The 59,342-nt window shown below is 38.2% G+C and overlaps 1 protein-coding gene across 2 annotated transcripts; it reads right to left on the bottom strand.

Moving 5' to 3' along the window:
- Positions 1 to 8,134: 8,134 nt before the first annotated feature.
- Positions 8,135 to 51,072, bottom strand: GNB1 (G protein subunit beta 1). 2 transcript variants are annotated; one of them, XM_075721445.1, is made up of 13 exons: positions 51,020 to 51,072; positions 32,333 to 32,395; positions 30,839 to 30,890; positions 23,419 to 23,526; positions 22,703 to 22,741; positions 20,768 to 20,874; positions 18,930 to 18,993; positions 16,530 to 16,692; positions 13,781 to 13,847; positions 12,006 to 12,207; positions 11,393 to 11,609; positions 8,561 to 8,672; positions 8,135 to 8,170 (listed from the first exon to the last, which is right to left on the bottom strand). In XM_075721445.1, the coding sequence occupies exons 4-12, from the start codon at positions 23,473 to 23,475 to the stop codon at positions 8,566 to 8,568; spliced, it is 1,023 nt and encodes a 340-aa protein (XP_075577560.1). In that variant the 5' UTR covers positions 23,476 to 23,526; positions 30,839 to 30,890; positions 32,333 to 32,395; positions 51,020 to 51,072; the 3' UTR covers positions 8,135 to 8,170; positions 8,561 to 8,565. The 2 variants fall into 2 exon arrangements, with proteins under 2 accessions (XP_075577560.1, XP_075577559.1); XM_075721444.1 differs by having other exon boundaries at positions 8,138 to 8,173.
- Positions 51,073 to 59,342: the final 8,270 nt, after the last annotated feature.

The following is a 59,342-nucleotide window of genomic DNA, read 5'->3' on the forward strand; positions in this document are numbered from 1 at the left end:
GCCCTCTGAAGAAAAGATGAGGTGAAAGATAGTTTTTGAAGAGGTTTTTATTCCCAGGCTTTCCTTACTTGATGATGCAAGTGAATGCATTCATGACTTATGGTCTCAAACTATAAATCATACTTACAACAAAATAAAGTAACCACACAAACTAGATCCTGCCCCTCCTGTTGCAGCTGAAGAGGTAGAGGTAATACATCTCCACCTCAGTGATGGAAATGAGATAGCTAAATGCATTCACAAGATCCATGCTTTCATGGAGAAGGGTCCACAGGCAAGAATTTATTGGTAAATGCAAGCATAGAACTATTAATGCCACAGGAGTAGAGATGTTTATATCAATACCTAAGATTTTTGTTGTTGGTGACTGGTAAAATTTTTGATTGCTCTGAGGGTTAGAGCCTCTTAGAAACATTTCTGGCAGTTCTTAGTACGTATATGCACCTACAGGCTAAGGGAGGTGTAACAAACACACATGTTTCTCTATATTATCTACAAAGTATAGCCCACATCACAGGTGGTACAGATGCTCATGTTCTCTACTTTTCTGAAATAGAATTGTTTAGAAACTCTCACAGCTTCTTGTATTATTTGATTTAAATACTGTCAGTGCCACTAAGTATAGAATTAAATAAAGGTATACCCCTATTTAACTGCAGGAGAGGCACTCCTGTGGTTGGTTCTGAAAATATAAAAAGGTCCCTAGTTTTCTGGTTTCTGATGTACTGAAGGACAACCAAGACAGCAACTGTAGCTAAGACCCAATCCAACAGCCAGACTTCAAGGTAAGTAACCATGATATCATCAAATTTCTAACAAATGTAGAAGCTCAGTAATATTTCTAATTTCACATCACAGATTTGTAAAACTTGTGTAGGTCTGCAGACCATCTTACAGCAAAGCACACGTGCCAGTTCACAGGGGGGAAAAAAAAAATAGATACAAAAAAGTATACTCCAAACAGTTTTGTTTGGCGTTACAAAGAGGCTGAAATAACCTTCCATGAAGTGAACTGTAAACTGTCCCAAGACCACTCCATCCACTATTTAATGTCCTCTGGTTACTAACATGGTATTCTGAGCACGTTCAGTGTACAAGGGAACACAGGGCAAGAAAACTTACAGTTATAAAGGCTGAATAATTTTAATGTCAGATGTTGTCTACCACTCACTCTAAATCTTGTCTTGTTCTTCCCATTGGATTAAGCACCAGCTTCAGGAAGCCAAGGATCAAATGTGATTATTCCCACTGGACCTGTTTTAGTTTTGTTTATAATACCACAGAAAGTAAATCACTAAAAAAAGATAAGGAGCTATGGTGAAAAAAATCAATGAGAGTTTAGATAATGATATGCAGTTGCATATTATTACAGTATGACTCACTCTGTCAAGCACCAGCCAGTGTAGAAAAGGATCTGCTACTGCCTACTTGCTCTTCACTCAATATGAATCCTTATTTTGCAAAAGAGACAAAAACTAAATATTAGAATTCTACAGATCATAAAATATGTTTACTTCTGTAAACAAGGACTTGGAATTTATGTGATGGTTCTATCAGATACAAGAATAGTATATATCATAGCCACATTCATTTCCACTGCAGAAAGGTACTTCACTACACTGCTAGATAGAAGCGGACATCATCCGAGTCTGATCTTAGCGTGAATATCTTCATTAGAAACTCCAGATCCCAATTCCTACTTAAAGCAGAGGAAGACAGCTGAAAAGAGCAAACGCTTGGGATTAGAGCTGTGCCAGGGTGTGTCAAAATGTCGAGAGGGAATTCAGAAATACTGGCGTGGGTGAAGTGCAGGGAATTACTGAGGCTCTTTGTGATCTCCATCCATTGTTTTCTCAATAACAGTTGGATTTAAAGTTGTCTAAGAGACCCTGCTCCAGTTAGCACTGGCTGGTTTTAACCACTCCACCTCTGTCATCTAAAGTTTCTACATAAAAAAAATTAGAAAATAAAATCCCTATAAAAGTAAACATTAGGAAAAGGTGGTTTTTGTTTTTAAGTCTTTAAGGAAAAATCGGAACAACTTCAATGGACTCTGAAGATGTACGAAGGAAGGGTTACACATCCTAGGAACACACACTGCAGCCAAATAAAGCACAGGCTTCTGTCATGCACACTTTCCCTACGCTGACCACCCAGCTTCATTATGTTTTATACCACCAGACGGAGCTGCACTGTTGGTACGTCTAGATACAATTTTCATGAGAACTCAGCATTTTACCATCTTGAATAGTTCATCCTTTTTAAACAGACTTTTTCCTCCCTTATCTATTCTGCCATTTGAAAATCTGTTACATCAAATAAACTTGTCATTTTCCACTTCCAGCTCCACAGATGATTACCTCTCAGGGTCAATCACATCTCACTGCACTAACCTAGGACAAATGCCTTATGAATAATTAAAGTAGGAAAAGAAGATTCTCTTTGTTCTATTTTTATGACAAAACTGACTTGGTTTAAGCCTAGAATCACTTGAATGAGTATTTTGCAGGGCCTGTGTTTCTAAAGGGTGAGTTTTTAGCAGCCAGCTCTCTAAGCAATGAGAAGTTCACCCAGCTTTTATTCACATTTCTATGGCTTGTTTTCCCCATGTGAGTGACATACTGGGTAATTTTACAAATACAGTCTGTGTTACTATCCCATACACACTTTAAAAGTACTCCTTGGAGACTTTTTAGTGTTGACATTTGAAGAAAAAGCTGAGTAGACAGTTTCAGAATGATTCAGCTTTGCCTTCCTCTAACGAACATACTTTGGGCCCTGATTATCAGAGGGGAAGTGCCTTGGCACACCAACTCCTGATCTGGGACCCCACAATTTGTCAATATTTGACAAGAGTTTCAGAATCGCCATGGGAAGTGTGAGCTCAAGCTTTCCTGATTCCACGGAATTGATTTAACCCATAGAGGAATTGATTGCTACATGAGGAAACTTCTCCCTGGTCTGCACTTCAACACTCTTAAATATGCACGGGTTGCAAACCAGCAGGCAGCAAAGGACAGATGCAAACGTGAGGCCCTGTGGTCAGAAGGCCAGAAATCTGCCAGTCGTGTAGCGTCTCCTGTCAGGAAACAGGAACTGCAGACTGTCTGAACAGCGTTTCCTGGAGAGATGGTTTAACACAAGCAGTAAAGCCTGGGACAACATCCAGCCACGTCAGAATCAAGGCCTGCGTTTCCCCAGTCCAAGCGACTGATAGAGCAGGCCCGTGGATTTTGATTTACTGGCGGACCAGGTTTGACAAGAACAGTAAGAACAGACAGCATCCAGTCATGTTTAAAAGACTAGAAGACGACAGAGCAGGAATTTTTTAACTCATCAGGAACACTGGACCAAAGTACTAATATTTAAATCAGCAAAGAACACTGCCAGAAAAAAGCCCATCTGACAGGATGCGAGCAGCTGCCATTCAGGATACAAGATGTCTGCTCCCATCACTGAACATACAGGGAATTTTCATGACAGGGCTATTCAGAGCAGGGGTGACAAGGGAATAGGCTGAGCATCCCTGTTCTAGAACAATGGAGCTGAAATCCATTGTTTATTCTTTCCAAATTTTCTCCATCTCTTCTTCCTCCCTTTCTCATACAACCTTAAACCAGAAAAAAAATATACTTTTCACATACTTTAGGAGAATTACTACACATTGGAATGTAATATAGATAGAAAGTGACCAATTCAACTCAGATCCATTGAGTAGCCTGATGTTTAAAGCAGAAGCAGACTTTCTAAAGATTATATGAAGAGAAGAAAAACAGAGCATCACTATGCAAAAATAGCCAACTGCTGTTAGAACTTGTTCATTACTCGGTTCTTTTATTCCTTCCCCTCAAATCTTAATTCATGGGTACACCTACACTAAAACCAGTGTTAATCATAATACCGCACAGGATCCTGATTTGTTTCAGACCAAGTTACACAGAACTCAGCAAGGGTGACAGGTTTTATTATTCTTTATTTACTCTGCCACTTCCCAGATCATTCTATTTTTAGCTCTTATAGGACATAATTCAATCAGTAATTTTAAGAATGTTTCACAGCTGGTTTAAAACATACACCCCAGGGCACTTAATGGTCAAAACTTAGAATGCCCAACTCGGATCTTTTCTTCTTCTAGCAGTAGAACTTCAGATCTTTTAAAATACATTTAATTCACTAAGAAATTAAAGGCCATGGGGGGCACAAAAAACATTATACTTGGAAGTCTTAACTCTAGGTACTGAGACTGAGAAATCTGTTATCCCTTCCTTCACTTGCCTCCTTCCCCCCAGCTCCATGAGAGGATTCCAATCCCATGGAAGCCCGTTCTATTACCATGACACTTTCCGAGCCAGGACCAGACAACTGTAACTCCTTTTCCCACCTCTACACCCACTCATTATCCAAATACCTCAGATCCATCGGTCTTGTCCACCTTCGTCATCTAACATGCTTCATAAACACGTAAAGTTTTACTCCATCCTCCTTTGCAAAGACACCACTCCTCATCCCTTCATATATCTAATGCACACTCAGGAGCTCACGAGTAAGAAGCTGCAAGCGCCGCCACTAAGACCAAGCAGAGACAAACCGTTCTTCACATATTATCGTTCTCGGTTTATGAAACCTTGCTCTAGAAGTTTGCCAGCAGCTAGGTGAAGCTGCACCATTGGAACCACATCCCAGAATTACCTTTAAGTCAGAATCTTTTCAAAGCCTACAGGAGGAGCTACTATGTTAGTATGATTGCTATAGGTAGGATTACATAAGCCATTTTTATTTGAGTACTGATGCGAGCCCACCCTGAAATTAAAGGCATTCAAAACTCGACGACTTGGCCCAAAGTCAAAGACACAAGAGTTTTGCGCTTCTCACTTTGCATACCCATTTTTCTTCAGTTACAGCTCTCTCAATAACTAAGCATACAAAGACAGAGAGATATTTCAATAATATATTCTAAAGCTTTGTATTTAACAGAAGCACTGCCTGTAATAAGAGGCATTTGCAACTGTTTGCATTTCAAATATATCGCACTACACATTAGCCTCTTGACACAAGAGCTTACTATCTTGGCAGGTATTTTATTGCCAGCAAAGGCATTATCAGCATGGGCGGGAAGCAGTAATTTAACATATGGATAGAGATTAAGGAAAGTAAGACAGATCATGTCTGCATTGATTTTATTATAACTAGACAAAGTCACATATGAAACATCCGTTGGAATAAAAATATACCATGTGAGTGGAAAAAACAGCTATACCATTTGGACTTGGAAAAGACTAAATTTGAATTCCCAAATTTAAGCATTTCCAGCCATGAGCTACTTACCAGTATTCTGCAGTCCAAAAACCCAAAGCTCACAGTTAACGGCTGCTAGTTAAAGTAATGCCACCATCATATTTTCCATACTCACAGCTTTTAAAAACTTCTCCACTGAGGCTGAGAATTTCCATGTTTGGTATGAAACCAAGCCATGGCACTGGAATTTCTCTTGGTCAATGTGAAATGAGGGAAAATCCACTTTTGTTTAGGTCAGAACAAGAGAAAAGACTTTACCCACTAAAAACACAAACCAAAACCCTCAAGTGGATCAATACCAAGTTGTTAAACCAATTGCCTTTCAACACCTCTTGTTTCAGGAATTTGCTTCTGTGGGTATAAAATCCATTTATTTTTTTTCTAGATACAATTCTGCCTTGTGGAGACTTTGCTCTTACTGAGCATTAGAATGACAACTACTTACCCTTCTCAATACCTACAGTAAGGACAGCTAACAATGACAACAGAGCTTATTTGGCCAGATCCTCAAATGGCAATAACACAAGATGTTCCACTCAATTCTTTTCCTATTAAAGGACACAAAAGTTTTAAAAGAAGTTACTAAACATTTTGCTCCGATTTCCTACTTTAGGTGTTACACTCTCTTATGTTCCACAAAGCATTGTTGTGATGCATACCACATGAACTGTACTAGCTACTTTCATTTGGAGTTTGAGTTAAGAGACCTCCCAGCAGTTTTTGATTAGGCTCCCAAGTAGCTCTAGCAATCAAAGAAAGAAATGTCCATCTTAAATAGTTAAGAACAGAAGCAGCAAAACGCCTGCAGCCACTAAGCTCCACATACTTGCCATTCAGTGTTAGCATATATTGCGCATTTACACATACATTTTCAGGTACTGCTGACGACATTTTCCAATAACTAAAATCGTGAGGGATTTAGTTCACCTTGCATCTCTGTTTCTAGCCTTAAAATTAAATCCACATCCTTTCACATGAATACACACTTTCTAACACACTGCATACTCTGCCCAATTAACCATTAAAAATCCAAACAATTTTAAAATACTGAACAATTTGTTTTGGGGCGGCATACACTTCTCATGTTTATTTCGTAACTCAAATCCTGCAAGAAGCAGTTTTGTGGGTTGAACAATAAGCTGCAAAACAGATCAGTCAAAACTCATGTCAAACTGCTTTATTACATCTTAAATAACATTACATTTTAATATAGTATCTATCTTGCATCCAGCTTTCTTGAAGTACACTGACTTTAAAATTAAATACAAAAGGTGAAGAGGGATACAGGGCGTGGAGAAAGCTCTACAGAGTAGTTTCATGAAAGGGAGTAAGAGGGAATTCATCGTTTATGCCAAATCCAGGCCTAACGCACAATTACAGCACATTTTTGTACAGAATGTTGCAGAAAAAACAAAATGGAGAAAAGCTACTACTGCTGCTAGGAAGGAGCATTTCTGGATACAGTGAGAAGATAGGAAAGTTTAACAGAACAATCTGCTGTCCAAACACTGCTGCTTTTAACATTTTATTTGAAAAGAAAGCCAGGAAAACCTGCTCATTACAAAAATGACTCTGATCAGATGCAAAGGACTCATCCTACAAGAGGAACTGGCTGTGAGGAACTGATTTATAAAGAAGATGGTCTAGGTTCCCTCCTCCCACACCCCAGAATCTTTGACAGCGATTGTTTGAACAGGCTGTTTCTTTAAAAAAAAAAAAAAAAGTGACTTATCACGCTACTCCAAAACGTGCATAGCTTTGTACTTGAGTTCTTCATAGATTTATGCACAGAGTAGCAACAATAAATGAATACAGCAACAATGGTTACAGTTTTTAAACAGGTTATTTCTTCAAAGAAAAAACATCTAAGGACTTAGTCCAATATGCACTTTTTAGCATTTCTACAGCATGCGATTCTAAGAGTAAACCCACCCAATATGGCAAACAATCAAAAAAGGTTTTTTTTTTTTTTGTTTAACTTAGAAAGTTCAAGATCATTATTTTCAAAACATTGATTTGTACATCATTTCATACACAAAGAATTGACTCAATACCCAAGTGTAGGATAGGTCTCTTTTGAAAACAGAGATTCCTGGTTGTTGAGACTTATAGGATAGTGTTAGGATATATAAACTGCCCTTCCAAGTGGACAAAACAAACAGATTAAAAAAAATCAGTGTGGTGAAAAAGGGGGGGGGCAGGAGGGACCAAGGATTGCATTTGTTATCCATAAAAGGTGAAAGGATTCTTTAAACAAGCATTCATTACCTTTTACAGCATGTGCTTGGTTACCTTACTGCTTAACATTATCCTATATATGCCAAGTTTTGTGCAACAATTATCTGTGATACTAGAAAACAAAATAAAAAAAATTAGGTACTAAATTTACAGCGTTAACAACCCCCAGGTGCTCTGGGCTAGGACTCCCTTGTTTTGCTCAATTAAATACATAAAGAAATGTATTTAAAAAGGAAACTTGAAAAAAATCCTGCTACAAACATGACTTTAAAATTTGCAAGTGTGTGAGATAAAGTCCTTAACCTCAACTTGGAAACTACAGTGAAAGCTAACTGTTTCACAATTATGCTCAAGTTTATTTTCTGGTCATGCTTTTATGATAGTGTTTCATTTTTAAATTCTCAAGACAAAAAAAAAATGGTCCCAAAAGGAATGCACAATTTCATTTTGCTTACAACACAGAAATTCTTCTTGGAAAGGTAATTGTGCTCTTCATTTCAGCAACAGGAGACGGAAAAGATCTTGCCCTTTGAAGTTGGGGAGGATGGGGGTCCAAGTTAGTATGGTTGGATTGGATATGCTATCATTTTTAATTTTCAACCGTTGGAAACTTCTTCCAGTCATGGAGTCCGCCGCTCTTCTGACACACAGAAAGATTTATTAAGAGTTGCACTTTGATGAACTGCAATCAAGTTTCAAGCTTTGCTCTTGCTACCCACTGAATGCATTTAGCCATTATCTCACCATTTTCAAGAATGCCATTTATTTACCAACCAGATTAAAAAGACCTTACAGTCATCCCTACCAGGAAAATAAAATATGCCCAAAATAGTTCATCACAAAAATGTCATTGCATACATTAAACAAATAGCCTTCTAAAGAAAACAAACTGATTTCACCCTCCACCCCAGTGACTTTCCTGATCTGAACTATAAGCTTGTAGCATCAGTAAACCAGCACTGTTTGGATCTGGAAAAAAGCATTCTGAATACCAAACAAGGACAGCCTTAATTAATTGGATACCTACCTACTTCAGTTCCAGATCTTGAGGAAGCTGTCCCATGATCCTGTTGCCACTGCCATGCCATCATCAGTCACACCTAAGCAACTGACACGGTTATCATGACCAGCAAGGACACCTATAAATAAGAACATGTAACAAACATATTACATTACTTTGATGATTTCATATTTCAGTTCAAGTAACACCGAGGCACGCATGCTTGAATTAGTCAACCTATACATTCAAAAATTCTGAACAAACATCGTTGGAATTTTTAAATGCTTTTGGTTTTATAAGCACAAACTTAGATATAACTGGGTGGGTTCACAAGGGGGTAATTCAGTAAATGCATTATTCCAAAATTTTCCTTGTATATTCCCCACATTATGACCTTGTTTCTTGTGAGTTGGGAAATCACAGCCCTGAAAATTCTGCTGACAATGTCATAGCAATAAACATAGTATAACCATGCATTGCATAGCTCTCAGTATTTCCTCTCCATAGTGATAAAGATCAGCTAGATTCACAAAATTTTTTAATGTGTAAAATCAGAAGTTAAGCTGAATTATGTCATGAACACTAAAGCATTTTTCATCTAATTTTATCTTACTGTGTTTACAACCACTTACAAGACTTAAACTCCTACATACAATCTATTTGTCAATATGGAGATCTGCTACAATTCAATTATAGCACCATTAAAAAAAGAATTGAGACACTAAGCAGAAAAATTAAGGGAGACAACATTTTCCTCCCTTCCCTTTAATTTAACAGTTTTAAGGAGGTAAAAAGAAAACCTAATTATGTTCAAGCTCTTTCCAGTCCACAGCACTGAGCTAAGAGATTCTTGATATACTTAAAATAAATCTTTCTACATCAATTACACTGCTCATAGGACTGTCCTCATCTGTATTTTGGGCTCTTCCCCTCCATTTACTATTCTCCAATACAGAACATGAATTAGGTCAGTTTTGGTTCTTGCACAAACTAGTATGTTTAAAAATTAATATTTTTAACTGTTAATTCAGTGTAAAAATGACTCCTTCATACACAAAGATTCTTGATGTTTGAAGAAGTAACATTTCTGATATACTTTATAAAAGCGGTAATGCAGCGTAAGTAACACCATTAATCTCCAGATCCTATTAAATCCATACAAGTGCCTAAGCCTCAGCACAGAATTGTGCAGCAGAAGCCAAATTCTAAGTGTTGAAGCGGATGGCACAATCTTCAGAAATTCAGTGCAATACGGAAGCCAGCTGCCAGAGCTAACAAGAGTACCTAGGAGTTACCTAGAATTTCCTGTGGAAATAGCATTAATATATCAAAATTCAGTCTACCATCAACATTAGTAAGTGCTGCAATTTGGTAAAACAAAAGAGAGCACCAAAAAGTCTTACACAATTTGAACTGAATACATAACCATAAAGGTGTTTAATATAGAATCAGGCACAATAGAAGTGTCAAATCTGCTCAGCAATCTTAAGGCTCAGTACATTTCAATACGCAGAATACTGGATAAAGTAGTTATTTAAATCAGTTCTAAAAAACTTGGCAATAAAGAATCATACTTCATGAGTACGTGGACCGTAAACCCAGATCAGTATAAAGAATTGTTTCTCATTTCTGCTGGTAAGAAAGATCATCACCTCCTTCTATACTTTTTGTTAATTAAAGTCTTTCAAAGAAAAAATACAGGAAAATCCACATAGTTGTTTCTACAGTACTTAAATACAGCCAATTGTAAACTAACCTAGACATTAATCAAGAGAAATTTCTCAATTTATCTCCATACAGGCTTATATACATATTTATGTTCTCAATAATCAAAGCACAAGAATCTCAGGTTGCAAATCTCAACACACAAAGCTGATGCATTTCAGTACTGAAATAATTGTATTTGGCACAATTAACTTGCAAATAGAGCCAAATGCTATTTTACAATACGTGAACCGTGTGTCCACAGTTTCAACTTCTCAGCACTTATAAAAACTATCATGAATTTTGGAAGGAACAAAGAATAAAATCCAAGTGGTAAAACAAAGTTCCTAGAGACAGAAATTAACAAACCCAATGGAAACTGTCTTGGTCTAGTTCAGGATTATGTGTTAGTTTATATCTTCTCCACCTGCAGTACATCCTCCCCTCAAAGCAATGAGTCAGTTTTCATCAAATAACGTACTTGCACCTAATCTTTCAACTGCATGTGGAAGAATATTCTGCTTGGCTGGTGTTTTTTGTTTGCTTTTAAAACCCACCTAGGATAATTTTAAAAGCCTAGACTACTTCATTTGGTAACAGAGTAAGGCCTTATTCTCATCCCCTGTTCTCATGAGAGTAAGGAAACATTTGTGGCCTAATTTATACCTTTTCTCCTTTTTTCTAATAAAAGTTTTCATTTTAAAGAACCAAAGTTAAATTATCTTAATCTTTGGACCGTAAATTTCATCTTCATTTCCTCAAGACAGCCTCCACCATGTTTGTTGTTTTGCTGGTTGTCTCTACAGGTACAAATATCAGGAAAAATTTTCCTTTATATAAAGAGCAACATTAATGTTGAATTGCTTTGAACAATTCATACATAAACAATGCTATAACATAAGAAAAAAATAGCCCTCCACCCACAAAACCTCATTTTTAATGGCAGTCTTCCTGTTCCCAAGCATCCATTGTTCCCCTCTATCCTCCAGAATTTATCCATTAACATCATTAAGCTACTTTCATCTTTGGTCATCCTAAAACAGGTTATCACAGAGTTTTAAAGTTGAGACAGGGAATGCTAACAGGTCTATGCATATGACAACTCACATTCAGTACGTCACACTGTTTGTAATGTTTAAAACCAAAAAGGTCTACCTGCTCTATCAGCTTTCAGCGTGTCCCAGACATTGCAGTTGAAGTCGTCATAACCAGCTAGGAGGAGACGTCCACTCTTGGAAAATGCTACAGAGGTGATGCCACAGATGATGTTATCGTGTGAATAAACCATAAGTTCCTGATCAGCCCGAAGATCAAAAAGCCTGCACGTAGCATCATCCGAGCCTGTGGCAAATGCATTGCCATTTGGGAAGAACTTTAAGGGGGGGAGAGAGGGGGAGAGGAAAAAAGATACATGATTTCAGACTCAATTCCTCTGTCTCATTGAATACACCATTTTGTACAGACCAAGAGAAAAAAAGAAAGCAGCAAAGAAGATTATACACCTCTCCACTACTGGAATATGGGCAAAAATAGTGAAGTAATTAAGAGCATGTGGAAAAAACACTATTTTAACAGCCACTGTTTCCATTTACCACAATGGATCTGAAGTTGTACAAATTTCAGGTACTTTCCCCAGCTACAAAAAACATTAATTAAAGAAAATAGGCCATAATACTACATCATACAAGTACAGGCTTAAGAGCTGAGACCAGAGAAATATAAAAATATAAATTTCAATCCCATGTCCTCTGTTCAAGTTGATACATACACAGATGGCATTGATGTCCGACTCATGGCCAGTGAAGGTTTGCCGACACATTCCTTCTCTAACATCCCACAGTTTGGCAGAGGCATCACAGGCACCAGAAACAAAACACCGGGCATCAGGAGCAAGAGACAAGCTCATGACATCTCCAGTGTGCCCAGTAAATGTAGTTGTCTGCTGACCAGTTTCTATGTCCCAGAGAGCGCTTCAAAGAATAATTAAAAAGGCAAAAATCAACACATTTGTGCTCCATTAGAAGGTCTAGACAGCAATTTTTGTCTCAACCTGTTCATTTATATCACTGCTAAAAAGTAAAACTCCATAAAAGCATTATAAAAAAAATACTGAGAGTAGAAAACCCAAACATTATCTGTTGAACTATTTGGCTATGTTACAGTATAATTGTGCATGGAAGATTTTAAAAGCCATCTTCAAGTTTAAAATATTAGGGGTTTTAAATTGAAAAAAACAGTGAAAAAAGCTCATGACTGACACTCAGGGCTGTTTATACGCCAAGTTCTTGTGACATGCCAATGACTATTGTCCAGTACTGCTACCAGCTTGATTTAAAGCAGCAGTGGTAAGGCTCCAGCAAAAGCCAAGTCAGCATTTCTCATTTTTAAAAACTCACTGAGTATGCATAACTTTGTGAATTTTGTCTGTCATTTTAAAGCTGCACAACTTTCCCAAGACAGCAAAATCACTACTACAGTAATACTCAAAGAGTATAAAAGGATGAAAGAACACCATCACCTCCCTAACAAGAGATCTAAACATTTAAGGAAGACTAAAGATTTTTAATTTCTGCAATTTCTCAGTAAACCAGACGCATCAGTGGCAGTTCTGCACCAGGCAAATGAGAGATGACTGTACTTTGACACTGTACTTTGGAGCTTGGCTGAACTGAAGTGATGTCAAGGATAAATGGTTATCCAGACAACTGTAGAGTTACTACAGTAACTCCTGAAGCAGCTGTATTCTCTTACAAAGAGCATAATTTTAACAAATGCTGTTTAGGTTTTTGGTCTTTAAAAAAAAAAAAAAAACCAAACCACAAAAACAAACCACCACATATTTAGAAACATTTTTGTATAAAAACCAAACATATATATTCAATAGCTACTCAGAATCAGTGGACTAGTAGATGGGCATTCAAAGAGACTGACGCTGTGTAGGAGAGCTATTCATTAGACAACCTTTGCTATAAGAACTGCTGCTTCAGAGAGCTGTAATGCTTTTAAGAATTAGATGTAATAGAAATATCTATGAAAAAAGATTGAGGTCTTTTTTTGTTCAGAAGCTAGTATTATTAAGACTACACCTACATTCTCCTCAAAAAACCCATCTACTGTCACTGCAGAATATTTTCTAGGAGCCCTTCTGAATAGCAACATAAACTAAATTCTGTATTAGAAAAATCCAAATATGACTCTAAGTAATAAATACTGAATACTAAACAACTTTGAGAAAAGTCATTAGTCTAATACACTTATTTCTGAAAGCCAAATAGTTATAGTAAAAAAAATTTCCCATTCCATCTTAACACAGAGAATTAGGTTAGGCTCTTCAGAACATGGGCATAACTAAACAGCCAAAGCTAACAAACTTGAAAGACCAAGTCTTCCATTACTAGTAAAAACGTGACATACGAACAATAATTAATCACATTTAGCCTTCTGGATGACTATTAGGTTTAAGAAGAATAAAGTTTCCTTCAATAATCAAGTATAGCTGTGAAAAGTCATTGCTAGCAATCATGTCAAAATTTTACTGCTTACCAAGTGGTGTCACCAGAGCTGGTAACAATTTGATTATCATCCAAGAAACGACAGCATGACAAGTATCCTGAAAACAAAACAAAAAGTTGATGAATAAGACCAGAGATTACTCTTCACATTGCATACTGGCTTGCTCATATGTTGCTTCCTCCTCTCCTGAAGATGAGGCAAGAACTACTATATAAGCCTAAAATACAACACAGACAAATTTTATATAGGAGCCTCCAACATTCTGGGCAAAACGTATTTTGGCTCTTTACGGACCATGCCCAATTCAGCCACTACACTAGCACCGTGATACACTGGTATCACAGCAAGTCGACCTAAACAAAGATGTCTGTAACACAAAAGAAAATAAACTAAGCAGCTTAACCAAATAGGGTAGACACTGTTTTGGAAATACCTTACCAATTTTTCTTTTGGTAGAGAGAGGGGAGAGGAGGACGGCGAAAAGAAAGAGGGAGTAGTGAGGCAAAAGCATGGAATCCACTGGCCAAGCTGAAGAGAAGTATAGGTTAACCCTGCACCGTACACCCTAAACTTTCTAAGAAAGTTGATCTGTAGGTCACTGCATCCAGGAGCAACAAATGCTTACAACCTCAACTGTATCATACGACTATTGAGAAAAAATAAACTACCTTCTCGGTCAGTACAAAGAACAGAGCATATACGTTGGATGTTTCCCACCAGTGGCATCAAAGAATTTCATCTGAATGCTCTGAAGCGTCTTTGTACTGAAGTACCACAAGCCAAACTATCAACGCAACAACTCTGATTGCAAAATTAGTCTGTCCTGCCGGCCACCTCTGCCTCACAAAGCACAACCATCTTCTGAAAACCCAAACTACAGCGAAACATGAAAACCTGCCAACACCAGCTTCCAGCCTATAGGCTCTGTTCAATTCTGCAACAGAAAAGCAGCTCATCGAAACTGTTCAAGAAGATTCCACACAAACTGCTCAGGTGTACTCTTTTGATGTCCCTTGCATTACAGCAAAATTCTGCTTTTCATGTTATGTAAAAACCCATGTTTTCCCAGCTATACAGTTTATAACCGTAAAGACCATTAAGCAGCTAGAATATCATAGAAATAACGCTCTCTCTATTGCTAAAATATTTTTCAGTATTTTGATACACACACAGGGCCACACACTGGAAACCAAAGCTCCCCATGTCCAAACATCATTCCAATTTTCCCGGTGTCCTGGAGGGCAGGAGGGAGGCAGGGGAAGAATAGAAGACTGCCTTCTTACAAATCACTTTACTGGTCACATCAGAAACGCTATTTGACGGTCAAATCAACACTGCATTCTCTCACCCTTCACTACACCCACAGGGCACACAATTTCTCTAAATTACAGAAATCATGCTTTGCAAGAAAAACAGCCGAAAGAAAATTAAATAGCATTGAGTGTACTTTAACTCACATTTAACTTTTTCTGTATAAAAATTCATTAAGGTGTAACTATTCAGTTCCAAGTAACCTTATTTTCCTTCAAATGAACAGTTTTTATACCATTTTCTTTACTCTGTATGGTTAGAGGCTTGATCAGGCAGAAAACCAGCAAGACACAGAGCCCACCTGACATTTTCTCTAAAGAACTGCTAGAGGTTTTCTCTGGAGCCAAGCTGACAGCCTCTAGAGCAATCTACCTTTGTTTTGCTGTGTTTTGGATTACACTCTTTGTGGAAACAAAAAGACCATAAGGATGATGTGCAGCTTTAGGAGAAATGGCTAATTACAGTCCATTCCCTTTCTCAGACTGTTTAAGCTATTACTGATTCCACAAGAATGTGGAAGACTACTGATGTGTGTGACAGGCTCAGTACTATGCTAGTACTTTACAAGATACCAGAGTGCCTACTAAATAGCCAGTGTTTCAATTTTCAATGGAGTTCAAGAAACCACCCACCTGGCTTTCCTCTGAAAAATTTCCAAACCCATTCACAAAAAAATAAAAATACAATCTGTCCATTATCAGACAATATACAAAAGCAGTTCACATTTTCTAGGTTATAAGAAGCTCATCTCTGTTAACTGTACATTCTTTAGGAAGCGAGAATATCTTCAGCCACTGAATTTGCTTTTAAAGGTACTTTGTGACACTGAGTCTCTTGGTTTGTTCAGAATAAAAAATTTTCAACTCATGCCCCGCACTTAAAACACTAGCTTTTAAGCACCATGAGGGACTTTGTTGCTTCAAAAACTCTAACACCTGTGTTTCTACAATCTTCTTACCTAACAAGACAAATTTTGCTTCATCTGTCACTAAGAGAACTTTGCAGCTACAGTTTATACCCTAATTCACCAGGCAAAGCCTACAAGTCTACCTGTCTCTTCTCACCAGTCACAAGACAGTCCACGTTAGAAACAGAAGGCAAAAATTAAGCTACTGTATTTTGGGGAGAAGGCAGACAAGGAGAAACAGAAGAGGAAGCAATGAGAACTCAAACCTCTGCAACTAAAGAATAGCTCCATCAGAAGACAGCCGTCTTGCTTATGAAAAGTTAAAATACATTCTCATTACACTTCTTTTGTTCAAAGAGTATCATCCTTAAATTTTTTTTTAAAAAGGAGGGAGAAAGAGCCATTTAAAAAGCGGGCAGTATGCAGCTAAGGTCCTGCCCAAGAAATAGAGGTGCACAATGAAGTATATCTTTTTAAATAGGAAATTATATTTAAAAGATTTTTTTAAAATATCTTCACCATGTGCTTAAGTAACTTAGATCATTCCGAACAGGCACTCACCTGTGTGACCAGCTAGTTCACGGCTGACACGTACATTCCCTTCACGAGTTTTCAAGTTATAAATGGAACAGATGTTATCAAGACCACCACAAGCCACATAATTTCCAGAAGGAGCATATGCACAAGTCATGACCCAAGATGAACGCAGGGGAATAGCATGCACCTGAAACCGATACATTAATAAATTTCATCTGCAAAACAACTGATCCAATAATTTAGCATCAGGAAGTTTTTCACCTGCGTCTCAAGGTATACATCATCTTTTTGTCAAAAGGACAAGAAGAAAACAGTGGGGAAAAAAAAAAAGTCTTTGGCTGTTTGAGTATCAAACTATTTTGAGGGCAAGTTGCATATATAGCTCGTCAGACCAAGTAATGACATAATTAAAACCTCAGATTTGCCTTTCCTGAATCCAGTTTAATCAGCAATTTTGGTAAAAACTAAATTATTTCATTTCAGTGCTCTGATTACTATTGGTTTATTATAGGTTCAGGCAAATATTGACTTCCAAGTACAGTCAGCAAAACTGCCAATTCCAGGCTTAGATGCTATGCTATGAATGAACAAGTAAGGAAATCGCTATTTTCACTGCATTTAAATCCTTCTTTGGAAACCCACTGCAAGCAATCAAGCTTCACATTTAAATAACTACCCCACGTTTCCTTGTCATTCCGTGCTCAAATACCTTTATTTTAAAAATTATTGAAGCTAAACCTGTTCTGTCTTGTTAACTTGTTGCATTCATCCTTCAAATTTGTTCCTAACATCTTTAAGAAAGGGGATCATATCCTTATACATATTGTGAGATTTCATGCAATATTAACAATCTTCCTGCATTTCTTAAGTAAACAGTAAAGATTACTGATTGTTCCTCTGCTGCTACAATAATCAGTGATCCTGCAGCAATGAGCAGTTCAAAGAACAATACCCTGCACTAAAACCACAACCAGCTCATTTTTGGAAGTCTTCTACCAAGGAACTCATTGGAATATTCACCTTGAGCCATTTTATTTTATCATTAGGAAAAGATCATATTTATGACACCTGTGTTACTTCCAATGTGTGCTGCAACTGCCAAGAGAACATCTGCAGACTACCATTCAAGTATATTTGCATTAACTGCTTCTGGGTGCTACCTAGTCAAATTAAATACTGTTTCAACACCAAGCTATTTGTTACCTATAATTCCAGACTGTTTGTGGTTTGGGTTTTTTTGGGGGGTTGGTTTGTTTGGGGTTTTTTTATTTCTTTTGGGGGTGGGGGCACATGTGTGTTTTTAACTCAATTGCTATTTCACTGAATCAATACTGCCAAGAGGTATGGGGGAAGGATGTTTTTGCAGCTGAAGAGTTCTATTTCTGATTCTAGTAATAATTTTACCAGTCTAGTAATGAACTCTGATTCCATTCCCCCCAGATAAGAAAGCTGCTCTCTGCCTCTTGATGATGCCATGGATTAATTAGCATTCATATAAGAATTGAAGATACTAATATAGAAATCATGGTCTACAGTGATTATTTTACCATCTTATCTTTCAGTTTTTAACAGTAATTTAGATCATATTTACCTGCAGGCTGGGGTCAAAGGAGGAGGATGAAGGCAAAAAAGGGAGGGTTTATTTTTATTTTGCAAACAGTATTATTACTCTTTACTAAAGTTATGGATTCATTAGTTTCACAACTGGGATTCAACAATAACCCCAGCTTTAGGATTTGCTGCTGCAGTTGTTTGTTTCTGCTTCTCTCTCCTCTGTAACATGCCATTTGCTCAAGTGCATTCGCGAAATTGTTTTTAAGGCTATGATGAGGTAAGCCAGGAAAATCCACCTGAAATAAAGTCAGTTCCATACTCCTGTGCACAACAGACTTGAGCGGCTCTGTCAACCTAACTCAAAGGGGCAACATGTGAATTCTTGCTAGCCCTGATAACAGTAACCATAACCAGTAAAGACCAATCCCTGCCATATGAAAGTAAAAGTAATTCTGAACTACATCATGTGATTGCAGCCAGAAAGTGATGACCCATTACATATATCAGGTCTTTCAATACTTAACTGCAGACAACAAACTATTATGGCTATGCTTAAATCTCTGACCCTTCGGGTGCAACGTGCTGGTTATTTCTTGCTCTCTGTTGATCAATTTCTCTGCAGTACCAAAACAAATCAAAACATTCTCTAGGATTAAGTATTTCATTGTTTTTTCCATTTGTGGTGCACATTTCCATACACAGAGCACTTAAGACATGGCTATATTCTTTAAATTCAAACTTTATTGGTTCGGAGAATTCAAAATTTAGTCTTAGGAGTATGAAAGTAATGCAGCCAAAACCATGACAGGTAACATTTCCCTCCTTTGTATTTACAATTCAATTACACAGCAACATATCAGTTAGTCTTACCTTGTTTGTAGTATAGCTGTCCCAAATTATAAGTTTGCCATCCTGGGAGGCACTAACTAGAAGCCTAGAGGGGAGACAGGAGGTAAACACAATCATTGCAGGAAGACAAGAAGGAACATCTTTGTGATGGCATTTGTCTCCACTATCAAGGCCAAAGTACTTGAAACCATTTCAGTACAGTGTGACATTACCCAATTCAGTTATTAGCACTATAAAAATAATTTTGCAAATACTCAGTTTCAATGCTAAACATTATGGAAGTGTGCGATGGAACACTTGCATGTTAACACATTCGGACTACAGAAAAAACAGAAAAAAACTGTAGCCATGTAACCAACATCTCAATCTTGAAAACTGAGGGAGAAAACTTGCATGGAATCGGTGCTTCTGTATTCTACACACAGGCTTCAGATTCATTGAGTCTGGGAATCTACACTATCAACATGTTTTCCTTTTTCCTTTTTTTAAAACAGAAATTCAAGTTCTAACACATCCAGAACCCCTGAATGTCAGCGCTGAAATACAATGGAAATGAAAATGAAAATGAAACGCAGCAAAGATATCAGTAATGGAAGGGGGAGCATTAGGAAGATTTTTATTCTAAATCAACACCACCTTAATCCCCCACCCAGCAATCATGTTTGAAACTTGATGCACCTAATTCATTGTTCAGAGCTCTTACCTGCTTTTAATGTGTTTAAAGATAGATCAAGTATACCGACACAGAAAGTGTGAAGACTATACAGAATTTTCAAGTAATTTTGGATAATATACTCCAGTATGGTATTCAAATTTGTTTTGTGCATCTTCTTCTGATCATTTCCAAGCTGAACAATACACTGCAATCATTGAAGTACTCCAGTCTCTTTGCATTAATTTTTTTATTTTATGTTATATTTTAGAGCTGTCTTGAAACAATGTTTGCCAAACAAGAAATTGAATCCCCATCTTTTAAATAAGCTACGTGCCAAAGAGATGCCTGAAGCAATGAATTCTACATATCTGTGAAATTAGCTTATTTCACAGGCATAGAAAACTGAGGTGATTTTTAAGTACTAAGCAATTCAGAAACTAAAAGTATAACACATCATGAATTATTTTTCATCATCATGACGCATACTTTGTTAAGCAGTTGGCTATTTTGCTTTAGTATATTTACTGTATGCATACACACAAGAGTTCATGCAGTTCTTTCATCAGGCACAGCTTGTTTACACAGATTTGGTAAGAAGGTAACTTTAACAACATCAAGCTTCCTTTGAAAATCTCTGCTGAGCAGAAAGAGGCTAGCTGTAACTTACAAACTCCTTAGCTGTAACTTAAAAATTCCTAATGGGATTTTTTTTTAAATCTGTTCCTGCAAGGAAGCAGCAACATATTATTTTAACTGAAGTTTGGAAATTTGCTGCCATTAGTGTGCCTTAAAATTCTTCTAAAGAAAAGAGAATGAAAGTAGCTGATACTAGTATCATTTAGTTTCTCTCTAACTGAACATCAGCAGTTAACAGGAAGCATTTAAGGAAAAAAAAAAAAACTGATAATGAAATCTACTCTATCTCCACAGTTCCTCAGAATTCATATGGTGCCACAACTACATTTTTCAGGCAAGTAGATGAAAACTGGTATTTTGGCACCAAATTTAGATTTGGATGACAAAAAAACCAGACATTAGGAGGAAAAAAGTGATATTAAGTGTTTCTGAATTCTCTTGATTGGCTGAGTTCTCTTGGAATTAGTTGTTCCTAGTGGTAGGAACAGGAAAAATAACAGTCCTGTGCACTCAACTTTCCAAAGAACAGTGAAGCCACATGATCCAGTTTTGTATCACTAGCACCCACCTGGAATCAGTCCCCCAGTGCATTGCATAAATTTTGGCCAGGTGTCCCCGGAGTGTTCTTCTAGTGCGCATTTGAATTCTCCCCACTGGGTCAATATTGGCTGTGATCTAAAAGAGGAACGGTGTCATACACTAAATTTTTCACTTCATACTTCCAAAAGTAACGTATCATACACAATTACATTTAAATGAGCATTCCAATGCAGACCAAAGTCCCATATTTTGAATATCGACTGAGTTTTTAAAAATTGCCTCATCAAGAATTACATCATCTTGTCGTACGACTTTATCAAATGAAGAAAGCAACCTATCACATTTATAAAGACTCTCAAATTACTTTGTTTAGGTCATATCTTCTTGGACTTCTAGGATTTCAGACCTTTAATCTGGGCTTTCTACTCCTGTATAGATAAGTGTGGTAGTCTAACTTCCCCTTCCCCCCACCCCCCCCCAAGAATGGTGGGTGTGGGGAAGTTTATCAGGCTTTAAACATGTCTCCACTTTTAAAGGATGAATAACTCTCTCTCAGATCCAAATGGCCTTCCCTTCCAAGTATAGGATTACTAAATTCATAGTATTCCTGATTTATTTAACTTCTTGAAGATAAAAGTAATCTCTGAAATAAGTGAATAGCAAAGTGAGGAAATAATCAGTTTAGCTGTCTTTAAATGGTTAAATTTAATATAAAGTCCTCCAGTCTGGAGGGAAGTACCAGTTTGGGGGGAAAAAAAAAAACAAACAAAACCACAAACCTACAAAACAAAACAGCACAAGCATTTCTAGTACTGTAAATAGTACACATCACAACAAATCCAAGAGTTTGTAAGTTTATTTTATGGGTAATGTCTGCACACTTCTCATGTCTCTGTGTTACAAAATTCTTTAGCAAGTGCATTTGAGCAAAGATCTCCGCTTCTTTTCAAAGGCTACTAACACAGCTTAGGACTCAGATGAACAGATAAGAATGTTTCCCTGACATAAAACTCCTCTCATGGTGGGTGTCTCTCATATTAACTAATACTGAAGCTTTTTGGGGGTTTTATTGTTGTGTTTTGGTTTGGGGTTCCCCCACCCCACCCCATACTTTCGCCCTGGAAAATACTCAACATCATGCCTCACATAAAATGAGATCACAAGATATGTACACTCAAATAAATATCGGTATTACCTTTTTTACTTGATATTTTAGTGACATTTTAAATTAATAAACTGACATCAATCACTTCTGTACCAACTATGTTAAATCAGACACAGAGGATTAACAGTCAGCATTCAAGCAAATGGACTGAAGTAGGAGACAAGAGTAAACTGATTAACGATATATCTAGGAAAAACAAAGGCTTGCCCCCTCTTCCAATGCCATAATAATCTGTTTCAGTCTAAATTCCTACCAGATTTCTGGAAAAAAACCCCACCATATCTCCATGACATGTACCCTAGAGTACAGACTTCCCTCTCCCCAAGTCAATGTTGACTGAAGCCACGCCAACAGGATCAAAATGTGACAGTACAGCAAGATGCAAAGGTATTAGCTCAGGTTCCGAAGCAGTTCAGACATAAGTGCAGCATCGTGTGGAAATGAGTAAATAGGTTAACCTCAGCAGGTCTTATGGTTCGGATTATCATGGTAATGCAACTGTACTACTACCATAGTAGCAGAACACTTGGGCTTCCCTGCGTTATTTTCCATTGAGCAGTAGAGATGTGCCCTGAGTCACTTCTTAAAGAAACTACTGCTCAAGGCTACTGCTCTCAGAAACTGGACAAACATAAACAATGTACTTATTTCTGGAAAAAATAAGTACCTAAGGCAAAATTAAAAAATTGATAAAGGAGGCAAGAAAGATTCACTTGCACAGACCTTCTTAACACCATATTTTCTTTTTGTAAAGGAGACAAATTTTTCATAATTCACGCTAACCTCTTAAACGCTTACCTGAGCCAGGGTGGCATCTGCACATGCTTTCCTAGCATCCTGCAACAGAAGAAAGTTACAGAAGTCAGAAGAAGTTCTGTATACTTCTTTATACTCTATCTCTGTTTTGTCAAGTTGATCAAGCACCCTCAAAACAAGGTTCAGAAAGTATTTCTGCTTGTCATCCAGAGAGGACCCATCCTAACTGCAGCATGAACATAATATGCTGTCTGCTGTCAAAACACACTGAGCATATTGAGCATTTAACTTCAAAATTTTCTTCTTCTTTTGAGAGAAAGGTAATGTGATTTTCACCATGAAGACAGTCAAGCAATGGAACTGCTTGTCCAGACAGGCTGTGCAGTCTTCATTCTTGGAGGTTTGCAAGACCTGGACAAAGCCCTGAAAAACCTTATAGCTGACCTTGTTTTAAGCAGGAGGTTGCTTAACGTTGGTTATGGTCTGGCTCAGAAAAGCCTCAGTAAACATTCATTTTGGTCTAATCCATTTTGTGCATTATTTGTGGAACTATTACTTTCTAAGCAATATTAAAGACCAAAAGGTAATTTCCTAAATTAGTTACATGTGCTTGCCCCTTCTAAATATCTATGACATTAACTTTGATATTGTGAAAATATTTAACTTAATGCATCATTTCTGTCCGTGTCTGTTCTCAAGATGCACAAACGACCATTCATCTGTACTGTGGCTTCAAGATCCACTGATACAATACATACTCTGATTTGGTTTTTCAGTTGCTCAGCCTCCTGGCGTAACTGGTCAAGCTCACTCATTTTCCTGTGCTAAAGGTGTGCTTCACTGCCACCTCTGAAACAACCAGAAATCTGAAAGACAGGTGACAATAATGAGAATTAGTAGAAGTAATAGCTTGAAATTATTAGACAAGTCCTTTCAACCATCTCAAACAGCACTTGAAAAAAAGGCAGACTGGTTTATAAGTACTGGGATACAGATGCAAATATTTCTCTGAAATCTCTTCAGAATAAGGTATTGCCACACACAAATGTGTTCAGCTTTTTTCCAGCCACAGTATATAAAATGTAATTTAGACTTATTCCTTTCCTCTAGGCCTCTTTTTTTTTCCCTCCCATTTCTTTTCATTAGGTTTTTTCCGATTCAGTTTAGTATAAACTCAAATTTCCCAAGAGTGAACCAGCAGATAACACTAGTGTTAGACATGAAAGTCAGAACTTCTCTGTAGGTCTTGAGAATAGAGTAAGGAATCCTCCTATCAAAGAATAAGCACCTTAAGTATTTACAGACTGACATACACACTTGCAAAATGCTGTAAAAAGACCTATTATGAACGCTATCTGTAACATGGTCGTTATGAGAAATGTTGTTCTGATTTCTGGATAGAAGGAGATCACTCACAAGTATTGTTCAGGTTTTTACTTGTTAATTGCTAAAATGTCTCCCTGAGATTTCCAGAATGGATTCTAACATTAACATGCTGTCAGATAAAATTAGTATTTTTTGAATCTTAGGTTGAAGGGAGGAGTTTGAGAAACCACTGCCAACAGACTTTTTCCCCCTCTAAGACTCTATTTTCCTAGCATAAATAAGCACCAAATTACTAACATATATCCCTCCATCTGCTGTGCTCTGTAGCCAGCAAGATAGACTCAATAAAACATAACTATCACTGAACACCCTCAACTATTGCCTGTAGAGTTCCTCAACTATTGGACTGTTTTCCAATATAATAAGCATATAGATATTTTCCATTACGCTTATCTTTAGAAGTCACTGTTCCAGAAAGATATTGTTGGCATTTTCATTAGCATTCCATACCTAAAACTCAGCTGCCATTAGATGTTTTGTTTTAAAACAACCTCTGCAGCCCGATACCAATATAAGATGCTGAAGAAACACACTGATGAAGTTTATCATATATTGCAGAACAAGATAATTGCTTCCATTTTCAAATGCTACATGGAGCACCTGGAGTTTATAAATAAACACTGGTAGTGTGTTTTTAGAACATTTTATTGGCCAGAATTGACCCTCTACTATTAAACAAAGCAAATGCTTTGCTAGCAGCTTTGCATATTATTCTGTTAAGATTTAATCAGCTTATTTATCTTTGCAAGCATGCGGGTTTTGGTTTTTTCCTAAAGTCCTTCCCAAGGAGAAAGATGAGGATAAGTTCCAAATTTTTATCCAGTCACAGTAACAGAGAACATATTGTGAAGGCAAATTAAAGCAGTAGAGCAAACATCACCGTCAGAAGAAGTTTCAAAAGAGTTAAGACTTTAACACACCCTAAATATTGCTATCCCATATAACCAGACTTATCGGAGAGCTCTCTTTGTAGTAGCTAGTATTCCAAACCAAGGACCTCAAGGAACAACTGTCAGATCTTGTCATACCATCATTTACAAATTTATACTCTTCTCTGAAACCCAAAATATCTTAGAAAAGGAAGTTTAGTTAGCTTCTATCTCCAAACTTCCATTCACACAACTTCAAAGCCCTTTCACTTTATTGTGAAACTAGGTCTCTTCTTTCTCTCTTCTGGTTCCAGGGTTCTTTAAGCCCCTTTAAGATTGCTTGTTCAGCTTAGTCCAAAATCCAGTTAAGACAAAACCCATCAAGAGCGTTTTATTATCCTATAACCACCTTCTTTTCTTTTGAATGTTCTTTTGTTTCTCAAGATGTTTTGTTCATTCTACATTTAAGACAAAACACACTGTGGTTGGGTGTGTCTACACAGTTTCTAGTATGCAGTCATGACCATCTACAGCTCCTGCGTAGGTCACACACGTTGTGAAACTGTATGCACTACTCTTGTCACAAAGGAATTAAGAAATTCTAAAGACTGTTCTTGAGAAGAAACTGCAAATTTTCAGATCTTTTAGCTTTTTGATATCCAGTTCTATTTCTGCCATTCTCTAAGTTAATATATAAGCCCATTTCCCACTAAGCAAATATCAACCTCTCCATGCAGAGTACAAAGAATTTAGAGATGCTATCATGCCTATTTCAGAGAAAGAAATTACGATCCAAAACTTAAGTGTTCCGCTCAAGGTCACAGCAACTCAGCGACAGGATTAAGACAAAGATTTAGGACACCAGAATTTCAGCTGCAGAGTTACAGGTAACTACATTGAAGATTTACATGCAGCTTTATTTAAAAATATCATAGGATGAATAATCTAATGTCAATCAAAGCAGATACGTTCTCCTGTAACATACAGTTTAAAACAGTGCCAGTTTATTTCCGCCAGGATTTGTGCACTATGCAATAGAATTCTCTTGCATTTAAATGAAACAAAACTTTTGTATGGAACAAGAAGAGGCCTAAGGAGATGAACACTAATCCTAGGAAAAAAGTCATATTGAGAAAGTTCACTTCACAGCACCTGAACGCTGTCGTTTCATTCTGGATCATTTGCACACGCTGAGTTTAAAAACAAATCATACAAGCTTATTTCATGCTTGTGCCTTATTGCTTAATATAGCACGCACTGAAGGGTACTACTGCAAATGACAAAGCCAGGTGAAGCAATCCAACAGCGTCAAGTGCCTTCTGCAGTAACATTGATACAGCCGTATAAGAAGCTGAAAGGACATAATTCACATTCCCCATTTGATGGGATATCATAGCTTAACTAGCACACACGTCTGTCTTCACACAAATAAAACCTCCATTACACTTACGTATACTTCTGTTACACAAGACAGGTTCTATTCCCAACTCTTATGTCAAATTCAAGATGGTACTCTGCCTCAGCACTTTGCCTCCATTCTCTTCTAAGTCCCACTTTACACAGGGGCAGAAAAATCCAAACTCCTTCACAATCTGTAAAAGTTAACTAAACACACTAATGGAACCCAACCTTCAGAGTCATTTCATAAATGCACTTTACCACACTGTTAGTCAGACATGCATATACATAACCTACCCTACGTACTGTGCAGCTAAGCTCATAAAATGCTTTATTTGTGAGCCCTACATCAACACAGTCACTCACTGATGTTTTAAGGAAAGCCTCCTGTTAATGAACAACTTTGAAATGGTTTACCAACCCTACAGAAACCTTTACACCTACACGCAAGATACAGTCTCCATCATCACAGGCAGCAAGGAGTTCAAGGAACTTAACTCCTATTGTGAAAGCAGCTTCTATGAATCTTGACCTTCAGTTACTCGCTAGGTAGGACTCAAGTTTCAATATTTGGTGCATGACAGTTAGTAGCTGAATGCATACAACCCTTGATGTCTTTCCCATCCATACTATCATATATCCATATGGTAAGTTCATATCTCAAGGTTAGATACACTTCTAGAATTACAAGTTAGCCCTTATGCATTCCAAGCAACTCCAAAATCTGAACTGCATTTCTGACAGCATCCATAGGAATTGTTTAAACCAGATTTCCACATTCCCTTTGTAGTCTTTGTTGTTTAAACATCAACAGGAAGTTCTAATTCCTGCCAACATGACTGAACTCACACTCAGGAAACAAAAATCCTAATGAAGACAAGGGCATTAAAATATAGGAGTTCTCTGAAGCAGACTGTAAAATTTATGGGACAACCAGCCAACCAACTTGGCTATTCCTCTATTTCTTTTACGCTGAGTCTTAGGCAATTAAATTTATGGCAGAAATATGAGATCTATGGGGGGAAAAAAGGGTTCCATCCTCTTGCATAGTTTTCAGCTATACTGTAAATCAGCAGGGCTTACTAGTATCTAGCATTTAAAAAAAAAAATCTTTAAAAGAGCAGGAACAACAAGTAAGGAGAATGTATAGAAAATAAGTATTTTTATCTATTCTCACTCGTGATACATGCAAAATTTTTATACAGATTTATTCATATTACAGACACAAAAGTAACAAGCAGAGACTGTTCAATATATGATCTATGCTCATCGCAACCTAGCACAATTGAATATAATGAAATAATATATTGTTGTTTCTCGGCATGTTCTAAACACATTTAACCCCATTTTAAAAGAAGGTTTCTAGGAGAAACTGTAAGCTTGATACAGATGACACTTCTATTTCTAGGGTTTTGAAAGAAGTTACTAAATTTCTAAATCAAGCAAGCCTCATGCAAAAAGTCATTACTCAAGTTCCACACTTTTTTTTTTTTTTCCGAATTATCACCATAGCTGTGAAGAACTAGGTAGCAGCCAAACTCATGCTTACCTCGCTTTCTTTTGAATATGTTACTGTGTTCCTGAAGGCAGGCTTCTCGAGAATAACACATTCACTCTGCTGAACTCACTCAAGACCTTTCCAGAGGCCAAAGTGCTTAAGTGTCTCTGCTCTAAGCCTAATTCCCCCTAATCTTGTTGACAAGTATACCTTGTAGATAATTCTCTTCTTGCTAGGGACAACAATATGCATACTTGCAAGGTAGTTTACTATTCTTCACTACTCCAAATGACCCAAGTCTCTAATCTCTTCTTACAAGTTACCCATAGAATCACTTTGTTCCTCCCACATAGGTGAAGTCAATACTTGATTTTCCTAATTTGTTACTTTCCATATATGATAAAACTTCACAATTCAATTATGTCAGAAGGATTTATCATGTCACTCATCTCAAACTTCACAATTCAATTATGTCAAAAGGATTTATCACGTCACTCATCTCAAAGTAACAACTTCTGGGTTTGTTTTTCTCTAAGCTACATGAGCTATATTCCTATGTAAGAGGAAAGTTATATATGTCCGAGCAGTCAATTCTACGTTGAACGATTCTGCACAGAATCTTTGAACTGAATAGAAAGCCTTATGAAATCTTCAAAACTTCCACATACTTCCTGCAAACGGAGATATACTTAGGATCACAGTATAATAATTCTAATTTAAAGGTAAAGCTCACTACTTGGAGAACAATGACAGAACAATTCAAAGACTATGGAAGAACTCACATTCACTCATTTCATTGTTACAGCTTCCATGTCCTTTCCAGAGCTCAAGCTGTTTATCTAATTAGGTCCACTTACTGAAACCAAGGTATCATTAATGCCATCACATTTATATGTAGACTGATGCTTCCCTACATTATAAGAGAAATGGGAAGTTGAATACAACTCATCCAAAGACATATTCTTGGGTTAAACATGATTCCTCTCTAAAACTACCTGGTAACAGCAATGAGGCAATGTTTACTGAACACTTTGTTATTTCATTTTCTCACACTATTCCTACAAAAAAAAAAAAAAAAGAATAAAAAAGAATAAAAAATGGAGTCTCCCATCCTCTCCTAAATAGCCTGTCCTGTGAATAATTTCTACAGATTAAAAGAGGAGAACACAGATTTGAAATCACAGCTATCACTAAGTCAAATATTTAGAACTTCTGTCCCTTGATGGCCAAACTTTGTTTGCTACAAGGTATTTTTACTACACATTACTACTACCAAAAAGTAAAGTAATCCCACCAAGCCACTGTTGATGCAAAGTCTGGTAGCATAGAGGGTTTAAATTTATATTGTTGGAGTATTACTCAAGTACAGTAATTTCCTAAGAAGGTTAACCAAATCACCTTTCTCCAAATGAATAGGCTGTCTGGTATTTGTTCCCTCAACATCTTTTCTGCTAATACGCAACACTCCAATGTGTACGAAACAGCCAGAAGATAAGCAAAACACATCATTTGCAAAAACAGAGCCAAAACTTTACAGCCTTAATAGTAAGTTCATGTTATGCCTACCAGACAGTCTCATAGCAGGTCATCTGATTAAATGAAGCTGTGCTAATCTATTAGATACCATAAATCCTATTAGCAACATGCACAGCAGCTTGTACATTTTCACAATGACAAAGGAATTATACACAAGCCACTGTTAGTTCCCATGTTTTGACATCATATTGGCTTTGAAAAGCTGAGGGTTTTTTTGTTATTTAATCAGAAGTATATATTGATTCCTATTTGACTTTTGTTCAACAGAAAACACAGTAAGTAAGATCAGAATTGCTTGTGGAACAAATTTGAGATGTTCTCTCTCCCATTTACGTGATCCAAAATAGAAGACAAAAAAATTCAGGGCTGCCTTCTGATCCTGAAGTACACACATCTCCAGATACAGTGATTGCCAAAAAAAGAAAGTATAGGTAATTTTAGAAGTTAGAAATCATAGAAAAAGTATACAGGAACACAACATAAGAAGTGTACAGAATCACACAAGCTTCTGTGATACAAACTTGATTTGAAGGGGAAAAAAAAAAACCCTGTAGAACATGGACTGAATAGCTCAAAGACATTGGCTTAATACCCAGCACTGGTTAAAACAAAACAAGAGGTTATATAGAAAATAGGACAGAAAACTCTGAAAACATCAAAATGCCACTGAGTAAAAGCAATGGTTTGTCTACACTGGGAACACTGTGTTCAGTTTCTGCTCTTCCAAAAAAGAACACTGGAGGTGTCTAGGGTTGACCACGGTAACTAATTAGAGAACACCTCAGAAGACAGGTTTAGAGAAAGAGACAGGGGCTAGCTTGCTGCTTGATTTTTGAAAAACACATAAACACCTAGTAATTGGAAGTAACAAATTTAAGTGAGGAAACAATTTCTACACAACACATGGCTAACTAGTACTGTGCCTCACAGACTAAGGGGCTTCACAAGAGGCAGAAACATTTGAAGTTATAGTCTGGAAAGTAATGAAGGTCCACTGTTCCAAGAATATTAGTAACAATTACAATTACACAGAATATAAACTCTGAAACTTCTAGGTTCTGTTTAAATAATACTGACACATTGCAAAGAACATTCTGACAAGAGCCACTTTGCTCAAAAGAAATTTGGCCTTCTTTTGTCAAACATGGCAGATAAGTAATTTTTCATTCATGAGAGAATAACTATTCTCATCATTTTATTTATTACAGTTCCCCGCCCTACTGAGATGAAACAGTTTCATCTATGGTCTCCCTCTGCTTTGCCAGTTCCCTTTCTGAAATAAGGCAGGCACTAACATCTATTATTTAGCAGGTTTCCTGGCCATTTTAAAATCCTTCCTGTTGACATAAGAATACACATGCTAAAGTAGAAAACAGGTACTTTAGGCTTGCACAGATTAACAGCTAAAAACCTGAAGTTAAGCCACTTTTTAAAAATAGTACAAGTTTCTCAAGCACTAGAAAAAAGAAATTACCTTATTTCTCTACTTACATTTTCTCTCACTACAGTAGAAAGCCAACTTCTGCTGTCAAACATGTAAATTCTGGAAAGAAAAAACAAACCCAGAATTAGTACAATTATCAAGAAATAACACCAATTTCTTAACAAATCTAGCAGAAATTAAAATACTATCAAAGCACAGACTATATTTTGTTAACTAACTTAAACAGCCAGCTTGTCTTCATGAAGGAAGTGGGCATTGCTTTAATACTACTAACATAACCAAAAGACTGCTCATGTCAAGAAGCTTTTAACATTCTTTTTCCAAGAAAACTCTTGCAATCCTCAGATCGTTAATTCTCCTCCCCTAGCGATAAAGAAGTCCACACTATTAAGAGAGTTTAGGATTGTAACAAAACATTGTCTCACTCATACAAGACTGATTTTCACTGCACTAAAGTGCCCCCCCGCCCCAAATCTCCATTTTCAAAGCACCGAAATTATTTCTGCTCAATACTGTTCCTGAGGTATGCTTGCTTTCTAAGCACAGTTAAATATCAAGATACCTATTTTATCAAAAGAAGTTACATAAACCTCCTACTGACAAGCTCAAGTGAGAGCACAACACTCTTCTAGAAGAGTTACGACTTCTAATCACTAGAGATACTAAAAAGTAAAAATTGACACATTAAGTAACTCGCACACTTGCAGTCTGGAAGAATGTAATGATTTAACATATAAATTGGCTTTGTAGCAAGGTGGAAAAATTTCTTGTAGGAAATTTTGGAATAACTTTTTTCCTCTGGCAGCACAAAGTAATAATTAATAGTTCATCCCAAGATTTGAAACATTGACAACCGCTTATACATTCAAAACACCTGCGATCTGTCTCTATCACACAGCAAGACAAGGGCTATGGGAGATGTCAATGGACACCTGAGTGTACATCTTTCAAAGCCGCTGCATCAGGACAGTGCAAGATTATTCTAAGCGCAAAGCAAGAACGTACTGAAGCAAAATAATCTTAAATCAGAAAGCCAGTCTACAACTTCATACACTTTAAACTAAAACGCTTACATGTAATGCGTCTTTCTGATTTTACAGTTCACTATTAGCTGGAAAATTTACAAGCCACTTCAGTGTCTGGTATAGAGGTTAAGCTACTTAGGATATGGGTCATCCTCATCCAAGCTCATTTATAGATGAACAGTTTAATACCGTGATTATGAAACCATCACAGTGTAAGCAGTTTTGTTTGTTACTGTCAGAACAACACACTTTTAGACATAAAACAGTAACTCACACTTCGAGGCCAAACTCCACCCCCCCCAAAGACACAAACACATGACATGACCATTTTAAGTTCTGAAAAAAGATCAACTATAATCAACTTTCAGAAGTCTTGACAGAAAAATTTGCCCACACTGCAGAGATAATGAAATCTAATGAAATTCTGAAAGAATTACCTGAAACGTAAACAAGTAAAATTATGCTGGAACACTAACAGCACACAGAATACACAAGAGCAAAGGCCAAAACACACACCATTATTGTCCTGTGCTGCACCCTCATTAATGCAGGAGAGGTGTTGCAGATTTCATATGCCTTCTGCAAAAAAGAAAAAACAAAAACAAAACAAAAAAGCTACTTTAACCAGCCTGCAAGAAGAGTAAGGAAGCATAACAGCAAACTTTTCCACAAAGTTTAGTTTATTATTCAAACCAGGTTAAGTTTTCAGTTAGGTATGCTGAAAGCATCCTGTGATGCCTGCAGAATGCAATCCTGGCAACTGAGATATTTTCAATTCCATGTTAAAGATGGAGCTCATTTAAGAACAAAAAGTAGACAAGCTACTTAAGAAAAAAAGATCTGCCTTGCCACAAGCTTCCATTTTTAGCTAAAATGTAGCCTGGTAAAAGCAACATGGAAATTACAGGCCAACTCATTCATCGCACCACAGTACTGGTTCAGCAAAGAAAGAATTCTTGTAACAAGCTTCATATACTCTAGCTTAATCAGCCCTTATAACCCTGCTTAACTGAGAGCTTGAGGTTCTCAACATCAAGAATTGGGGTTTCTAAAACAGGAGAGAACAAAAAGTACCACAGAATACTTCAACCATGGTTGAAGTGGTTAAACCATTACACCAAAGCACCAGGAGATGAGCCAGCCCTACACATGGTTCGTGGTATACCCAGTGTCCCTTGCGTTCCTACAGCCTTCTGCTCCAAGTAAAGCAGCACAGCAGTTTGGACTAAAAAATGATAAAGTAACTCCAGAAGGCAAAAGCATCATCATTTCTGGGTAAAGCTTCGACCCTCCAAAATTAAGCAGCTTCCTAAGAAGATGAAATACATTCGCTGTAGCCTTCTCCAAAGCCATTAGCTGCATAAACATGCTTTTCTGCTTGACCTATGGATTCAATGAGACTTAAAAATCCAAATATTCTGGATGTTAATTCTACCTGCGCAACTTCTTAAGACTGCTTTACACATATATTGACTAGATGCCAAAGGCCAATATTTGAACTGCAGCAAAAGCATTCCAGGTTCTTAAAACACACCATCAAGCCATACGTAACCCGACGCGAGGCCAGGCACGGCACATCAGACAAGACACCTGCCCGCCGAGGGTTTGGCTCAGCCCCTGGGACAAGGCTTGACCAGGCTTTGTAAGCAGCTGCCCTTGCTGTAGGGACATGGACAGAGCACAGGCAAAACCAATTCCTCTTCAGCAGGGAGATCTCCAGCGCAGCAGCAGGAGGGGTCCCACCCCAAACCAGTCCCCAGGAGAGGCACACCACATTTCGGGGGTCCTGGCTGACTGCAAGCTGAACGTGAGCAAACAATGCTCCCTCATGGCAAAGACAGCCGTGCAAAGACAGCATCCAGCACTGCATTGGGAAGAGCATCGCCAGCAGGTCAGCGGAGGTGACCCTTCCCCTCTACCCAGCACTGGTTAGGCCACATCTGGAGTACTGTGTCCAGTTCCAGGCTCCCCAGTACAAGACAGACATGGAGCTACTGGAGAGAGTCCAGCGAAGAGTCTTGAAGGTGATTAAGAGACTGGATCGTGTCTCATATGAGGAGAGGCTGAGTTCAGTCTGAAGAAGGCTCAGAGGGGGATTTTATCAATGTGTGCCATCTTCTGTATAGACCTGTATTTTGAGTGGCTTTATCAACATAGTTTAAAACAGATCTCAATCAACACTAGTAAAAACTAGTTTCCATGACCATTACACCACTTGAATTTTTAAAATTTCTTGCATAACACATCCTCCTGCAAGAGTGGCAGAGAAGGTTGCTTTATCCAAGGCACTCAGAGATTATTACCACCACCACACCCACAAAAACCTACTGGCAAACATCAATATTACTATTGAGGTAAAACAACAGTTTCAAACGAAGTTACTTCGCTGCTCTGGTATATCTTCCTTATCAACACGCACCCATCCGAACGGGATGCATCCTACACACAACAAGGACAGCTGTAGTAGGCAGGCAGGCAGTCACTAATTTAGCATGCAGATGTTTCTGTTCAGGTACCCAACACTTATCACCACTATAACGTATCAACCACATGGTAGAGATAACGTCTATGAAACTGGGAATTGCAAGTTAGTTTACTAAAATTATTTCTTACACTCTACATAGCTGATTATTATCACAGAACAGTATCTCGATGCCCAAGAGATTACACGACCTTTCCAAATCACTGCCAACAACATGAAATTCCAATTATGCCACAAGTTAACAGCAATTAGAAATCTGAAATTTAAAGCTATGCTTCAAGACTGTTCTGTATACAAAAAAAAAACCCCACCCTATCCTCAGTTTGATGGCTTGGTCCTAACTATCAGCATAAAAAGTTCTATCAGACAGCTGGAAACTTGAAGGACGTTTCAATATCTGCACATGTATGTGCTCCTCCAAGAGTTAATTCCAGTTCAGACTTTTCTTGTTGAGTACAAATCTGTATTCCAGAAAGCCTAGTCTTTGCTGTCACCTCCTACGAGAGCAGCTTTGAAGGACAGCCTATGGAAGTATAAAATAATAATTACAAATTCATAAATCTAAATATGCTCAAGTGCATGGATACTGCACCTTCTCATTTATTTGATGTCTCCTTTCTGAGAATGATCTGCTGCGTCTATAATTTCCAAGCACGTAAGCTTTGAAAAGCAAGCAATACCTTACTAAAAGGTTTGCAAAACAGATTACCCTAGTAGGGACAATGCTAGATTGTACAACTCCTTTGAAAACTTACTGAAAACACTTCTGTAGTCAAAGGCTAGCATGGCTGGACCATTTCTGTGGGAGGTTTTGGCTGCTTCTTGTGTTGAAGAATTGCCAAGTTTCCCGCTGAAGCAGTCACTGTGCTCAGTAGACGTTTTTCCATATATTAGTACGAAGTACACACAAAACAAGGTCGATAAGTGTTAATGCTCATTATGCAACAGTTACATTAACTAGTTAAAGAGCTAACAAATTTCCATTTTCAATATAGCATGCAAGTACAAAATAATAATTACACAAGCCAAAAATACCTGCAACTGAGCGAACTGATTTCACAAACGCCTCATTATTACATATAGCTCAATTCTTGAATTACAGGTCCCATATTAACTAGGCAGCTTTCTGTCAGGGTCACTGATGTTAATACTTAAGAGATTTTCTGCATAAAAAAACCCTGCAGAATATCTGGTAATGCAAAATTCAGAAAAATTAGTCCTGTTGTGTTTGCTCTGTCTGAAAACAATTTCTTCCAGTAAATGAAATCCTTCACCTGTTTCCCCTGCACAAGATTTTGAGGGAAATATATTCAAGCTCTGCTCATGACTTAACAGTATGAAGTTGCAGCCTTATTAGGTACTATGATATTTAAAATTACAAGTGACATGTTCTTTTTCTACACCCCCCCCCCATTTCTAGTAGTAGAAACCTGGAAATGCTCTCCTCCTGAAGAAATCTGTGCACTTTTTCTGACGCTAATTCCATGAGCTACGTTTTTTTTAAAAAAAACCATAGTGATGCTATATTTAAGCATAAAAATCTGGACTGTAACAGGTCACTTCATTAATCATTTCTAAATGCATCTGCAAGCTATGTGCATTATTAAAAAAACAACTTAATTCTAGGTACAGCAGAGAATTTATGTAAAAAATAAAAGAACTGATTATTACAAGTTTAACAGATGTCTAAAGCCAAATGTTTAAAACCCCATTTTAAGAAGAGGGATCTTAGGAGATCTTTGAAGTAGTTCACAAATATTAATGATGGTTGCTAATTTAGCAACCTAAGTCAAAAGCTTTCCTAACTACATCTCTTCTCTTCTGACTTGCTCTGAAATAAATTCACATCTAAGAGATTCTAACACTAGCAGGCACAGGAAGCTAACTTATTCTAAGAACAAAAATTACTGATATTTAATACCAGTTTTCAACAAAATTTTTTTATTAAGAATGTCAAAAGGCAAAACTCTAGGTTTTGTTCCTTTGTTCAAATGATCTATATGCAATTACTCCTGAAGAGCAACACATCTATCAATAAACTGCATCAATTTTATCGAACTGGCCAGTGAACAAGACAGTGGTTTTGGCTGTCATCTGTCCTGATCTTACAATTAAACACAAACAAAACAAAAAACCAACCAAAAAACCACAGTAGGTCAGGAAAACTTAGAACCTGCTTGTGCATAAATTTCTAGCTACATTTATCAGAAAAATAACTTACTGAAAATTGTCACTTAATAAAAGTATCCCTTTATCCCAAACCAAGCAATTTTATTGTCACATACTACTAGACATCTCCCTTCAGACTGAAAAACAAAACCCAGGCAGCACTGAAGGAGAATATATTACTATTAATTAACCAACACAGAAATGACTAAGCATTTATTACTAGATGCTTCTATCTGCAGAGCCTTACAGTAACCAAACAGTTGTTTCTTCCTTCAGCTGTCATCTTTCATTGCTTCCTTCAACTCTTTTATCATTAACCTCCAGTTTTTACTGGCATTTTCACTTCATTTGTGAACTGACCAGAATCTCTGTTTACCTAAACAGGGCAGAGCACATGCACAACAGGGATATCACAGTCCTACTTTAATACTATCACCAGACACACACCATATTTCCCACTATTTAGAATTAATATTATTGCCATAAACAGAGAAGTAGCTACAAAGGTAAGAATACGTAACCAAATACTGCTGGATCCAAACACCTTCCCAGCAAATCACAACTAACTATTCATGAGCTGCAGAAACAAAAACTAGGTCTTACTAGGCAAAAAAACAAAAACCCAAGACCCAACCCACAAAACCACCACACTTTTGCACTGTAACTGCTAGAGACAAATCAAAAAGTTTTTAGTTACTTTCTCAGGCCTGCTAATATGAATCAACTAGGCTTTTTGTGTCATTCGTCCAGATACCATTGTTCCTTTTTTTTTTTTTTTTTTTTTAAAATCACAGTAACTATTTATATCCCCTTGGAACTGTGATAAAGTTACTTTTTGTAATTTTTTGAGGAAATAATTTTTTCTACATAAGCCCTTTAGCATCAGGAATGCTTAAGACCTTTACTTAAGAGGAACAAAACATGCATAGCAGGACCTATCTGGAAAGCTGCTAATAATGAGAAATAGTTTGGATTTAGAAGTGTTAAGGAGGCAAAACAGGAAAAAAACCAAGGGTAAAACTATAGCACAAATCAGTCAGATATAGGAAGGTTGCCTGGTGTGTGAACTGTTATCAGCAATCTGTTTACACAGAGGTTAAACAAAATAATGCAAAAAAAAAAAAACCCACCCAGAAACAAAACAAGAAATCCATTATTTCTTCTCCAGGGGACTTAAAGTAATGCCACAGTACCAGGATATTATCTTTTCAGAAAATGTGTAATCTCTCATCTAGATCAGCTGAATCTATAGGTGGCAGGCTTACGGCAGTTCAGAAGCTATAAACAGCACATTTTCTCCTAGAAGCTGGAAATGGAAGCACACTGTTGTAGGACCGGTTGTCACATCATGCCAGTGTGACAAATCAGTGACAGAATCCTAACATAGCAAATGAAAATGCATTACACACCTAAGTTTGTGTTGTGTACTTGTTTCTTTTTACTAAAGTCAACATTAGAAACACATTTATTCAGGTATCCAAACAAGTTTGTAATCCACAATTTAAGAAGACACCTATAGTAAATCCCAATCATATTAAGAAACATAACTCTTGCCTATTCTCATGAAGTTTCCAAAGATTGTTTTTTAAGTCACTTTTGGGTATACCAATTTTCCAGTAGGTCTTCTGTTCATTTTCTGTGATGTAAATATGTTCAAGAAGTCCTCGCGAAGATTGATGTATTTCTCTATCATGACGATGTTCTGTTCAAGCTCTCCCCAAATAATTCACAGTAGATGCTGAGGAGAGCACAGCATGTGACTGGATCACGTTGCCCTGAATTCACACGCAAATGAACAGCTAGCTGCAAAACCTGGCGCAGAGGTAGGTGATTACACCACCTCCTGTTACCGAAGTCCTGAAGATTACAATAAAAACCATCAGATGGATCAATGCCACTGACTGAGGGTTAAAGTATAAGAAAAGAACAACTATTTTCCAAAAGCCTGAACGATATTTCTCTCGGGTCTGTTTCCCAACACATCAGTATTGGCATGATCTTCTCAACCTTGTTAAAAATCATGTACCATTTCAGATATTATCATTACAGTGATATCAGTAGGTACATTCAGATCTTCACTACAATATTTATTATCTTAGAGGAGGAAGTGGGCTATGTGATCACTTATTTACAACACAAAAACCAGGAACAAACCCCAAATGAAAATAACAAAATTAGACATGAAAAATGCTAATAAAAAAATCAGTAAGGCTATGTACATGCATAAGCACAGAAAATTAGTAGAAATGCCTAATATTTTATTTTGTATTTCCACAAATTTCAGCTCAACTATTTTATCAACAGAAGCTGAATCATCCATTTCATTCTACGTATGCCAGCTAGTAAAGAGTCAACTGAGTCAAAGGAGAATCAGCTGCTTCCTATTTACACCCTTTTAAAAAACACAACTAACTTTCAGAATGCTACATTTAGCAATACTACTTTTTACATCCTTAAAATACAAACCATTTAAAATTAGAAGAAATAGCCAATCAAATCAACATACCCTTATTCTTGAGCCAAGGGAGACATCTACAGATGTAAGGTGGTCTTTTATGGATAATTTTGCTTCTGAAAAGCATCCCCCTCATCCATGCATGTAGACACAGACTTTTAATCGAGCTACTCACATGCCTACATGTCTCACTGCACTAAGGCCCTCAGAACACTAATGAAAATCACATTATGTTTCCAGAAGCAGCAAGATAATTTATAGTCTATCAAATCTGAATTGTGCTTTACCATACAGATCAAGAGTTCCACCCAAAATGCCTTTCATTGTTAAGATCGAATCCTGAAAGAGTACTTCAGTAACATGGATTCTTCTTTGTGCTCTGACTTGGAACGACTCCGAGAAAGTAAGCAAGCTTTACCATATTAAGCTTTTATAAAAATAATAACAATTAAAAAAATCCAATAGAAGTAACAAAGATACCCCATCTTAAGAGACAGGCTGGACAAGACTTGATAACTACCTTCTGACCATCACATCCTGCCTCAACAAAAATATAGTAGTTAAGACATTTGAACAAACCACCTGCTCTCTTTGTGCCTCTGCTACACATACTGTACAAAACAGCCTCAGAGGTCATCTAAGCAAAATATATTCATTCTTTACAACTGTGTTAAAGACCTTATCCAAGCTTCAGCTAATTAATAAAAAGAATACATTTACTTCATTGAAATAAGAATTTAGGTGTTCAAAGAGCACACTGTTCTTCAGTAAGAGATTAACAGAGCCCTGTTAGAAAGAAGTTAAGCTACATCAGGAAATAACTGCTTTCCAGCACCAATCTGAAGATAAAAATCTATTTCAGTGGACCTTAAAAATCAACAAAACATATTATATGCATATAGCAGATAAAAGAATACTCAGTAGAGATTAAAATATGGCATGACTTCTCTAATCTTTTTACCCAAAATAGACTGAGCGATACTTTGTTCTCTAGCCCTGCAATCAACATAACCCATCTTTAATCAATGTGCAAGCAGTCCCATTAGTTTTGGTAGCAATGATTTATACCCCCTAGTAGCTCATTGATTTCTCCCAGCAATTGCTGTATTTTGATATGTACTGTTGACACAAAATAAGGTACAGAAGAACAGGAAAAAGAAAAGCAAGGTTGGCAGACTGAAAAGTAGAGTAACACAGGAGACCTTGAAGACACTAGACTGAGGAGCGGTGTTTGGGAACAGACAATGCACCAATGCTTAATGCTGATACGAAAGTTAAACTTCAAGTACAACCCAGGGACAGTATCACAACAGAAAGCACAAAGGTAGGGCAGGAAACACTGGCTTTCACCCTTGGACATTCTTCTTTCCACAGTACTGCATTAACCCTCTCAAAACTTTTGGCATTAGCCTTTAAGCAGCAGTTGTATTCCTCTAGATAGTATGCATCAGGTTAGGTGATCAAAATAAAGAGGAAAATATAATAAAAAGAAAACACGTAAAGTACTACTAGGGTTAAAAGCCAGGGTGGGAATTAACTAAGACAGACAAAACCGAAAACATCAGAAGACAATCCAATCTATTTTAGGGAAAAAAAATACATGCAAAGTAAAGTCAAAAAAGCAAAGTCCGTTTACAGCAGCCAGTAAGGTTAGTTGAAATCTGTAACTCTTAAGCTACTGCACCGATTTCCTGCACTGTTACGGTTCTGCACTGATTTCCTTGATCCTCTGCACACCCCCTTTATACAAGCACTGCTTCATGTTTATTTGGAGCCCCTGGACACTACCGTGCAAAAAACTCTGTGGGTTTTCGAGGAGGGTGGTTTTGAGTTTGTTTTTAAAACAGAAAACACACTAACTGCAGTAGACATTATATCAACATGGTACTTTAAAAATAGAAAGGGAGAGCTTTGAAGACAGGCCACTTCCACCTTATACAGAATACTAAGGCTTGTGACTTGGGCAAGCCACAGTTACTGTTGTTTCCAACTCCAGCTTCCACCTCAGCTTGCTGTTATACGTTCATTTTCTGCAAGAGCCCAGCTGCTCATTAACTAGAAGCCGAACTATCACAGTTTTGCAGCACAGTGCACGGTAATAAACTATTTGCCATCTTGGTTTCCTTAACATGCTAAGTTGTGAACTGGCAAGGCTGCTGCTGAACAGCAGATGTCTGTGCCACCTTTTGTGACAGAGGGCAGCAATAACTGGTTTCCCCAGAGCGAGCCCTTCTCAGTTTAATTCACAACTGCAAGGATATGAAGCAAAAAATTACTACAGGACAAATTAGACTGAGAAATCAAAACCAAATTAATTAAATCTTGAATTCTCCATGGTATGTATCCAGGTAAAGAGGTAGTCACTGTTAGCTAGCAGCTTAACATCCCATCTTATCTCAAGAAAACCTGTTCAAATGCTTTATATTTGATCCCCAGGGTAGCAGATGAAAAAGCGGCATTTCCAATGCCCGATTTAGTACGAGTTCTATCTTCTGACTCAAAGGGGAGAGAGAACAGTCAGACTAGAAGCAAACGTGAAGATTACCGGGCATCTTCTCACATCTAAGGATGTGCCTAGGATTTCCAAAATGTTTGGAATAACTTCACTCTACTTCCAAAGTTTCTGAGTTTATAGTGGTTTTAAGATGTTTCCTCCTTTTCTTCAAGATACTGTACTACATTTGATTATAAGGATACAGATTTTTCTTTTTGAAATCATTACACAATTGAATCTTTCCTGAGCTTGTAGTATGTCAAATTCAAGACTAATGAGAGACATAGAATAATCAGATACCTCAGTACTCACAGCTGTGAACTACTGTGCCCAGGTATGAGAGCCCCAAATGCAGGTTCTGCACAAGTTCCACCTCCCCCATATATCAGCAACGAATCTTTTTGTAGGACAAACAGAAGTATTTCCTGAAATGCTGAAGCTGCACCTACTGTCTATAGGCACAAGAATAAAGGAAGACAGTAAGTTGAACTAACCAATGACTTCAGTGTCCAAAGTTTCAATGACATTTGAGTTTTCATACATGAAAAAAAACCTCCCCCAGCTGCTCAAGCATCTATTAAAGACACACTACTTTGTCAAGATTTTACATCTGTTAAATCGTTCCTGTTCAATATTACTTCACTTTCTTTAAGTATTACACAGTCTTTTAACCAAAATACTGTATATTAACTTCTACGGTAAGTTTTCAGGCACTAGCCAGATAACATCTGACAGCTTGTAGTGAAGCCCAGGAGTTAGTAACCTGAAGCACAATTCAATTGCCATAAGCATCAAGCAAACCATTCTTGATCTTTGTACAGACACTACCTTTGTTAAAGAGACAGCAGTGTATCTTCACTATTTTACCACTTCAGAAAGAATGTACAACAGAAATATTAAACATATGTTCCAACAAAGAGAGCTCTTTAGTTAGTACAGTATAATCTTATTTTGGGTACCAAAGGTTTCAGCAGACTATCACATCTACTTTGTTTTTCTAGACAAACAGAAAAAATTACCACCACCCCCCTCCAAACACGATTGTTAAGCTATCTGAAGAAAATAGGTTTGGGAACTAAACAGGAAAAATCCAAGAGGACCATAAACGGATTTCTTCTCAGCATCTTGAAGCATGCGTAGGGTGGCTTTGTTGAGCACTGTTACTTCATTTACTGGAAACAAAACATATACTAAGTTTTGTATTATGCAGTCATGGTATTTTATATACTGAAACATAAGTTTACTTTTTTTTATTTTGAGATTCAGGCATTGCTATGCTCAACACATACCTTGAACCACTTGGTGTTAACTAAGATGTATTAGCTCAATTTAAATAAGCTTAAATGGAACAGAACTTGACACATATGGCCAAAACAGACTTACTGCACTAGTTTTCACCTCAAAGATCTTACCAGAAAATATTAATATTGCACACATATCAAACTAAGAAATAAGTTTGGGAACTTCTGGTCAATGCTGTTTACGGGGTGAACATTTCTGCCTGGCCTTACAAATTTCACTACTGGAGATAACCAAGCATTAACTTTTAAGATCTCTGCATCAACAAAAAAAAGGCACATTCATACCATCTTCTGTACGCTTTTAACCTTGGAGCTTTGACCCACCTCCTATCCCTCAATTGTTTCAGTAAATCCCTTAAATACCTAAAGTCCAAACGGTTGGGCTGAACACAAAGTATTCCGATTTTAGAAGAGAGTATACCAGGGCAGTTCGATTTCTCTAATTCCAGAAGAAAGCCACATTCCCCACCAATTACAAAAGGGCAGCAACACCTCAGGTAGTAGCGTGCAAGGCGTAACATCTGGACAGATACCAGCATACCACAATCTCCAAAAACATTTGTAAGCTCAACAGCCTGCTCAGTAACCTTCAGCAAAAGAAGTCTAGCAAAATATACCCTGTGTTACCACAGATGTCCCAATGAGAAAGTCCTTACAGTAAAGCATACACCATTAATACCAGGCACATGTATTTCACTTTCCATGGAAATTAAACTGCAATTTTGAAGTGCACAATTAAAAATTCTTCTGTCAGAGCAGCGTTGGAAATTTTGTTGGAAGTTTCGACATTTCACAAAAATAAAACAAAACCCTCTCAGCCTGTCAAATTACTTCATGGTTTTGCAAATAATTTTAGATAACCTCTATTTATTGACAGATTTCAATAAATCCTAAAATGTCAGGGTGAACACAAAGCACATGTTACTGAACAGACTTTTAAGATGGTTCCCTAAATCTGGCCCAGGATAGGCAAGAAGGCCAGAAAAGCAGTAAGAAAATAAAGATGTATAAAATTAACAGCTCGCCTGTAATAGTTAAGCAGAAACTCTTTTTCTTTCTTACAGGGAAAATAATTGGCATCAGCTGTTGTAATTAAGCCTACCATAACAGAACAAACAACAAGTCACAGAAGTAAGGCATTGCTTTCCTGTTAGTGATGTCAACTCTGTGGGTGTTTGTCTTTCTGCAAGTCATATAGAAAGCCTTGCAAAATTTCTTATTTAGTCCCCCATACTCAATGCAGTTTGCTTTTATAATAAGGATGAGCAAAATCATCACTGATACCTGAACGGGTAAAATGTTCACAACTACTTTGATAGACGGCATGCAGGAGTTTCCAGAGAGAAGTATTTTGGGTTTACACTTTTTTTCCCTCCTTTGCTAGGGATTTGGGGGGTAAAGAAAGAGCTGAAAATAATGACAAAAATCTCTACACAGTTTTTAATATAGGACTGCATTACATAAAGCTACAAAAAAAAAAATCTAATCCATCTAATTACAGATAATTAATATTTTCTTTTTTGGGAGTGCTGGCAGGCTTTACTGCAGTTTTCAAGAAGACATCAAAAATGTTCTCATCTGAGAAAAACACGATAAACATAACTGGCAAGAAATTTTAGGCAAACCTTCCTCAGACCAGTGTAGGAACACACAGAAGAAAATATTTAGCTATCTACAACTCAATCTTTATGGCATATAGAAGGTATTTCTTTTCTACACATAGAACCTTTTGAAACTGCAGTGATTTGAGAGGCTGAAATTCTACTTAATTAAATAAAAATACATAATTTTATTGAAGCAGTTTCATGCAGACTACTTAGATAAATAAACTACATTTCACATTAAAATGGCAACTAGATTTTTAATCACATTCTTTCCCTTCACTTTATTATCTGCTACTAATTTGTCCCCTCATCAAGTTCTAAATACTATCTAGGAAAATAATTTGAAGACTTAGCTTACCGTTACCACTGTCAATTACAGAACTACCTTATAATTTGTCTCCTTTAAGCACCCTCAGATCACCTTCTCCAAGTCTTCAGCCTCATTTTCAATTATCCATTATTAGGATTCCAAAACAGACCAGGCACAGAAAGATCAAATTTTAATCCTTCAGTCCCACCAAATAAAAAACAACTATAACTCTTCCTTTCATAAGTCTGTGAAGTGACAAAAATACCTTGTTTTCGACAATTCTTAGGCCAAAATTATTTAGAAAAAATAATTTTAAAACCAAGTCTCCCCAAGTATTCAAGTCAGGAAGAAATCTCAGAGATCTTGATATTAACCTACAGGTTCTGCTTGCCCACAAGGCAAACAGGGCTCGGACTCGTGAGCAAGTTTCCAACAACAGCTGACTCACAGGAGTCATCTATATGTACCCTTTCAGCCTACACCGAGTTCAAGATACCGGGATTAATCTGGTCACCCATGAAGAGGGCTATGCTTATTTGAATACCCTTGCATTTATCTGAGGAGCGCAGGCATGGGTAATTACCATGGCATAGTGACAGAAGGTAACTTATTCATTAATCCAAAGCCAGGTCTTGTTAACACCTGCAACATCATCTAAAGCATTCCTATTTTAAACCTGCTGTAGTTATTTGTATTGGATTTCAACAAGACCTAAAGCTGATAACATCTAAACAACTGAAGTATTTACTTCATAACTGCTTTCTCAAGCACTTATTCCTGTGTCGTGTCATTCCCACCTCCCACCCTCAATGAACCAAAACATCAAGAACCAGATCAATCTGTAACATTTTGTATGGGATCCTTATTTTCTGCCACTTTAAAATTTTGAGAACCAAACAACTGAGTGCTCAGGCCGCTACTGAAAATCCTGGACAGAATTTAAAGTTATGATTCCCAAGACTCCCTACAAACTACACTTCCATGATGTCCCCAAAAATATTTTTTTTTTTGGCTCACACATACAAATGATCATGTAGGCATCTAATTACAGCATCCCCAGTAACACTGAGCGTAAGATATACATAGCAAGCAACACCGTATCTTAGCCGTTTCCAGATGGCACGCATGAATATTGTCATGTCATTACTCTCTAGCTGGGTTCAAGAAAGAAGATTCCTGGATGCCTAAGAATATACAGGGAAAGGCAAACATTACCCCCCATACCAAGTACTCTCAAGGTTCCAACTGCAGTCTTCCAGATAAGCAGCAATATTTAATTATATTTCAAAAGACTAACAAATCATAATGCATTCTATACCACTCTAATAAATGCAATGCACATGAGCATTTAATACAAATGAATACAGTCTTACAAGATATTAATTGTAAAGAACACATTTTAGAAGGTCAGCTGTTAAAAAACAGGCCAAGAACATCTGATCTTTCTATTCAAACACATATTTTTAAATGTGTATTTTTATTCAAAGGCTAACCATCTCCTTTCTCTCTACTCAGAATTCCTCTAGTGCTTTAATAAAAATGCAGTATTCTGCTTCAAAACCTATTTTGGAGTGTCCATGTTTTTGTACTATGAAGCCTTCCACAGTAATTTACATTGATTATTTTGGCATCTAAAGTCAAGGTAGTGTTCATAGCCAGCTCAAAGCTTTTAAAAAACTCTTAATATTCTGCTGAACTACCAGTTGGCTCAAGTATCTATGGATTCTGCATACATTTCTGTTTGGTGAAAAACAAATCCATGCACACAAAATCCCCAGCATACTAGACACCCTGTGAAGAAATAATAAATTGAGATACTATGTTAAATAGAAACATAGGGGCTTGGGGGTATTTTTGTTTTTTATCACGACCTTGGCTAATACTAGTTCCAACATTATCAGTGGGGAGAAAAAAAATATTTTGAATGGAGTATGTATTCTTTTCATTTTGAGTCTGCACTTTGAGCAATCAAGAGACTCCCTTAAAAAAATTTCCACTTTATCTTCAATCACATGCTTAAGAAACATTTCATTAACACAAGCTAGTTGCTTTCAAGGTTGTAGGTTTTCTTCCCAATGTAACCAGTAAAATACTGTTTAAAAAAAAAGAAAAAAAAACCCAACCCAAAACCCCCATGAACATAGATTAGAGACTCCAAAGACAACTCACCTAAGCGTAATTCAACCACTTGAATGCATGATTTCTCATTTCAACTTGCTAGTAACAAACTAGCGCTAAATGCAATTCTTGAAACAATATGGTATGCCATATGGCTAAAACTGGATATTAAAATTGAGAATATCAATTACCAATCCACTAATGCCAAGAGCCAAAATCCGTGGACAGTAAGAATTTAATCCAATTTACCGACTAAAACATGAGCTGAGCCCGACATACAGAACACAAATATATTGCTGGTTTCACAGAACGCAAGCAACTCCAATTTTTTATTGTAATAACCACAAAACTAGCTAAATGTAACACTTCCTTAAGCTTCCCAACTACAGCAATAGGCATCACAAGGACCTGCAAAAGCAACAGAAGTTTCATAGGAATTGGCATCTTGTTTCACACCGATTGAGAAATCATAACTAAGTAACTATTTAAGAAGAAACAGTTATAGTTGTTTCCCACATGACCAAATTGAAGCCTCCAAAGCACCAGGAAGTTATTACGCACTGCAGCCAACATCATCTTGCTTAATTTCAGGAAAAGGCATCCTACAAACACAAAAGATATATATTTCTACTATAATTAAAGAATCCCAAAAGTAATTGTGTTAATTGAAGGATTTTCTTATTCTAAGTATATTAGTTTAATCGTTCTAGTTTTAAAATTTTAATAGCTGTAGAATGTCTATTCTTGGATGATATTAAGAATAATGCCACACAAAATTCGACACACTTCCTAATTATACAAAACTTTATTGGTTACTTACACAAGAGGAATTCTCATTAAGCCTAAATACAACAATTTCAGATTTCCATGAGGTATGGAGGTGATTTAAAAACTGTTCTTCTAGGATTTACTGTGGAATTCTAACTGCACAGGTTGTCGAAGATTTCATAGTAGGATGCTTGCTACTTACCAACGTAGCAGCTGCAAGGACTAAACAAGGATAAACACAATTCATCTTGCCCAATACAGAATCCCACTTCACCCTACTCATTTCTGATCCTGTACCGAAAGGCCAAGGTAGTAGTATCAAAAAAACTGCGCAACTATTTTCAAGTTCAACAGCACATTAAAAGTACCATCAAATGGAACTAACAGTTTATTGGACAAGTATTCTTCATTAAAAATGTTTTCTTGACATGAGAGGAGTAAAATGCATTCAGTTAATTTCAGCTTTTTTTTTCTTTAAAAAAAAAGGAAAATTAAAAAACCAAACAAAAACCCCAAAACCAAAACAGCACAAGCCTCACCTACAAATTAGCTTTTCTGCTTCCTAGCTTGCTTCTGTATGAACTACAGCTGGGCTATTACAATAAACTAGCAAACAACTGATTGTACACTAAGTCATAGATAAACAGAACTAAAAAGGTTGATATTACCAAATGTTTGGAGGTCATTCGAATACAGAAGACATAACAAACATTTCTTAATTTTCTTGCTCTGTAGTGTATTAAGTCGGAGTCTAGTATATCAAATATTAACCAAGCTGTTTTATTTAGGCTACCAAAGTTAAGAAGCTTGGCATTATAGTGCAATATCATAAAAGTTACAAACTGAAATTCCGTTTTTCTTAAAAGATACGAAAAACCACACATTAAAGGCTTTACAAATTTGTAATGCCATTTTAAAATACAACACTTCACAGACACAGAACTGGTTTAGTATCCCCAAAACATTTCTTATTCTTTCCCATAAAAAGAACGGTTACCTAGAGTATGACAATAATTCCGGGTCAAAAGCAGTTTTAAAAGCCTCCACAAATTGTTACCGTTCTGAAGCAGATGAGAGACTCTTTTGTATTACAGAAAGATAACTGCTCGGGCTCTGACGATTACCTGGCTAGTAAAGAACCAGCAGCAGTACACAGCCCCAGAGTCTTTGTATACCTGTGCTCTAGGTCTAAAATACTGTTTTTCAGCAACAGGCTTAATAAAAACCAAGAACATTTTGATGGTATTAAGCAGGCACTGCAAGGTAAAAAAGAAAATCATGTCACCCCTTTATCCAGTAAGAGCCTCTGTGAACATTTCAATAAAACTATTTACTCCTCCCACCTAGTTCCTATCTGGAGAAGCTCACAAAAATTAAGAAAAAAAAAAAACCCCAAACCCCACAGATTTCTTGCAACAATCTTCCAAATGCTCCTCCTACCCCCACCCCAAAAAAAAAGAAAAAAGCAAAGAGAATGAGAAAGTAAATCTAAAATACAATTACGAAATAAGATCTAGTTTGGCAAAGCTGTGGTGAGGAGGAGTTGAAAAATGAGAGCTGCCTTGCTGCAAACGCCATCTTGTTGCAGCTATTGGGCCCAGGCACAGAAAGATCCATTCATTCACAGCAAAAAGAAAATCAAACACACACCCTGCCTAATCTGCAGCCACCAAAACAACCACACTATTATCACCCCTTCTCTTTCCCCTCTCCTAAAGCATACAAGGGAAAAAAAATAAACTCTGACATATTACATTTAGAACAAATTTAGATCTTAATAGCTTCGTTTTCTCACATGTATTTCACATGCACATCGACAGCATTTTGTCTTGATGCACATCCTTGTGTTTAGCAGATCAGCTTAAAATACGGGATAAACCTCTCACGATGAGGTGCTGATATTTTACGGCAGCAAAACGTTTAATTTTTCAGTCTTAAATTGCCTCTCCAAGTTGAGGCAACTATTCTCAAAAGCGGTTTCAATAATCACCCAAGCCTTACATTTACAGTCCTTTCCTCCTATTTTCTACTGTGGAGACAATACATAATAACGTGGCAGTCGGCATCCTAGAAAGGATGTCTTATTTAAAATAACGAATCCCAGCCAGGACTTTGTTAGAGAATAATGAAATACCACATTCGTTAAAATTTCAGTTCATCTTCAGGAATGATAAATTGACATCTTACAACAACCTCTATATCATTCTGATTTCCTTCTGGACAAGATGTTTTTTGGTTTTTTTAATAAAACGTCTCAGATCTTTCATATTTACATACAAGACTTTTCACCTCTTCATTTCCTACAAAGCTGTAGAATTAAAAATCCTACACCTTAAATATCCCTTGTAAGGATAAAAAAAAAAAAAAAACCTGAAATTCTCTCAGTAACGACCTGGGAATTGAAATAATATTTTTAACACCACTTCCGAGGCGCAAAACTCCATTTTTCTATTGTAGCAAACACCCTCCATGATCTTCACGATTGCTGCCACGGGCACACAAAAATATGCAGCACCGTGATACATGGGGGAACAACAAATATGCGGTCTAAAGCCATCCTCGGTTGTGATTTTAGAGAGAAGAAAGCCTTCTCCAGCCCTCCCTCTCCCGGTACACACAGCCTGCCCCCAGCCTGCGAGCCCTTCGCCGGGCTGGGGGCTGCTGGAGCAGTCTTACCCTCTCGGTCTCACCCCCGTCTCCTCTTAATCAGTTTTCCACCATTACAGCAGACACAGCACGGCTTTCTCTTGAATCTCTCTGCCAATATCCCCGCTGCCGGCTAGATCGCTGGGGAAACTCGCCTTTTGTGTCCTAACGCGTACCAGAAAACACCCCAAACCGCCTAACGAGAGGCCGCTACGGCGTAATTACAATTAAAAATGGAACCCCGCAAGATCCAAGGTCTCCTCCCTTTTCGCCTTAAAGCCTTCGAGAGAGAATCAGTCCCACCCCCACCTTTTTCTCCTCCTCCTCCTCCTCCAGCTACAAACACACTTCTTTTTTAGGGGAAGCTGGAGCACGGAGGAGGTGGGGAGGCGCGGGGGAGGGGGGCTCTCTCCAACCCCGCCATGCTAAGAGGTGGACAAACCATTCGCCGCCCTTCTCTCCCGCGGGGGCCGTGAAGAGCGGGTGGGCGAGGAGGAGGAGGAGGAGGAGGAGGAGGAGGAGGAGGGGGGGGGGGGGGGGCAGCGCCGCGGCGAGGGGGGCCCAACCCGGTGCCCAGGCGACGCGAGAACCGAGGGAGCGGCGGAAGGGGAGGCCGGAGGGAAAGGAGAAGTGCGGCAGCGAGGAGGAAGAGCGGGGGAGGGGAGCGGGGGGACGGGCGCAGCCGCGCCGAGGAAGAAGGAACCGGGGATGCGGGGGGGAGCCGGGGCCGCCGCCGGCGGGAAGATGGCCTCAGGGTGGGGCCGGGCCGGAGGCTCGGCGGGCCGGGAAGGCGCAGGGGAGGGCGACGAGGCCTTTGTGCCCCCCCCCTCCCCTCCCCCCCCCCCTCAGGCGTTACCTGCCCTTCCGGCCGCTGCTCATGAACCGGGCCCGTACGTCCGTCGCCCGCGGCTCCTGCCCGCGTCCCGCCGGCCTGGGGAGGGGAAGGGGGGCGGAGGAGGAGGAGGAGGGGGCGGAGGAGGAGGGGAGCCGCCCGCGCTCTGCCCGCCGCGTCCCGGGGAGGCAGCGGCGCCGGCCGGGGACGCGAGTGGGAAGAGGAGCGCGGCGGGGGAGGGGGGTGTCGCTGGGTCTCGACTCCTCCTCGCGCGCTGGGTGCCCGCTCAGCTCCCCGCAGCCATCGGGAAGCGAGAGCCTGGGCGCGGTTAACCTCCCCCCTCCGCCCCGCCCGTGCTGCCCGCCCGGGAAACCCCGGCTCGGCTCCGGCTCCGCGCCCCGCCCCGCCGCCGGCCCCCGGCACCGCCCCACCCTCCCCCACCGCCCTGCCGGGCGCCGGCGGCAGCGGCAGGCGCAGGCCCGGCCCGGAGGCCTCGCTGCCTCCGCGGGGGCCCCGCCGGCACGGCCGCGGCCACGCCGCTCCCCCCCCCCCCCCCGGCAACGCCCTCCCCGTCAGCCCCGCGGGCGGCGGGAAAGGGGGCGCGCGCGCCGCTCCCGCCCGCCACCCCCCGCCCGCCGCGGTTTGGTTCGGCCCCGCTCGCGGGCGCTTCCTCCCCGAGCGCGAACAAAGGCCGCGGGCGGGGGGGGGGGGGGGGATGAGGGAGGGGGGGGGGGGCGCGTTTCGCTTCTGCCCCGCCGCGCCCAGGCCGCAAACGAGTACTGGGAAGGCTGGCGTGAACAAAAGAAACGCGGGCCCCGAAAGAGAAGCGATCAAACGGTGGGATTGAAGCGGAGAATCCCCAGGGAGCAGGGCGCGGGAGGAGCAGATACCCCCCCCCGCCGGCGTGAGGCAAGCGGCGCGCCTGAGGGCGGGGTGGGGGCCGGAGGCCTCAGAACTACTCACAGGAGGGCTGGCAAGCAGTAAATGCCTCGGCATTGCCATCTTTCCCTCAGGAACTTGATAGCGACTGGCCGCTCAGTAGGCTTACAACTTCTTTTTTTCTAACGTCTCTTATAAGGGTACCCGCACGGCCAAATTTTCCAGAGCCTTCTTTTCCCTTCTTCTCACAGGATGAGTGAGCATCCATCTCTGCTCTGGAAGGCATTGCAGAAAAGAGCAAATCAAACAAAAAAAAAAAAAAAAAAAAAAGGGAACATTAAAAAAAAAAAAATAAATGCAATTTCTGTTTTACAGACTGGGCCTCACCTAAGCCAGGCAGGACAGATGTCACCAAGATGGAATCATTTCACACCAGCACTCACATACTAAAACTTTATTAATAGTGGAAAGTAAGTATACATACAGTATTGCAGCACTTTTTCTCCTATCAACAGGTCTAAATCTGGGGGGGAGTGGCAGGGTGTCCCGTCTTTATTTATACTTTGCTAAGAGATTACCTTACTGCCCAAGCAGGTTTACAATAAAAGGTAAAAAAACCCACAGCATTACAACAAATTTTGAAATAAAAACCTATCCAGAAAGAATACGTTGTAATAAAATTTAAAAAAAAAAAAAAAGGAGAAAAAAAATTAAACAGACCAATACTTTTTCTGCAAACTCTTCCCCCTAGTAGTTGCTTGCTTCTCCAGAATTTAAAACAAACTGTTACTTGCCATCACGCTTTCTGGGAAGGTAGGCGTGGTTACCTGTAGTTAGTAAGAGAAAGGATAGGTTTGCCAATTAAACTGTAGCAAAGTGGGCTGGCTATTATTCAGGTTGTCTGTTATGAATAACTTAGATCCTGGTGTGGTTTAGCCATTGTTTTGTAATAATCAAATGTTTGTTTTTAAATAACCTGTATGCTGTGCTAAAGCTTCAATTTTTCACCCTGAGATTTACAAATAACAAAATAAGAAATTTACTGAAATTAGAATAAAAGATTCTTGAATTTAGTCCCAAATTACTTCTATTCTGTTCAGTAACCATGAGGAAGTAATTTCTGTTCCACCCCGGAAAGAAATACGTATGCATGTACATCGTGGACAGGAATTACCCCATTAAAATCTGTGGAACCACATGTACGCAGGTTGGGGATGTTCTTGAGTTTGGGGCTAGAGCTTCATCTAGCATTCCTATCTGCAAAATACTGCTTAAATGTCAGCGCTTAAGAAACACCACAAGTTTATTAGACCTTTGCAAAGCTTTCTAGAGATTTCAAAAGCAGTTACACACATTACTGCAGTATTTAAGTCAAAAAGTCTCAGGGAAATTTGTAGTAGGCAAATTGCATGAGTGGTTTGGGTTTTTTTTTTTAGTTAGAGATTGTTTTTATGCATAGCAGAGATGCCCTTTTGGGGATATGCCACAATTTGTGTGGAAAAGAATGACCGCTTACTACATCAGGGCGGGGGGGAAGTATGATACGTAAAGGATTTTAAAAAAAAAAAAAAAAAAAAAAGGAAAAGCCTTGTTTTGCTAAGGAAAATTCATAAGTCTTATGAGATTTTGTGAAAAATTTTCAGCTAACACTGGATCATGCAAAAGATATCTGTGAAAGGAATAAAAATAATGTTCTGAGGTTCATAACAGTAAATCACATTTTGTTTCTTTGAGAGAGTAGTGGCATTGAGATTTTGTTATTGGACTGGAAGAATTTTGTGTGAATTAACTATATTACAATAAACTAATGCATGCTTTTTTCCCATTGCACATGCCTTATCATACAAATACTTACTGTTTTTCTTCTTTATAATTCTCTTACATGCTTTTAGTAACAGGACAATTATAGTACCTGAACGTTATTTTTTTTCAATTAAGTACACATTCAGATCGTATCCTCTCCTAGGAATCTCTAAATTTTTTTCGCATTCTAATTTTTATGCATTCTCTGTTTTATGAGAGCTAAAGGGCATTTCTGTCCACAGGTCTGTGCTCTGCCGCCTCTTTAAATCCATGGAATTCAGGTAAGGAAACTGGACCGACCAAATATGTTTATACATGTTGAGTATAACCACATACACACAAAACTAATTCTTTCACCACACCTATTCTTTTGTAAAAATACAACTGTTGCAGTAGTTCCTGTTTCTCATCCAGTGACTTAATTATATTTTATTCTCCAGTGAAATATTTGATTGATGTATAGTTATACTGCTAGTATGAAGAGGGATTACGAAGACTGAAAATGGTTGTTTACAGGGTGGAGGGTTGTTTCAGGTGGGGTGGGTGGGGGTTTTTTGTTTTGTAAATCTCACTGGACAAATCAGTTTTGCTGCATTTTAAAAACTTTCAGAAGAATCACACATTACTGTGTGCCACATGGTGTTTAATTCTGATGTCTTCATATAGTCCTGTACTGGAAACTACTGTATATGCATTATCTTTATTTTTTACATTCTTTTTAATCTTTGTTTTTTGTATGTGCGTACATACTGTCCTAGATTGTAGTATTCAGTGGAAGAGTGTGTGAATCACCAGAAACAAGTGGACTTATTCGATGTATGAATTTATCTGTTTCTGTATATTACAAAGATACGGTTTGCAACTAAAAATTTAGCTGAAAATATCTGCTAATACCTGAAGATCTAATATACATCATTAACAAACCCAAATCTTTATGTTTTTTTCATTAGTCCACTTTGAAGTAGCTAGTATAGCCAAAGCAAATTAAAATACCTGAAATAGACGGGAAACATAACTCACACAATTTCACAAAATAGTGAAACTTTTCAAACCTGAGGCTTTCCCATATGCTAGGACTAGGTCAGCTGAAGCAAAAATAGAAGTTTTTCTTCTGAAGCTTGGTTTAGATCTAAAGTAAACCTCTCCTGTAAGCAGGTTGCTCCATAGTTCTCAGTTGCAAAATTTCTTGCACCTTTTTCTCAATCAGCTGATATTAACCCCTTTCTAGAGAGCACACTAAATTAGATGGTTCTTTAGGCAGTTTCACTACTTTGTGTGTTTCTTCAACTGTTTCAAACATGATGAATAAACTAGCCAGAATCTGTCATACCTGGTATGCTACTAGAACACCTGGGGGTTTTGCAGGCTGCTCTGCCATTCAAAACCTGCATGTTACAGCACCACTGTAGCACACTGGTGGTGAGGCTGTGAAAAATCACCGATTCAAGCCTTTTGTGGAATACAAAGTAGTGGGTTGTTAAAATGAAAAATGGCTGTCTCGGTATTACTGTGAAACTTTTCCAAATGGGGAACGATTATGCCACGCACAGTTTTATACTTTCACCAGCTCCCGATTAATAGTGCATCTGCTTAAACAGACCCAATGATTGCATACACATCCAAAGTTGCTTTCTATCTTCAGCCTCCTCTGGGTTCTGCTTTCACTCTTAAGTGTGTGTGACTGCCATCAACAGGTAAAAATGAAGGATACTGAGAGGCTTTAAAATATTTGTGAAATACAGAAGAATCTTGACAACCAAAAATGCCATTTTTCTCCCCTCATCTGCAAAGGTCTTGCGCTGCATAAGAGAGAGGGAGTACTTCGAGGGAGTGGAAGTCCTGGAATGTTTCCTGCATACTGGTCTTCTCACTTATGTGTCATGGTAAAAGTTTGTCTCACATCTGCAGGATGCCACGCTTCCTGGCAGTGGCTCAGGTAGGACACGCATTGCTATTCACATATGAGGACACATATGAGCTATTCAGACATCTCCTATTTGGAGGCAATAACCTTCAATCAAATGTGTGGACTAGACAGGTTATGTTAACAAACTGTTTCAGGAATCCCAGTTACACTTTCTGTCAGATGTTTGACGGTATCTTTAATAGTAAGGCAATTAGAAACGCAGAGCTGGACAGTACAGTTGAAGTTGAGTCCAGCAGCTCATATGGCAAGTGACCATGCTGTGTGATACCCTTTGAAAGCTGTGGAAACTTCACCTTAAAATTAGTTTGTTTGGTTTTTTCCCTTTGCTAATCCACTTGCAAGGCAAATTGCCTCTCAAAGCCTTATTGCTTTGTTTAGAAAAAGTGAAGTTTACTCATTCAATGATGCCATAATGCATACTGCACTAGTTTCGGAGGCATCCATATCAGATCTTTGTTAGTGTAATAGTTAAAAAGGCAACTGCTGCTTTTCTTAGGCTGCGGGAGTAGGAAGTCTTGTTCAAAAGCAAGAAGTTAGAAGGACAGATATTGCATAGTCCCAAAAGGTGTTCTTGTTCAAAAAGAAGAGCAAGGCTGTAACTTGGTCCCCAATGTATTAATGGTACGGGTTTTATTTGCAAGTGAAATTGCCATTGCACATTGTTTAGAAATGTACTATATTTATGTTTTATTGAATGTTCTGTCAGGATTTTTGTAATTTCTTAGGAAGTAATTCATTTTTTGCATATAAATAGCATTGTTACTGCATTGTTATAATCAAAATGTACATATTGTTATCTGAGTAAATATACTGCATGATTCTTATAACTCAAGATGCGCCTGGACTCCAAAAGAGTAATTATCACCAAAGAGGTATAACTTATGCTTTCTAAAGAAAGGGTGAAAATCAGCACTTCTCAAAATTGCATAGCTCCTCAGAAGGTATAAAAATACTACAGAAGTAATAAATAATTGTATTTTGCCTACTTCTCCATTTGTGACTTCCCAGGTGAGTGTTTCTAATGGACTTACCCAGAATAACTCCTCAAAGGACCACCTCATATTCCAGAATCACACCAGCACTATTTCCCATTCCAGAATGTTTTGTCTGCCTTTGTGTCCTTTGATTTCTATAGTGTCCATTCTATTAAAACTGCAGAGATTCCTAGAGACATTCATGTGATTTTGATCTTGTTTGAAGTTCTCACTCCATTCAGTCCCAAAAGCAATGCAGAACCCTTGTTTCTCCCGTCTTTCCACCAATTAAATGAAGCTTATACAATGTTTCAGTTTCAGCTATGCTTCAAGCCCAAGTCTATTCAGAGGATCAGGAACTCTTATTTTATTTTTTTACAACTGGTTCAGAACTGTTCTAACCTGTTATTTACTGCTACTTTAACAATTGAATGAAAATCATGGCTGCTGTTTTTCTGAGCAAGGACCCAGGTAGCAGAGTATCAAGATCGTTCATTAAATAAAATAAATAAATAAAAGCATTCTGAATAGAAATACTCAGTAAGGCCAGGCAGAGGAAAGAGTAGGAGTAACTCAGTCTCCTTAGTTACATTCTGCATTCTCACAGTTTCTTTCAGTGTGCCTATTACTGTGGAACAAAAGAGTTATTTTAACCGAACTCTGAGAACAAAGCATAAAATTAGCAAAACTGTTTTAGTCTGAAGAGAATAAAATCTGAAGGATTTTAAGGTAGGGAGAACTAGTTTTGAGAGCCTTCATGTAATTTAGGACAAAAAGGCAGGAAAATCCATATACCTGAGTTTCCTAACTAATACAGTCTTGGAAGAAGATATTTAACTTCTTTCTTATGTTATGGATTTGAATGGTTTATCTGTGAAATGGATTCAAGAACAGTTAATTCAGAATTGTTGAGAGACTTTGCAAGTTGCTTCAAAATCCTTTGAAAAAATCCATTGTTGTCTGTAAGCTAAGTAGAACAGAGTTGTGAAGGCCCACAGCTTTCCTATAGATTTCATTCTACTGCATCAATGTACATATATGTTACTGGGAATGTAATAAGCATATCTGTTACATGACTGTCTTTGTATATCTCATTCTTGACAGAGGCAGAATAAGCTATATGGGGACAGTATACATTGCTCTACATACGTCCTAGAGGGCATTATATGTAGTCTTGTTTTCTCATAAATTCTGGCTGAGGTAGTTTTATTTCCAGGGGAAAACCTTGTTCCTATTGCCTTGTGACCCATTTAAAAATCAATGCTATAAACATCTCTGACTTCAACAATCATAAAAATGTATTGCTTAGTTCCTGAATGTGATTATTATGTTTAGCATACTTTGAAGCATTTTCCAAAGCCAAAAAATATCACTACTGTTGTCTTAGACATAGGAAACTGATGTATAATGATGTGAAATTATTTAGCCACTACAACCCAGCAGTTTATGAGAAGAAGTGAGATGAAATGTTAGGGTTGCTTGAATCTGGATCTAGTATTCCTTGCAGTCAGTGCCATAATTTTATACTGTGATACAATCTTACAGTGTGATAGAAATATGTAATTTTGTAATCTATATTTATACTTGTTCAACAAAATAGCAGAACTTCTCTGCTGGGAGTAAGCTCTGAGTTTTTCTGTATGTTCATCTTCCAACCTTGAAACATATATGGGTGTCTTAAGGTTGGTCCAAGTCTGTTACCAACCACTTTCTCCTTTTTTTTCTTGTATTTATACAAACCCATTTTGAGAGAGCCGGAAGAATAGGGTTTTGGTGCTTTTCCCCTGCTATCAGAATTGTATCAGAGCTCTTTTTCATGTGCTGGGGATTGTACAAGGTCTTGTTCTGCTTTTCCTTCATATTCAAGTGTGTGTTACTCATTTACATTTTTTTTGCTGTACCTTTAAACTTGGCAAGCCATAGTTCAGCTTTTAAAAGCCCTTTGGTGCTCCCTGCAGAGAGGCTGCCCTACCTGGGCCAATGGATGTTTATTGAGCACGATGAAATCCTTTAGTGGCATGGAACAAACATAGCTGGCTTTGCAGTGGCTTGAGTCACAGCAAACATTGCTAGGAACAGGGGAGAATATAAAATAGTGCATGCACATCTTTTTGAAAATCTCATATCCTGTACTGAGCATAGGTTGTTCAGAGCTGAGGTGGAACTGAAGGAGTGAGTGTACAGATATTTAGAAGCAAGTAAATGGAAGTATGTTTTCCTGTATGGACACCTATCCTGCAGCTGTAATAGCAACAAAGGGCATTGTTATAATACTCTTAGAGATCAGATTCTATAGTGTGTGTGTGTGTGTACACCTATATATATACACATGCATGCACACAACCAACTGCACACCTGTTGGTCTTCCTTTAAGTAAGTAATCTTTTAAGTAACATTTCAGTTGCATGAATGCCGATTAAGCAGTTTGAGTAAAAGCTTAAAGCCTACTATGTCCCCTTGTAAAGGCACTTTCCTCAAGGGAATCATTGTCTTACTGAGCAACTAACAGAAAAACAACTGGTACCCTGGAGATGCTGAGAGTTTAGAATCCACACTGAGAATTCAGCCTAGCTACTAAAGTTCCCATGCTGTCAGACGCATCAGACCTGCTGTGAAGTTTGCCTGTGAGAAATACCTCCAAACAGAAGAAAAAGTTTGCTTACCTAGCTATGTGTCAGATTCCTATAGAACATTCTTCCATCCTTGACATAGCAGTTGCAGAAAGCAGGCACAGGTGTGTGTCCTCATGAAGCAGCTACCAAAC

Source organism: Pelecanus crispus, chromosome 15 (assembly GCF_030463565.1).
Source record: "Pelecanus crispus isolate bPelCri1 chromosome 15, bPelCri1.pri, whole genome shotgun sequence".
NCBI lineage: Eukaryota > Metazoa > Chordata > Aves > Pelecaniformes > Pelecanidae > Pelecanus > Pelecanus crispus.

Bases quoted from the DNA above. Each gene is read 5' to 3' on its own strand.
- GNB1 (XM_075721445.1), bottom strand. From the start codon at position 23,475: ATGAGTGAGCTTGACCAGTTACGCCAGGAGGCTGAGCAACTGAAAAAC. The intron at 18,994-20,767 runs GTGGGTGCTAGT...TCTCCCCTCTAG, and splicing joins CACTGGGGGACTGATTCCAG to GCTTCTAGTTAGTGCCTCCC. The intron at 13,848-16,529 runs GTGAGTGCCTGT...TTTTGTTTTCAG, and splicing joins TGAACTAGCTGGTCACACAG to GATACTTGTCATGCTGTCGT.